Source organism: Triticum urartu, chromosome 5A, assembly GCF_056163025.1.
Source record: "Triticum urartu cultivar PI428250 chromosome 5A, HENAU_Tu73, whole genome shotgun sequence".
In the NCBI taxonomy this organism is placed as follows: Eukaryota; Viridiplantae; Streptophyta; class Magnoliopsida; order Poales; family Poaceae; genus Triticum; species Triticum urartu.
In genome coordinates, this window is record NC_141877.1 from 545,385,610 (window position 1) to 545,451,044 (window position 65,435).

A 65,435-nucleotide genomic window follows, 5' to 3' on the forward strand; every position below is an offset into this window, starting at 1 on the left:
CTCACTATAGCAGCTACTTATAAAATTCATTACATACATTGGCGGATATAATTTTTTAGGACAGGACGTAATATGCATGTTTATGTAAAACAATAAGTGAACAATCTAGAATGTGAGGTGGAGTCCTTGTGCCGTGGCAAGTGCTTGTAGATGAACCTCTTCCTTGAAATGACTGCTCGATAACAAAAACCTAATTAGTTATGCATTACTGTAAAATAAAATGATACATATAGATTAGTTGCATATCTCCCGTCTTGTCATTGGCTTGAACCTCTATAGTAAAATCTAGATCAAATATAGCAAACACAAATCAGCATATGCAAACTTTAAGCCTTTATGGTGATCAGTAATAACGACATTTATTGTCACTGCAACATCTATATCATGAAGATCTTGTTACCATAGTCATGTTTGAGGGCCCGACAAAAAAAGAAGAAATGGATATAATATGATGTTAGATGGTTTTCACACGAAAGGACAGGCGGGACCGAGCTGAAGAGAAGAGCAGAAGCTTTTGGTTTGGGTGTCAACAGTGAACAATTGGTGACTTCGGATAAATTTAGTGATGGCACCCGATGAGAATTCATAATGTAAAAAATGTCTCAAATTGCAAAGACAATGGTAAGCATCAGAATAAAATGTTGGCTGTAGAGAAATATTTATATAAACATACGCAACATTAGCTCATTAAAAGAAGAAATTGGTACCAATATACGAATTTAAGATAAATATTTAAATACAATTTGATTGAAAACTACATAAACATAGGCAGAACTATAAACTACCAAATCACCCAACAGAATGCCCCTATATGGCATGCAAAAATGTACAACTTCATAAGAAAAAGACAAACTTTTTAAACAGTAGATTACTTTCCAGTAGATATTTAGGCATCATGTATGAAAAATCATACAAGGAACCAAACAACCTCTCAAGCACCTCGCCCTGTGCGACAGCGGCCAGGAGGGCCATGATGGTTTGAGTAAAGTTGTTGTGATGGTAGATTAGAATCAGATTGAAACCTCGTCCCCCCTCCTTACCATCAGAATATTGGCTCCTGTGGGTGTTGAATCTGAGCTTAGTGCTCCAGCGAATGACAAACTCAAGCACCTCGCCCCTGTGCGACGGCGGCTAGGAGGGCCATGAGGAGGGTGGTGGCTCGGGCTATCTGGCGACCGGCGAGGCGGGCCGGCACCAGGCAAAGATGCCGCACATGGCGGGGTGGGGGCCAGGGTGAGCTTGACGTGCTAGTAGTTGCAGCAAGGTCAAGGCAACGTTGAGCTTTTGATTCCGTGTGCAATCTGAGAAATTGGAAAACATAAGATCACGGTTTTCAATATTAAGGGTGGATGAAAACAGGAACAATGGAGCTAGCATATTAGAGAAAGATAAATAAAGAAATGTACAAAGGTATAGGAGATAAGCAAGAAAAATTGGAATATCCGTGAGGCAACATTGAAAACAGAATGGACAATTTACACGGAGGCACTGTTTGTGGTATAATAGTATGAGAACCAAGAGTGTTTTTTTTTGGATAAGGTAGGTTGTATCCTAGAAGTAATGCCAAGTACCTTGAAACTTCAAATCCTAGACTGTCATATTAGCATCTACTCCCTCCGTCCAGAAAAGATTGTCCAAAGCTTGTCTCTCAAATGGATGTATGTAGCACTAACTTAGTCTTAAATACATCCATTTGAGGGACAAGTTTTTTCGGACGGAGGAAGTATATGATTTACGCAGATGACAAAGTGGGATTAAATAACAATGTGAAACAAATGGTAGCAGCAAACGACCTGTGAAGATATCCAAGCAGCCAAAGACCGATACATTCAACACCTTTTGATTCCTAGTGCATCCCGAGAAATTGGAGAACATAATATTCAGGATAGGAATATTCAGAGACGACGATTGAAAATAGGGAGTATGCACCTACACATAGCAGAAAGCCGTTCGTAGATGTGGATGCAAGCAAGCGTCCATGGTCGACGACGATGGCGGTACAAAGGGGGTTTTAAGCACAGTTTTCTCCACAAATGAAGGGTAACGGAGGCGGAGATAATGAGGGATCATCAATGGAGTGGTGAGTGCGGCCGTTTCATGCGCATTTGTGGCATGGTGGTGGAAGAGATTGTGGCAAAAAAAGGGCAGCGGGCAGATAAACGAATGACCTTGAGTTAATGCACAACGACGGAAGAGCTAGCGCTGGTGGCTGGCAGGGGAACCGTCGGGCTTGGCGGCTCGCCGGGGGACCGCCCCCGGTGACGACGGCGGAAGGGTTAGGAGCGTCGGTCGATGGCTGGATGGAGGGAAGCATGGGTGGTGGAGGGTGCTTGTGGAACATCATTGGCGGCAGCGGCTGCCTAGGGATTGCCAGGGAAGATGACGGAAGGCCCCCTGGTGGGCGGCGGCGGCTGACCGAGCGAGAGATGTAGGCGATGGGAAAGATGAGGATGGATGTATTTTTTTTTCTTATATCCTTTTTTTGAGATTTTTTTCTTATATCCTACTAGTAGAATGCCTGTGCGTTGCCACGGGCTTCTGAAATAGTTTAATGAAGTTATATAAAATGGTTTGATGAAGTTATATAAAGATAATGCATGCAAGATTTTACAGGTAGAGACAATATGACACAGTCATAATTGCATAATAATTGAAGTTTAATTTGACATCTTTTTTTTTTATGAGATATCACCACTTTCATGTCATTATATTATAAAAAACCCGGTGGTCCCTTTCACCGACGTCGCTTCGGAACCATTGTCAATAGGTTTTTTTTTGTGCATCTTCAAAATCCATATCTATGTCTCATATATTCTGAAAAACAATAATATAAAATAATGCACTTTTTGCGTTAACATGTGTAGCACCTCTTCTCATGGTGTTTCGGTTCGGGCTGTCATCGTTACATCAGTGCATATGCCAGTTGATATATTTGAAACATCATTCGAGTCCATCACTGTTTATCTATGATGGACAAAGATGAAACATATAAAATATAATGATATTTTATACTGTATTATATAAACATCTATAATATATAATAAAAACAAAAGTGAGACTAACACATATATTTTCAATTGCATTTTTTTCACCCTACAATCTTATCCGGACCTTTTTTTAGAAATCCTTATGCGGACCTCCCATGACTCCTCTCCTCCTCTCACAGCCAGACCTGGTCAAATGGGCCGGCCCGCAACGGCACAGTCCGGCCTGAGTTAAACAGGCCACCTCTCCCCACCCGATGCTCAGAAAAAAAACCTCTCCCCACCCACTATCTCCCCCTCCCAGCCACTCACTCTATCCCCCTCCTCTCCCCCGCGATGGCATTGGCCGATGTCCCTCTCAGTCTCTCCCCCTCCTCTCCCCACCGCGCCGCCCACCACGTGCGTCTCCCAACTACGCCGCCGCCGCTGCCGCCGCCCTCCTGCGCTGCTGCGAAGGAGGCAACCACCGCCGCCCACCTGCGCAGCTCAACAACCGCCGACCCACCTCGCCCACCGCGGCCCACAGCTGGACCACCTCCTCCCCGAGGAGACCAGGAACTCCGCCTCGCCGAGAGTTACGCCATCCTCGAGCCGCGCTTTGCTGGGAAGCCGTGGATCGACGGAATCGCTCCCATCTCCTCCCACTCGCGCCTCTCCTGTCTTCCCCGATCCGTTCAAAAGAATTAGGGTGCCCCGCCGGTGTAGTGGTCCGCCGCTCGCCGCCACTGGAGGTCCGCCGCTCGCCACCTCCCTCCCTCTCGATTGCTTGCTATGCAGCCTGGGCGTCGTGGTCCATCGCTCGCCGCCGCTGGACGGCTGGAGGTCGTCGGCACCCAAGTACCGCCCACGCTCTGGCGCTTGCACGCCGCCGGCCCTGCCCCATCCCACCCTCCGCCACCACCTTCCCCACCCCGAGCTCGGATTTACGACGCCCACTGCCTTCCAGTTCGAGATCCGCCTCGACCTCATCCCTGCTGCCGCCGTCTTCCCTGAACCAAGGAAGCCCTCATCTGATACGCTCTCGTCCGCGACGTGCTTCTCCAACCATTGGTACGCAACGATGGTTCGGTCCGGGAGGTGGCTCCTGCAATCCTGGCGTCGCCGCAGCGGTGGTTCCATTCCGGCGGCATCAGGGGAGCACACAACGTCCACGAGCAGCAAGCAGAGCCGGCCAATGATGCAGCAGCGCTGGCCACGAGGAGACGCCTGCCGTGGCGGACGGGGAGACAACAGCCATGGGCGTGGAAGACGGTTTTGGATCCTGTGAGCAGCCGCCGCTGCCGCACAGAAAGTCAACGCCGGCCTTCTGCTGCTCCATGTCCAACAAGTCGCCCACGAGGCGTCAGTGTGGCATTGCTAGCTCCAGCTTCCCCTACAACCGTCTCTGCCGCCGGCACTTGCACGCAATCGTGCTGGTGAGGCTCTTCATGTTTACTTTCTTCTGCTTGTAACATGGCCTATACTCACAAATATTTTGCATCATCTGAACAAATGATGGTAAGTTGATTCATATGTAATGTGACATCCTGATTACAAGTTCTGTTAGATTAGTTTTTCTATTGGAATAATTGTTCTATTGGAATAATTGTTCTGTTGGAGCAGAACAATGACATCCCTGTTATTCAGTTTTTAGGGGAGGGACGGAATGGGAGTATAAAACATTTGACTACTGTATTTTTTAATACTTATAAACAGGGTGTATATATCATCGAGGTAGTGCAGGGATATCCAACATAATCAGAGACCTTATGGTCGGATCGATCTTCATATATAGTAGAATGTTTTATTTGTTTGCGAGTTAGGTAATTGTTTTTTTAGCTGTGGTGTTTTCCATAGTACTAAATTAGTATTAGTTATTCCTACAAGTGTTAGTTGTTCATAAGCATATAATATAATCTGCTACTGTCAATATTTACCTCTGAAACTCTGGTATTCTACTCCTTTATTTTCCTGATACCTTTTCAGTCAGTATGTACTGAGTATATCCACACTACAGGTTTCTATAGTTCAAGATCAAAGGCAAGAATCAGCCAAATATGATGATGAGAACAAGGCTAATGATGGAGAACCTTCATCTATGGAAGCTGAGCAGTCTATTGGGAATACTAAGTTTCAATGCGCATCCTAAGTTCCAGTTACCTGAAATCAAGGCCAGTTTCAGTCGATGCCGAAGTAAACTACCACATGTAAGTTTAGGGACACACATTAGTTTCCGGCTAGGGATTTAGTGGTTGCCGAACTTTATGCACATATGGCGTAGTAGAGATGCATGCTTCGTTATCCTGCAGTTATCTGAATTTTTTCTGACCTGCACTCTTCTTGCCTTTAGTTCTGTTCTTAACAGAATTATTACTTACTGACAGACGAATACTTGTTTGCCTTCATCATCTGCATTTCAAATGACTCATTATGCATCAGGCTAGCTAGGCGATATGAAATTTTACTTCTTGGCTATAGTCACCGAGCACTGCAATTTGAAATTACAGCCACGAATTTTGGATTAGTCGAAAGGGCATTCTTAATCTGATACAGTCAACCGAGCACTGCAATTTTCAAAACAAGAAGCGGCTGCTACCATATTATTTATGTTTACAATTAACAAACTACATCCTGACATTCCTTCTTATTTTTGTTTGCATTTAGACGTGATGACCTTGAGAAAATCCATGCACTTCAATTGGACAGGAGTTCTCTGCCACGTAATCGATGATGCACTTCACGTGACAGAATTGTAAGATCAGTACTTCTATCTACTCTATTCATCACATCTACACTTCTGTTTATTCATTCTATGAGCTCTCTATTTAAGAGAAACAACAGAGACTACTATTTAAGAATAGTAGCCTTTTCAATTAAATGCTGAAGTATGTGTTTTCTGCATGCACCCACAAGTTATTCAAGAAAAACTAATTAATGTCTTAAACTTAAAAGTATCTCGTGGCCAAAACAAGCAGTTCACTCAAAATTAAAACATGAACTACTTTTACTGGTAAGTGGTAACTGTGCATCTCCATATTGTGTTGCAAACAAAAGCATAACAGGGTTTAGGAACCACAGTTTTAATTTTGAAAACCTTTACGAGTTTAGCAATAAACCGGCATGGTAGCAATTTTTTTAGAAATACAGGGTAATAAAAAATGTAGTACTTCAATGTGTGGGCAAGCAATAGTACGTTTTTTTTATAACAACTATTAGGATGTGATTCGAGTCTGACACGACATTTTCAATGGTAGTCACATTAGTAACGGCTGAAATGTATTCAACTTCTATATGGTGTCGTAGTGTCATTTGAAGAGAGAAGTACTGCTGCTTAAGATAAACAAATATTGACTGAAAAATGTATCATGTCAAAACTGCCCAACTGAAAGATCATGATCTGCACCTAAAGTGTGTTCCCGGTGATGAAGACAACTATATGTTGTTTCCTTAAGGAAAACATGCACACACATTATTGATAGACAAAAATGCCACAATAATTAAATCCGTCTAGTGTATACTAACCGAACTGAAACATATAGACTTAAAACAGGGGGCGGTCGTCTCATGTTATTATCTAACATGTCATATTGGCTATACTTACATCTCAAGACGTTCAAATCATAGGTGTACTGGATGCCAAAACTGTATAGATGCATACTCTAAATCCTGAGAGTCCGAGAAAAACGTGATAAAATTGAAGATGAAGTGCACTGGCCCGTAGCAACGCCACTGAAGCTAGGCATTCTTAATCTGATAGTGGTCGTGCACGTTTAAATAAAGATTGCAGTCAAATAAAAAACAAAGATAAACATTTGTACAAAAGCGCTCCAGAGCAACAAATTATCTGTAGAATAAGAGTAAATGCTATTGTCATATTCAAAACCGCCGGTTTCGTAAGTGCGGACTTCAGCCTATAAGGACTTCCTTATAGACGATGTTCTTCATCGAGGTTTGTAAGGACAAGGAAGGTCTTTTTCGCTTCTTTGATTTACCACTTTGCTTCTTGCCATTATCCTTCTCCTTCTTCTCAATGAGGATCTTTATGTTCCTCTTCGCGGTGGCTCGAGACAACGCGACATAGAGTTGACCATGAGAGAACACCGGATTAGGTAGGTACACGCCAACAATCGGAATCGTCTGTCCTTGAGCCTTGTTAATCGTCATAGCAAAGCTAAGCCTTACAGGAAATTGCTTCCTCTTGAACTTGAATGGAAACATGTCGTTGTCAGATGGGCATAGGGGTATTCGAGGAAGGAATACCCTCCTACCTGCGTGTTGTCCGATCACGATTTCTGCGTCGATGGCGTTCCTCTCGAAACCTCGGACCATAAGCCTCGTCCCGTTACACAGACCATTAGCCGGATCAATGTTCCTCAGAAGTATGACAGGGCAGTTGAGCTTCAGTTTGAGTGCATGCGGAGGCAGACCGTTGGGAGTCAACCCATTCAGGAACTCGGGGGCGTAGTAGCCATATGGGTCGTCCTCTGCACTGTCAAAGCTATGGTAGATTACTTCTCCCCGAAAACGCTCTACCATGTGTATGTTTATCTTGTCGACGTTGTCGTTTGTGGTGGAGAGGATTGCGCGTGAAGTCATGTAATTCGGATCGGACATGTTGTCATCTAGTCTCGGAAACACATGGTCAATCAGCTTCTCTAGGTCGTCACCCTCGCCTGTAGATGGCACACAAATATCTTCAGGGAGTCGTATGTTTCCTTGATCGTCAACTTCCTCAGTGCCATTGCCTACCCTTAGCAAGTAATCCGCAAACCAGGTGTCATTATGAGCCCTCATGTTGGTGACGAGCTTTAGCTGGCGCATACCCTTCCAGAGATGTGAACTTCAGAGGGTTGCATCGATTATCTGACCCCGGGACCCCCTCCTGACGACCGGAAGCACCTGCCTGAAGTCCCTGCCAAACACAACAGTTTTTCCTCCAAAGGGTCGGTCCCGTCTTCCCATGATGTCGCGCATGCTGTTGTCCAGTGCCTCGACCGCCTGTCGCTTAGTCATGGTGGCCTCGTCCCATAGTATCAATGAGATCATCCTCAGTAGCTTGGCGGTACCACTCTGCTTCGTGAAGGTGCAGGAGGCGCCATCATCGCAACTCAATGGGATCTTGAACCTCGAGTGGGCAGTCCTGCCTCCAGGCATGATAGAAGCTGCGACGCCTGACGTCGCGGTAGCGATAGCGATGTTTCCCTCGCTTCGAACCTTGGCGAGCAGCGCTCTGTACAGGAAGGTCTTCCCTGTACCTCCCGGGCCATCAACAAAGAACACACCCCCATCACCGCCATCAACATCAGCTAGTATCTCGTCGTATGCAACCCTCTGCTCAAAGTTTAGCGACGATGCCAATTTAGTGTCGTTGATGTCAAAATCGATGTTGGATTCCTCGATCACTTCTCTGGCCTCGCCCTCGGTTGGGTCAAACGCATCGTCAATGCATGGAAGAGCGAAATCAGCTATGTCTTTGCCCATGGACTGCAACATACCCCTAATGTCAAGCAACACCATCTGTTCCACCTCAATCGGGCATGTGTGTGATCGCCGATAGTCATCAGACATAGGCTCGAGGTGCCTATCCCATAAACCACGCACGTCGCCTGGTTCACAATGCACCAAAATTGTCGTGAAGAGCCTCCTGAGCGAACATGGCATCACCCATTGCTCTGCCTCGGTAAGACAGTCGTCGAGCGTGTTATCTGCCTCGATGAGTCCCAACCTTTCGGCAGCCTCTCTAAAGCTCCCGCATAGCCTACCGTCCACGGTGATCAGGTCCTCATAGGATGTCTTGCCAGCAACATGGTTTAGCAGCACACGCAGATAGTATCGCTCCCCCTTGGCAGGATTGGCAGACACAATTCGACCTATCTGATAACGCTCCACCCGCTCTTTCCAATACTTCTTACCCTTCTGCCATGTGAACCTTCCAGGAAAATCCTTGTACAATATATTCCTAGCCCAGGGGTGGTTTTGGTTAGCTTTGAAATACTCTGTCAACATGGATTTGGAAGCATTCTCAGAGGCGACTACGTCGGTCAAGTGAGCTTGCTCATTGAAGGCCACTCTGTGCATATTTGGGAGATGAAGAGGCAACTGTAGGACATGCGGGTCATTGGCACACAAGGGGAAGCCAAATATCCTCCACATCGCCTCTGGAGGAGTAACCCACCTCGCGTCTACGTATCTTTTGATCTCATCAATGTTACCATCGGTGTCGGGCTGGTCGATGCTGAAAGAAGCCCTATCATGGCCCTTGTATATGTACTTGTAAAGGTATTTGACGGCCTTTATGCTGGAGCAAACCTCAAAGTTGATGTGGCAATTGAACATCCGCAGAAGGTAAGGGTTATACGGCACAACCCATCTATTGTCCAACATTTTACCACAGACCTTAGCCTGCCGACCATCATCTCGACGACGATAAACTGAGTATGAGTCCTTGCCCTGTGCCGTGTTTTCATTGAACGGTCGTGGGTATCTGCACTTGCACTCGTTCTGTTGCATGCACACATTTTTGGGGTTGAGAGCACCGCATGGTCCGTGCATCATATGTTTCACCACCAAGGCGTGGAGTTCAGGATACTTCTGCTTGTCTGGGAGCTCGGCAGAAATGAGTCGGTCGTACTGCTCCGGAACGACAAGCTTATAGGCAGAATCCATGATCAACAAAAAGTGTGCGTGGGGGAGGCCCCTCTTCTGGAACTCGACTACGTATACATGTGCGACAACAACACCCAGGATATTCTTCTTGAACAAGAGCTCTTTCATAGCCTCTAGCTTGCCATGGAACACACGAGCCACAAGATCAGGTCGATCTTGCGCTGTCTGACCAGGAAACAACTCATTCGTTATCTCTTCCCAGTTAGGGTTGCAGGTCATGGTCAAGAAGATGTCAGGCTTCCCGTACATATGGACAATTGCAATGGCATCCATATGCCTCCGCTTCATGTCGCGGTCGCCACCTGGGTACGTTCCAGGGAGCATTATCCTTACTCCAATAGCACTTGCCCGGGTCTCCCCGGATGTAATTGCATCAACAACTCCTTTATACAGGTCGGCACGGATCTTTGTCTGGTTCTTCCTGTACCATTTCAACCTACAACTCTCAATCTTGATGTACATGTCCACCCCCCATTGCTGGAGCAATCGTGCTCCACAGAGTATGGGATTGAATATCCCAGGTCGTGTCTGCAGCATATAACAGTAGTAGTCTCTCACGGAGACGCATAACCTGCTATTCCCCTCTGCACATGGATGAGTAGCGCGGAAGTTAGAATTCATATGAGAACTACACAATACATCAAACGACAGAATACACATAAGGCTTACCTGCATCCTCCTCCTCATCATCATCACGTCCACCTCTTGGTCGTTGCACAACCGGCCAAGGGACATTACGTTTAGGTAGTTTCGGGTGCCAACCGAGCTCCCCCCTTGGGTAGAAGAGTGGGTAAGAGAGCGGGTCATACGAGCCAGCCGTCACATGTATACTGTGCCTCTGGTTGTCGTTCCCACAAAGTGTAATCCTACGATCGAACCTCTTCGCTAGGTCAGTGCCCTCCACCCAAATTGCAGCGACCTCAGATGACAGAGGTCTATTATACTTCCGTTGGTCTAGTCTCTGGTCAGTGTTGAGGTCTATCCTGTAATCGTCGAGGTTGTCCCTGTGCGCACCCAAACTCCTAAATTGCTGAGAGTATGGGTTTTCCCTGAGTATGTGCACCAACTTTCTGACGACATCCTGGTCTAATTGCTCGGTGGCAGCCTTGCGATGGGTTAGGCATGGGTCGTCATCGTAGAAGTACAACTGTAGATGATCTGGACGGGATGTTGGCCCGAAGGAATGAACGTTGTGGTAGATGGTGCCGTGCGCCCGGAACGTGTACACCCCAGACTTCATGTTTGTGTATGTTTCATCGAGGCTGACGCCGAGGGTTGTGAAGGAGAAGTGTCCGTTGAAGAATCGTATGTTCTCCCGAAAATGCCTAGCGTCCGTATCAATGCTAGACCAAAGCCTCATGAGCTCCGGGATGGGCTCCGGTTGCTTTAGCTCGATCTGCCCACTGCGACAGCAGAATCCCGGGGCCTCGCTGACAAACTTCTTGGCCTTGCAGTGGTCGCAGTTTGCGGCGTGCTTCAGGATGTGTGTGTTAGCTGGTAGGTTTGAGTACACATAGTCAAATGGATCATGGTCGACATAGTTTTTGTGTCTTGAGTCTTCCAATTCGTCGTGCTCCAAGTCATCAGCATCTGAGCCTGCAAACAATGTTTCCAATTAGTGCGATACCCCCAACATGTGGATCACGCTCAAGTGATTGTACATACCTTCACCAGCAAACAGGTAATATTCATCGTCAAAGAGGTCGTCAGGATTGACATCATCATTCATGAGACCATTGAGGTAAGCGTCCATGTCGTCTGCCCAGGTGCCAAACAACACAAATGAGGGTTCAGTCTCAAGGGACGCAAGGAGAGTAAGGATATGGGTGTTACCTTCACTTCTGATCGTGTAATCCGGCGTGTTAGATGATGTTGAGGCTCTGTGTGCTTCAACTACGGTAGGTTGTCCCGTTGAGCTCATTTTTGGTATGGAGATGGACCTGACGGTTGGGGTATTAACCCTACCTGCAAACCTTTCATTACGACGATCTAGCAGAGCATTCCTCTCACCACGTGGCACCTGCGTACATGTTTTTCGCTTGCCAATTTTCTCCTGACGCTTCATCGCCGCCATACTTCCCTTGCAAGCTTGCTCTCTTGTCCTACGCCGAGCTCTAGACTCATGACTCTGCTTGTCAACTCCATTATCCGCAATTGTTACCGGATCACTGGTTTGCTGGTCGGCACTTTGTAGGTGCTCATTGATTTCGATGAGGTCGCCATCTACATCACCATCACCTAAGGTTCTGCTTAGGTATGCACCTACAACATTATCGAATTTGGTATAAATAACCGATGAATGATTACAAAATGAAAGATGATTGTTGATGGGATAACTACCATCGGTTTCGGTGTTGCGAATGTATGTGGGGGCCGACTTGACAGTTGTAGCACGATCTATATGTTCACAGCCGGATTGTTGCGTGATGGTTGGAAGTGTGAGGGTTGGACAATTGGTGTGAGTGTTGAAAGAGGGAGAGCTGGACAATGCGCTAGTTAGATCTGGACGTGGCATTGCGATCGATTCAGCACACGGAGTGTTTTTCCTTCTAGCATAGTTTGCCTTTCTCTTCGCACTTGACTCCCCCTGCTCATCAGGGGTCCTGCTGTTTCGTTGTTCCTTTCGTCGCTCACGCTGCACTTGATTATTGTTTTGGAGGTTGATCGTACCCTCTTCCTTTTTCTTCCGATAAGATGCCCGTCTCTGTGCGTTTCTCCGATCCCTTTGTTCGTCTGCCATATTACTACTGCGGTCTCTTGCATGTTGCCTCCTAGCCAACTCTTTTTCATGATTGAATTCAGCAATGGCTGATGCGGACCCATCTTCTGGAGCATCATCATGTGACAAGGATGTATAGTTCAAGCTCGATGGGTACAATAAATGAATCTATATTATGATTGTTATGTTTAAAACTTTAAACACCCATACCTGGCATCGAACCGGAAGGCTGATCAATATTAGTGATATCACCAAGAGGGGGTCGGGATGTATAGTTCCGGTTTGATGGGTTGGCTGGTTCAACAATAAAGTTAAAACATAATCATCTCATCAATGCTCAACAATCATGAAGATCCCGAACTAAGCCAACACGTCTACTCTTTTCTTCAGCCATTTTTTGTTCCATATACTTCGTTTCTAAATGCCCTAATATTTCTTGTCTAGCCAGCATGTATCTCGTACTACAGTGAGTTAATTCAAAGCTAAAAGTGCGTATTCTAATATTTGATTCCCAAATTTGGTTTGTCACCGCCGTAAGCTCATAACTTTAAACACCCGTACCTGGCATTGAACTGGAAGGCTAATCAATATTAGTGATATCACCAAGAGGGGGTCGGGAAACAGTCTGCTTTTCATTTTGGAGCTTGACTTGTTCATCCTTTTTCTTTCGATAAGTTGCTCGCCGTCGTGCATTTCTCTGCTCCCTTTTATCGTCTGTTATGCTATAACTCACTTGGTCATTCACAACAACACATGTTGTCTGGGAATGAGTTGGGTATACATCACATGTTGGGGTAGACGATGTCACAAGCTCTGAACTACCACAACCAAGGGCATTAAGACACACATCATTGTGGGCAGATTCTCTGGCTGCAGGAACAAAAGAAAATATGTCGGTTAGGCTAATACATGAACATGCATCCCTTTAAGCACAAATCTGGCCATATGAAAGGCATATCGGCTCACACCACTTGAGCCTTCTGTGTGACCTGCGGCATAAAGTGATGCAAGAGTACTCCGGTTCAGGAACGAAGGCACATTATTGTCTGCACGATGCATAAACAACAAATCTAGATGAGAATTAGTCAACATGTACATTCATAGAGATGTAAGACAATTGTCCATGATGCACGTGTCGGATCATACCAAATGAACTTCCTGCAAGGCCGCAGGCAAAAATATCGGTGAGAGTACTCGGACCAGGGAACGAAGCAACATCAGGGCTACAGAAGGAGATTGATGGGTTGTCTACATAACAAAACCAGTACAGAATAAGGCAGTTTCGTACTAACCGAATAGGGTAGATAGTGTGTTTAAATATGGAACCCACGTACGTAAACTCGCATGCCCAGGCTGATCAACAATTGTTATCTCAGAAAGAGGGTGTTTGGTTAGGTTTGCAAGCTTGTCCTGCTCTAATCGTGGCATGCCAGTTCCATTTGTTTCCTTGTGTGCTTCCAAGTCTGTTAGGCATGATTGATCATGTTAAAACCATATGATACAACGGATAGGGGTATTTACACACTTCAATACCTGGAGTCATTTGATAATTGTCAACATTGTCAGCTACGGGAATGATTGCTGGGTTGTATTCATCAACATTTCCGTCAACATTATGGCCTGGAACACATTAGCAAGATACAATGATTGTTGGGCACCCTTGACATCTGACTCATTTATGTTATTCTAACATACCTTGGCTCCCTTGTGAATGTAGGTCAGCAAGAGGGGGTACAGGCACATCTGACACCTTTTTCTCTTTCGGCGCCTTGCTATTTGCATTTCCCATTCGTACCTATCATTTTTCAACAGCATTAGTATTGATGTGGTATGTATACTGAACAATTGGCTTGCCATGTATTTTTGGTGTTCCAACTGGGAACATGGGGAAGAAATGACTACACTGTATACATCTGATAAACATTTATTGTCTTGGAATGTATTTTTGGTGTTTGAACTGGGAACATGGGGAACATTTATTCGTATGGCTCCATTGTATATGGCTACATCGTATATGGCTCTGTTGCATATGGCTCCATCTGGTGACAATTGTCTTCTGTAGCGTTGCGTGATCTTTAAGAGATCATGAGTGTACGTACCTTCGAGAAAGCAAGGTTGAAAACTGATTAGTGAAGATGCCCTCCACTGCTTGCCGCCGTAGGCGTCGTCGTCGGAGATCCGTGGCGTATGGCTGCCTGAGGCGGCGGCGGCGGTCTCTTGCTGATCCGCGACGAGATCGTGGTGTGTGGGTACCCGACTTGGCGGCGGCGGCAGTGTCTTGCTGACCCACGACGGGATCGTGGTGTGTGGGTACCTGAGGCGGCGGTCTGCTGATCCGCGACGGTATTGTTCGTGATCCGCCACGGGCGACGTATGTGGGGCGGCAGCGGTGGCGGCGTTCTCGTGATCTAGGACGGACGTGGGAAACGAGGAGCGTCGATCTGGTTTTTTGTGGATACGTAGATTAAAACCAGTGGTATGGGATGATGGGAGGTGGGAGAAAATAAAACCGGACGAAAATAAAACCGGAGTACCAGGCTACCAACTGCTCCATTAGGAATAGAGATACTATGGTCCATGGACTTCTCATGGTTTTGTTTTCGTATGGGCTTTCCATGGGCTTATAACGTGCAAACACATGAGTTTGAACACATGCAAACAGCCTTCGTGTATAATAATAGGCCAGGCAAAACGAATCGACCGACCGAGGCAGGCGTGACCGAAGAAGGGGAGCGGGGCGCTGCGACCGGGAGCAGCGAACGACGCAGGAAGCGGGACACTGCCAGCGGGAAAATAGAGGATGACGTGGCTTCACCACATGCCAAGAAAATTAGCTAGTGGGCAGCTCCTATTTAGAGATAGAAGATACGCCCCAGTCGGCTAAAACAACAATCAGGGATCAAACAGCATACCAAACTAGTCCTGTTCCCCAAAGTTCTGCTCCGTGGATTCAAAACGAAAACGATCTAGGTTTGTTAAATATCAATGGTTGTTCTTTGTTTCCTTTTTCTTTGAGAAAGGATGAACCCCGGCCTCTGCATCAGGGCTATGCAGACAGCCATTTTATTAATTACTAGCACATATGCCCGTGTGTTGCAACGAAAGAGATTTTTTTTATGAAAAGTAACAGGATAGAAATGATGTGTCCTCCGAAAACAGTCTCCGCAGCGGTGGCCGACAGAGTGAGGAGCTGCGGTCTTCTCGCGGGTCATGTTTGTCCCACGAGATCCGAGATCTACATAGTGGTGGGTTGTCGGTGTCTCGTACGATGGAGTAACAAGATGGATTACTAATTCTAGCACATAAATCAAAGACCTGACGACATGTTGCTAGCTAGTCGAACACACGAGTCCAAATAACCAAAGACCAGCTAGAATATTTAAGAAAATAGTGCACCATCACATACAAAACATTTCCGATTTTGTTGACTTTTGCATAAAATAAGAATGAATTTCTGAATATTCGTCAAAACATGAACAATTTTTTAAATCCCTAACAGTCTTTTAAAAATTCTGAACATTTCCGAAAAACATGAACAAAATATGAAATTGGTATCTTGTGAAATTCACAAAACCGTTCGGGAAACATCAATCTTTTATAAAAACACGAACATTTTTGAATTAGTGAACAGTCTTTTTAAAACATATATTTAACATTCAGAACAAGTATTGAAAATTTGTTTTTTAATGTGAAATTATTTTAAATTTGTAAACATTTCACTAAAACAACAATATTTTTGAATTTCAAACATTTCTAAATGCAAATACAATTTTTGGAAATCTCGAATAATTGTGGAAACACAGACAATTTTTTAAAAATTGGGACCATTTTTTATTGAACAAATTTTGGAATGACAAAAAGGAATTAAAGGTCCTAACATTTTTTTAAACGGGAACTTTTTTGGAATTTTGAAATTTTATTAAAAATTTGAACAAAATTTGTAATGCTGAGTTTGAAAATTTCAAATTTATGAAAAATAAAAAAAGAAATTATACTTGGAAGGGAGGGATATTAAAAGGAAATTGGATAGAAAACGAGAAAGGAACGAAAAAAACAAAACACGGGTTAAAACGAAAATGGCCCGGCCCAGTATTGGGTGACCTGTATGAAGTTTTGACTATTTGACGCACCGTGCGGCGAATGAGTTTGTCCTAGCTGTGTGGCAAGAAAATAAGTAGGCTTGGTTCGCTGGGCCCCCGCGCCTGGCCCAGATATGAAATTCTAGACAAATAGTTTTTTTTACTAGCAGACGAACGCACAAAAATTTAGTACCACCTCGGATAAAAAAATTCATCGGTGAACGAAGGTGAACGGATGAATTTTTTGGAGAAACGCGCCTTACTTTATTAGTAGGTATAGATATAGATTCACCAAGACCTTACAACATCTATACATCAATAAGTTTGAAGCAACCATCTTGATAACATCTGTCGCTACTCCTATCAACTTGATGAAGTGGTGTGTATTGTCCAGGCCGCCTGCCCAGACCTCACACCAAAGCCCAACACCACTGGGTGCCAGGCCTGCTGTAGATGCTACTAACAACGTTAAGAACGTCTAGCAGAGCAAAGCTGATGACTACTCGATAGTTCGGTGTGCCATGCTTTACGGCTTAGAACCGGAACTTCAACGACGTTTTGAACGTCATGGAGCATATGAGATGTTCCAGGAGTTGAAGTTAATATTCCAAGCAAATGCCCGGATTGAGAGATATGAAGTCTCCAATAATTTCTACAGCTGCAAGATGGAGGAGAATTGTTCTGTCAGTGAACATATACTCAAAATGTCTGGATATAATAATCACTTGATTCAACTAGAAGTTAATCTTCCGGATGATAGTGTCGTTGACAGAATTATTCAATCACTGCCACCAAGCTACAAGAGCTTCGTGATGAACTATAATATGCAAGGGATGGATAAGACAATTCCTGAGCTCTTCGCAATGCTAAAAGTTGCGGAGGTAGAAATCAAGAAGGGGCATCAAGTGTTTATGGTCAACAAGACCACCAGTTTCAAGAAAAAAGGTTAAGTAAAGAAAAATGGGAACTTCAAGAAAAACAGCAAACAAGTATATGATTTACGCAGATGACAAAGTGGGATTAAATAACAATGTGAAACAAATGGTAGCAGCAAACGACCTGTGAAGATATCCAAGCAGCCAAAGACCGATACATTCAACACCTTTTGATTCCTAGTGCATCCCGAGAAATTGGAGAACATAATATTCAGGATAGGAATATTCAGAGACGACGATTGAAAATAGGGAGTATGCACCTACACATAGCAGAAAGCCGTTCGTAGATGTGGATGCAAGCAAGCGTCCATGGTCGACGACGATGGCGGTACAAAGGGGGTTTTAAGCACAGTTTTCTCCACAAATGAAGGGTAACGGAGGCGGAGATAATGAGGGATCATCAATGGAGTGGTGAGTGCGGCCGTTTCATGCGCATTTGTGGCATGGTGGTGGAAGAGATTGTGGCAAAAAAAGGGCAGCGGGCAGATAAACGAATGACCTTGAGTTAATGCACAGCGACGGAAGAGCTAGCGCTGGTGGCTGGCAGGGGAACCGTCGGGCTTGGCGGTTCGCCGGGGGACCGCCCCCGGTGACGATGGCGGAAGGGTTAGGAGCGTCGGTCGATGGCTGGATGGAGGGAAGCATGGGTGGTGGAGGGTGCTTGTGGAACATCATTGGCGGCAGCGGCTGGCTAGGGATTGCCGGGGAAGATGACGGAAGGCCCCCTGGTGGGCGGCGGCGGCTGACCGAGCGAGAGATGTAGGCGATGGGAAAGATGAGGATGGATGTATTTTTTTTTCTTATATCCTTTTTTTGAGATTTTTTTCTTTATCCTACTAGTAGAATGCCCGTGCGTTGCCACGGGCTTCTGAAATAGTTTAATGAAGTTATATAAAATGGTTTGATGAAGTTATATAAAGATAATGCATGCAAGATTTTACAGGTAGAGACAATATGACACAGTCATAATTGCATAATAATTGAAGTTTAATTTGACATCTTTTTTATTTTTTTATGAGATATCACCACTTTCATGTCATTATATTATAAAAAACCCGGTGGTCCCTTTCACCGACGTCGCTTCGGAACCATTGTCAATAGGTTTTTTTTGTGCATTTTCAAAATCCATATCTATGTCTCATATATTCTGAAAAACAATAATATAAAATAATGCACTTTTTGCGTTAACATGTGTAGCACCTCTTCTCATGGTGTTTCGGTCCGGGCTATCATCGTTACATCAGTGCATATGCCAGTTGATATATTTGAAACATCATTCGAGTCCATCACTGTTTATCTATGATGGACAAAGATGAAACATATAAAATATAATGATATTTTATATTGTATTATATAAACATCTATAATATATAATAAAAACAAAAGTGAGACTAACACATATATTTTCAATTGCATTTTTTTCACCCTACAATCTTATCCGGACCTTTTTTTAGAAATCCTTATGCGGACCTCCCATGACTCCTCTCCTCCTCTCACAGCCAGACCTGCTCAAATGGGCCGGCCCGCAACGGCACAGTCCGGCCTGAGTTAAACAGGCCACCTCTCCCCACCCGATGCTCAGAAAAAAAACCTCTCCCCACCCACTATCTCCCCCTCCCAGCCACTCACTCTATCCCCCTCCTCTCCCCCGCGATGGCATTGGCCGATGTCCCTCTCGTCTCTCCCCCTCCTCTCCCCACCGCGCCTCCCACCACGTGCGTCTCCCAACTACACCGCTGCCGCTGCCGCCGCTGCCGCCGCCCTCCCGCGCTGCTGTGAAGGAGGCAACCACCGCCGCCCACCTGCGCAGCTCAACAACCGCCGACCCACCTCGCCCACCGCGGCCCACAGCTGGACCACCTCCTCCCCGAGGAGACCAGGAACTCCGCCTCGCCGAGAGTTACGCCATCCTCGAGCCGCGCTTGCTGGGAAGCCGTGGATCGACGGAATCGCTCCCATCTCCTCCCACTCGCGCCTCTCCTGTCTTCCCCGATCCGTTCAAAAGAATTAGGGTGCCCCGCCGGTGTAGTGGTCCGCCGCTCGCCGCCACTGGAGGTCCGCCGCTCGCCACCTCCCCCCCTCTCGATTGCTTGCTATGCAGCCTGGGCGTCGTGGTCCATCGCTCGCCGCCGCTGGACGGCTGGAGGTCGTCGGCACCCAAGTACCGCCCACGCTCTGGCGCTTGCACGCCGCCGGCCCTGCCCCATCCCACCCTCCGCCACCACCTTCCCCATCCCGAGCTCGGATTTACGACGCCCACTGCCTTCCAGTTCGAGCTCCGCCTCGACCTCATCCCTGCTGCCGCCGTCTTCCCTGAACCAAGGAAGCCCTCATCTGATACGCTCTCGTCCGCGACGTGCTTCTCCAACCATTGGTACGCAACGATGGTTCGGTCCGGGAGGTGGCTCCTGCAATCCTGGCGTCGCCGCAGCGGTGGTTCCATTCCGGCGGCATCAGGGGAGCACACAACGTCCACGAGCAGCAAGCAGAGCCGGCCAATGATGCAGCAGCGCTGGCCACGAGGAGACGCCTGCCGTGGCGGACGGGGAGACAACAGCCATGGGCGTGGAAGACGGTTTTGGATCCTGTGAGCAGCCGCCGCTGCCGCACAGAAAGTCAACGCCGGCCTTCTGCTGCTCCATGTCCAACAAGTCGCCCACGAGGCGTCAGTGTGGCATTGCTAGCTCCAGCTTCCCCTACAACCGTCTCTGCCGCCGGCACTTGCACGCAATCGTGCTGGTGAGGCTCTTCATGTTTACTTTCTTCTGCTTGTAACATGGCCTATACTCACAAATATTTTGCATCATCTGAACAAATGATGGTAAGTTGATTCATATGTAATGTGACATCCTGATTACAAGTTCTGTTAGATTAGTTTTTCTGTTGGAATAATTGTTCTATTGGAATAATTGTTCTGTTGGAGCAGAACAATGACATCCCTGTTATTCAGTTTTTAGGGGAGGGACGGAATGGGAGTATAAAACATTTGACTACTGTATTTTTTAATACTTATAAACAGGGTGTATATATCATCGAGGTAGTGCAGGGATATCCAACATAATCAGAGACCTTATGGTCGGATCGATCTTCATATATAGTAGAATGTTTTATTTGTTTGCGAGTTAGGTAATTGTTTTTTTTAGCTGTGGTGTTTTCCATAGTACTAAATTAGTATTAGTTATTCCTACAAGTGTTAGTTGTTCATAAGCATATAATATAATCTGCTACTGTCAATATTTACCTCTGAAACTCTGGTATTCTACTCCTTTATTTTCCTGATACCTTTTCAGTCAGTATGTACTGAGTATATCCACACTACAGGTTTCTATAGTTCAAGATCAAAGGCAAGAATCAGCCAAATATGATGATGAGAACAAGGCTAATGATGGAGAACCTTCATCTATCGAAGCTGAGCAGTCTATTGGGAATACTAAGTTTCAATGCGCATCCTAAGTTTCAGTTACCTGAAATCAAGGCCAGTTTCAGTCGATGCCGAAGTAAACTACCACATGTAAGTTTAGGGACACACATTAGTTTCCGGCTAGGGATTTAATGGTTGCCGAACTTTATGCACATATGGCGTAGTAGAGATGCATGCTTCGTTATCCTGCAGTTATCTGAATTTTTTCTGACCTGCACTCTTCTTGCCTTTAGTTCTGTTCTTAAAAGAATTATTACTTACTGACAGACGAATACTTGTTTGCCTTCATCATCTGCATTTCAAATGACTCATTATGCATCAGGCTAGCTAGGCGATATGAAATTTTACTTCTTGGCTATAGTCACCGAGCACTGCAATTTGAAATTACAGCCACAAATTTTGGATTAGTCGAAAGGGCATTCTTAATCTGATACAGTCAACCGAGCACTGCAATTTTCAAAACAAGAAGCGGCTGCTACCATATTATTTATGTTTACAATTAACAAACTACATCCTGACATTCCTTCTTATTTTTGTTTGCATTCAGACGTGATGACCTTGAGAAAATCCATGCACTTCAATTGGACAGGAGTTCTCTGCCACGTAATCGATGATGCACTTCACGTGACAGAATTGTAAGATCAGTACTTCTATCTACTCTATTCATCACATCTACACTTCTGTTTATTCATTCTATGAGCTCTCTATTTAAGAGAAACAACAGGGACTACTATTTAAGAATAGTAGCCTTTTCAATTAAATGCTGAAGTATGTGTTTTCTGCATGCACCCACAAGTTATTCAAGAAAAACTAATTAATGCCTTAAACTTAAAAGTATCTCATGACCAAAACAAGCAGTTCACTCAAAATTAAAACAGGAACTACTTTTACTGGTAAGTGGTAACTGTGCATCTCCATATTGTGTTGCAAACAAAAGCATAACAGGGTTTAGGAACCACAGTTTTAATTTTGAAAACCTTTACGAGTTTAGCAATAAACCGGCATGGTAGCAAAAATTTTAGAAATACAGGGTAATAAAAAATGTAGTACTTCAATGTGTGGGCAAGCAATAGTACGTTTTTTTATAATAACTATTAGGATGTGATTCGAGTCTGACACGACATTTTCAATGGTAGTCACATTAGTAACGGCTGAAATGTATTCAACTTCTATATGGTGTCGTAGTGTCATTTCAAGAGAGAAGTACTGCTGCTTAAGATAAACAAATATTGACTGAAAAAATGTATCATGTCAAAACTGCCCAACTGAAATATCATGATCCGCACCTAAAGTGTGTTCCCGGTGATGAAGACAACTATATGTTGTTTCCTTAAGGAAAACATGCACACACATTATTGATAGACAAAAATGCCGCAATAATTAAATCTGTCTAGTGTATACTAACCGAACTGAAACATATAGACTTAAAACAGGGGGCGGTCGTCTCATGTTATTATCTAACATGTCATATTGGCTATACTTACATCTCAAGACGTTCAAATCATAGGTGTACTGGATGCCAAAACTGTATAGATGCATACTCTAAATCCTGAGAGTCTGAGCAAAACGTGATAAAATTGAAGATGAAGTGCACTGGCCCGTAGTAACGCCACTAAAGCTAGGCATTCTTAATCTGATAGTGGTCGTGCACGTTTAAATAAAGATTGCAGTCAAATAAAAAACAAAGATAAACATTTGTACAAAAGCGCTCCAGAGCAACAAATTATCTGTAGAATAAGAGTAAATGCTATTGTCATATTCAAAACCCGCCGGTTTCGTAAGTGCGGACTTCAGCCTATAAGGACTTCCTTATAGACGATGTTCTTCATCGAGGTTTGTAAGGACAAGGAAGGTCTTTTTCGCTTCTTTGATTTACCACTTTGCTTCTTGCCATTATCCTTCTCCTTCTTCTCAATGAGGATCTTTATGTTCCTCTTCGCGGTGGCTCGAGACAACGCGACATAGAGTTGACCATGAGAGAACACCGGATTAGGTAGGTACACGCCAACAATCGGAATCGTCTGTCCTTGAGCCTTGTTAATCGTCATAGCAAAGCTAAGCCTTACAGGAAATTGCTTCCTCTTGAACTTGAATGGAAACATGTCGTTGTCAGATGGGCATAGGGGTATTCGAGGAAGGAATACCCTCCTACCTGCGTGTTGTCCGATCACGATTTCTGCGTCGATGGCGTTCCTCTCGAAACCTCGGACCACAAGCCTCGTCCCGTTACACAGACCATTAGCCGGATCGATGTTCCTCAGAAGTATGACAGGGCAGTTGAGCTTCAGTTTGAGTGCATGCGGAGGCAGACCGTTGGGAGTTAACCCATTCAGGAACTCGGGGGCGTAGTAGCCATATGGGTCGTCCTCTGCACTGTCAAAGCTATGGTAGATTACTTCTTCTCCCCGAAAACGCTCTACCATGTGTATGTTTATCTTGTCGACATTGTCGTTTGTGGTGGAGAGGATTGCGCGTGAAGTCATGTAATTCGGATCGGACATGTTGTCATCTAGTCTCGGAAACACATGGTCAATCAGCTTCTCTAGGTCGTCACCCTCGCCTGTAGATGGCACACAAATATCTTCAGGGAGTCGTATGTTTCCTTGATCGTCAACTTCCTCAGTGCCATTGCCTACCCTTAGCAAGTAATCCGCAAACCAGGTGTCATTATGAGCCCTCATGTTGGTGACGAGCTTTAGCTGGCGCATACCCTTCCAGAGATGTGAACTTCGGAGGGTTGCATCGATTATCTGACCCCGGGACCCCCTCCTGACGACCGGAAGCACCTGCCTGAAGTCCCCGCCAAACACAACAGTTTTTCCTCCAGAGGGTCGGTCCCGTCTTCCCATGATGTCGCGCATGCTGTTGTCCAGTGCCTCGACCGCCTGTCGCTTAGTCATGGTGGCCTCCTCCCATAGTATCAATGAGGCCATCCTCAGTAGCTTGGCGGTACCACTCTGCTCCGTGAAGGTGCAGGAGGCGCCATCATCGCAACTCAATGGGATCTTGAACCTCGAGTGGGCAGTCCTGCCTCCAGGCATGATAGAAGCTGCGATGCCTGACGTCGCGGTAGCGATAGCGATGTTTCCCTCGCTTCGAACCTTGGCGAGCAGCGCCCTGTACAGGAAGGTCTTCCCTGTACCTCCCGGGCCATCAACAAAGAACACACCCCCATCACTGCCATCAACATCAGCTAGTATCTCGTCGTATGCAACCCTCTGCTCAAAGTTTAGCGACGATGCCAATTTAGTGTCGTTGATGTCAAAATCGATGTTGGATTCCTCGATCACTTCTCTGGCCTCGCCCTCGGTTGGGTCAAACGCATCGTCAATGCATGGAAGAGCGAAATCAGCTATGTCTTTGCCCATGGACTGCAACATACCCCTAATGTCAAGCAACACCATCTGTTCCACCTCAATCGGGCATGTGTGTGATCGCCGATAGTCATCAGACATAGGCTCGAGGTGCCTATCCCATAAACCACGCACGTCGCCTGGTTCACAGTGCACCAAAATTGTCGTGAAGAGCCTCCTGAGCGAACATGGCATCACCCATTGCTCTGCCTCGGTAAGACAGTCATCGAGCGTGTTATCTGCCTCGATGAGTCCCAACCTTTCGGCAGCCTCTCTAAAGCTCCCGCATAGCCTACCGTCCACGGTGAGCAGGTCCTCATAGGATGTCTTGCCAGCAACATGGTTTAGCAGCACACGCAGATAGTATCGCTCCCCCTCGGCAGGATTGGCACACACAATTCGACCTATCTGATAACGCTCCACCCGCTCTTTCCAATACTTCTTACCCTTCTGCCATGTGAACCTTCCAGGAAAATCCTTGTACAATATATTCCTAGCCCAGGGGTGGTTTTGGTTAGCTTTGAAATACTCTGTCAACATGGATTTGGAAGCATTCTCAGAGGCGACTACGTCGGTCAAGTGAGCTTGCTCATTGAAGGCCACTCTGTGCATATTTGGGAGATGAAGAGGCAACTGTAGGACAGGCGGGTCATTGGCACACAAGGGGAAGCCAAATATCCTCCACATCGCCTCTGGAGGAGTAACCCACCTCGCGTCTACGTATCTTTTGATCTCATCAATGTTACCATCGGTGTCGGGCTGGTCGATGCTGAAAGAAGCCCTATCATGGCCCTTGTATATGTACTTGTAAAGGTATTTGACGGCCTTTATGCTGGAGCAAACCTCAACGTTGATGTGGCAATTGAACATCCGCAGAAGGTAAGGGTTATACGGCACAACCCATCTATTGTCCAACATTTTACCACGGACCTTAGCCTGCCGACCATCATCTCGACGACGATAAACTGAGTATGAGTCCTTGCCCTGTGCCGTGTTTTCATTGAACGGTTGTGGGTATCTGCACTTGCACTCGTTCTGTTGCATGCACACATTTTTGGGGTTGAGAGCACCGCATGGTCCGTGCATCATATGTTTCACCACCAAGGCGTGGAGTTCAGGATACTTCTACTTGTCTGGGAGCTCGGCAGAAATGAGTCGGTCGTACTGCTCCGGAACGACAAGCTTATAGGCAGAATCCATGATCAACAAAAAGTGTGCATGGGGGAGGCCCCTCTTCTGGAACTCGACTACGTATACATGTGCGACAACAACACCCAGGATATTCTTCTTGAACAAGAGCTCTTTCATAGCCTCTAGCTTGCCATGGAACACACGAGCCACAAGATCAGGTCGATCTTGCGCTGTCTGACCAGGAAACAACTCATTCGTTATCTCTTCCCAGTTAGGGTTGCAGGTCATGGTCAAGAAGATGTCAGGCTTCTCGTACGTATGGACAATTGCCATGGCATCCATATGCCTCCGCTTCATGTCGCGGTCGCCACCTGGGTACGTTCCAGGGAGCATTATCCTTACTCCAACAGCACTTGCCCGGGTCTCCCCGGATGTAATTGCATCAACAACTCCTTTATACAGGTCGGCACGGATCTTTGTCTGGTTCTTCCTGTACCATTTCAACCTACAACTCTCAATCTTGATGTACATGTCCACCCCCCATTGCTGGAGCAATCGTGCTCCACAGAGTATGGGATTGAATATCCCAGGTCGTGTCTGCAGCATGTAACAGTAGTAGTCTCTCACGGAGACGCATAACCTGCTATTCCCCTCTGCACATGGATGAGTAGCGCGGAAGTTAGAATTCATATGAGAACTACACAATACATCAAATGACATAATACACATAAGGCTTACATGCATCCTCCTCCTCATCATCATCACGTCCACCTCTTGGTCGTTGCACAACCGGCCAAGGGACATTACGTTTAGGTAGTTTCGGGTGCCAACCGAGCTCCCCCCTTGGGTAGAAGAGTGGGTAAGAGAGCGGGTCATACGAGCCAGCCGTCACATGTATACTGTGCCTCTGGTTGTCGTTCCCACAAAGTGTAATCCTACGATCGAACCTCTTCGCTAGGTCAGTGCCCTCCACCCAAATTGCAGCGACCTCAGATGACAGAGGTCTATTATACTTCCGTTGGTCTAGTCTCTGGTCAGTGTTGAGGTCTATCCTGTAATCGTCGAGGTTGTCCCTGTGCGCACCCAAACTCCTAAATTGCCGAGAGTATGGGTTTTCCCTGAGTATGTGCACCAACTTTCTGACGACATCCTGGTCTAATTGCTCGGTGGCAGCCTTGCGATGGGTTAGGCCTGGGTCGTCATCGTAGAAGTACAACTGTAGATGATCTGGAGGGGATGTTGGCCCGAAGGAATGAACGTTGTGGTAGATGGTGCCGTGCGCCCGGAACGTGTACACCCCAGACTTCATGTTTGTGTATGTTTCATCGAGGCTGACGCCGAGGGTTGTGAAGGAGAAGTGTCCGTTGAAGAACCGTATGTTCTCCCGAAAATGCCTAGCGTCCGCATCAATGCTAGACCAAAGCCTCATGAGCTCCGGGATGGGCTCCGGTTGCTTTAGCTCGATCTGCCCACTGCGACAGCAGAATCCCGGGGCCTCGCTGACAAACTTCTTGGCCTTGCAGTGGTCGCAGTTTGCGGCGTGCTTCAGGATGTGTGTGTTAGCTGGTAGGTTTGAGTACACATAGTCAAATGGATCATGGTCGACATAGTTTTTGTGTCTTGAGTCTTCCAATTCGTCGTGCTCCAAGTCATCAGCATCTGAGCCTGCAAACAATGTTTCCAATTAGTGCGATACCCCCAACATGTGGATCACGCTCAAGTGATTGTACATACCTTCACCAGCAAACAGGTAATATTCATCGTCAAAGAGGTCGTCAGGATTGACATCATCATTCATGAGACCATTGAGGTAAGCGTCCATGTCATCTGCCCAGGTGCCAAACAACACAAATGAGGGTTCAGTCTCAAGGGACGCAAGGAGAGTAAGGATATGGGTGTTACCTTCACTTCTGATCGTGTAATCCGGCGTGTTAGATGATGTTGAGGCTCTGTGTGCTTCAACTATGGTAGGTTGTCCCGTTGAGCTCATTTTTGGTATGGAGATGGACCTGACGGTTGGGGTATTAACCCTACCTGCAAACCTTTCATTACGACGATCTAGCAGAGCATTCCTCTCACCACGTGGCACCTGCGTACATGTTTTTCGCTTGCCAATTTTCTCCTGACGCTTCATCGCCGCCATACTTCCCTTGCAAGCTCGCTCTCTTGTCCTACGCCGAGCTCTAGACTCATGACTCTGCTTGTCAACTCCATTATCCGCAATTGTTACCGGATCACTGGTTTGCTGGTCGGCACTTTGTAGGTGCTCATTATTTCGATGAGGTCGCCATCTACATCACCATCACCTAAGGTTCTGCTTAGGTATGCACCTACAACATTATCGAATTTGGTATAAATAACCGATGAATGATTACAAAATGAAAGATGATTGTTGATGGGATAACTACCATCGGTTTCGGTGTTGCGAATGTATGTGGGGGCCGACTTGACAGTTGTAGCACGATCTATATGTTCACAGCCGGATTGTTGTGTGATGGTTGGAAGTGTGAGGGTTGGACAATTGGTGTGAGTGTTGAAAGAGGGAGAGCTGGACAATGCGCTAGTTAGATCTGGACGTGGCATTGCGATCGATTCAGCACACGGGGTGTTTTTCCTTCTAGCATAGTCTGCCTTTCTCTTCGCACTTGACTCCCCCTGCTCATCAGGGGTCCTGCTGTTTCGTTGTTCCTTTCGTCGCTCACGCTGCACTTGATTATTGTTTTGGAGGTTGATCGTACCCTCTTCCTTTTTCTTCCAATAAGATGCCCGTCTCTGTGCGTTTCTCCGATCCCTTTGTTCGTCTGCCATATTACTACTGCGGTCTCTTGCATGTTGCCTCCTAGCCAACTCTTTTTCATGATTGAATTCAGCAATGGCTGATGCGGACCCATCTTCTGGAGCATCATCATGTGACAAGGATGTATAGTTCAAGCTCGATGGGTACAATAAATGAATCTATATTATGATTGTTATGTTTAAAACTTTAAACACCCGTACCTGGCATCGAACCGGAAGGCTGATCAATATTAGTGATATCACCAAGAGGGGGTCGGGATGTATAGTTCCGGTTTGATGGGTTGGCTGGTTCAACAATAAAGTTAAAACATAATCATCTCATCAATGCTCAACAATCATGAAGATCCCGAACTAAGCCAGCACGTCTACTCTTTTCTTCAGCCATTTTTTGTTCCATATACTTTGTTTGTAAATGCCCTAATATTTCTTGTCTAGCCAGCATGTATCTCGTACTACAGTGAGTTAATTCAAAGCTAAAAGTGCGTATTCTAATATTTGATTCCCAAATTTGGTTTGTCACCGCCGTAAGCTCATAACTTTAAACACCCGTACCTGGCATTGAACTGGAAGGCTGATCAATATTAGTGATATCACCAAGAGGGGGTCGGGAAACAGTCTGCTTTTCATTTTGGAGCTTGACCTGTTCATCCTTTTTCTTTCGATAAGTTGCTTGCCGTCGTGCATTTCTCTGCTCCCTTTTATCGTCTGTTATGCTATAACTCACTTGGTCATTCACAACAACACATGTTGTCTGGGAATGAGTTGGGTATACATCACATGTTGGGGTAGACGATGTCACAAGCTCTGAACTACCACAACCAAGGGCATTAAGAAAATGGGTTAAAACGAAAATGGCCCGGCCCAGTATTGGGTGACCTGTACGAAGTTTTGACTATTTGACGCACCGTGCGGCGAATGGGTTTCTCCTAGCTTTGTGGCAAGAAAATAAGTAGGCTTGGTTCGCTGGGCCCCCGCGCCTGGCCCAGATATGAAATTCTAGACAAATAGTTTTTTTTACTAGCAGACGAATGCACAAAAATTTAGTACCACCTCGGATAAAAAAATTCATCGGTGAACGAAGGTGAACGGATGAATTTTTTGGAGAAACACGCCTTACTTTATTAGTAGGTATAGATATAGATTCACCAAGACCTTACAACATCTATACATCAATAAGTTTGAAGCAACCATCTTGATAACATCTGTCGCTACTCCTATCAACTTGATGAAGTGGTGTGTATTGTCCAGGCCGCCTGCCCAGACCTCACACCAAAGCCCAACACCACTGGGTGCCAGGCCTGCTGCAGATGCTACTAACAGCGTTAAGAACGTCTAGCAGAGCAAAGCTGATGACTACTCAATAGTTCGGTGTGCCATGCTTTACGGCTTAGAACCGGAACTTCAACGATGTTTTAAACGTCATGGAGCATATGGGATGTTCCAGGAATTGAAGTTAATATTCCAAGCAAATGCCCGGATTGAGAGATATGAAGTCTCCAATAATTTCTACAGTTGCAAGATGGAGGAGAATTGTTCTGTCAGTGAACATATACTCAAAATGTCTGGATATAATAATCACTTGATTCAAGTGGGAGTTAATCTTCGGGATGATAGTGTGGTTGACAAAATTATTCAATCACTGCCACCAAGCTACAAGAGCTTCGTGATGAACTATAATATGCAAGGGATGGATAAGACAATTCCTGAGCTCTTCGTAATGCTAAAAGTTGCGGAGGTAGAAATCAAGAAGGGGCATCAAGTGTTTATGGTCAACAAGACCACCAGTTTCAAGAAAAAGGGTAAAGGAAAGAAAAAGGGGAACTTCAAGAAGAACGGCAAACAAGTTGCTGCTCAAGAGAAGAAACCTAAGTCTGGACCTAAGCCTGAGACTGAGTGCTTCTACTGCGAACAGACTGGTCACTGGAAGTGGAACTGCCCCAAGTATTTGGCGGATAAGAAGGATGGCAAGGTGCACAAAGGTATATGTGATATACATGTTATTGATGTGTACCTTACTGGAGCTCGCAGTAGCACATGGGTATTTGATACTGGTTCTGTTGCTAATATTTGCAACTCGAAACAGGGACTACGGATTAAGCGAAGATTGGCTAAGGACGAGGTGACGATGCGTGTGGGAAATGGTTCCAAAGTCGATGTGATCGCTGTCGGCACGATACCTCTACATCTACCTTCGAGATTAGTTTTAGACCCGAATAATAATTATTTGGTGCCAGCGTTAAGCATGAACGTTATATCTGGATCTTGTTTGATGCGAGACGGTTATTCATTTAAATCTGAGAATAATGGTTGTTCTATTTATATGAGTAATATCTTTTATGGTCATGCACCCTTGAAGAGTGGTCTATTTGTGTTGAATCTCGATAGTAGTGATACACATATTCATAATATTGAAAGCAAAAGATGCAGAGTTGATAATGATAGTGCAACTTATTTGTGGCACTACCGTTTGGGTCATATTGGTGTAAAGCGCATGAAGAAACTCCATATTGATGGACTTCTGGAAATACTTGATTATGAATCACTTGGTACTTGCGAACCATCCTCATGGGCAAGATGACTAAAACGCCGTTCTCCGGAACAATGGAGCGAGCAACAGATTTACTAAAAATCATACATACTAATGTATGTGGCCCGATGAATATTGAGGCTCACGACGAGTATCGTTATTTTCTCACCTTCACAGATGATTTGAGCAGATATGGATATATCTACTTAATGAAACATAAGTCTAAAACATTTGAAAAGTTCAAAGAAATTCAGAGTGAAGTGAAATATCATCGCAACAAGAAAATAAAGTTTCTATGATCTGATCGTGGAGGAGAATATTTGAGTTACGAGTTTGGTCTACATTTGAAACAATGCGAAATAGTTTCGCAGCTCACGCCACCTGATACATCTCCAACGTATCTATAATTTTTGATTGCTCCATGCTATATTATCTACTGTTTTGGACATTATTGGGCTTTATTATACACTTCTATATTATTTTTGGGACTAACCTACTAACCGGAGGCCCAGCCCAGAATTGCTGTTTTTTTTGCCTATTTTAGGGTTTCTAAGAAAAGGAATATCAAATGGAGTCCGAACGGAATGAAACCTTCGGGAACGTGATTTTTGGAACAAACAAGACCCATGAGACTTGGACCCTACGTCAAGCAACCAACAGGGAGGCCACGAGGTAGGGGGCGCGCCTACCCCCCAGGCGCGCCCACCACCCTCGTGGGCCCTCTGTTGCTCCACCGACATACTTCTTCCTCCTATATATACCTACGTACCCCCAAACAATCAGATACGGAGCCAAAACCCTAATTCCACCGCCGTAACTTTCTGTATCCACGAGATCCCATCTTGGGGTCTGTTCTGGAGCTCCGCCGGAGGGGGCATCGATCACGGAGGGCTTCTACATCAACACCATAGCCTCTCCAATGAAGTGTGAGTAGTTTACCTCAGACCTACGGGTCCATAGTTATTAGCTAGATGGCTTCTTCTCTCTTTTTGGATCTCAATACAAAGTTCTCCCCCTCTCTTGTGGAGATCTATTCGATGTAATCTTCTTTTGCGGTGTGTTTGTTTACACCGATGAATTGTGGGTTTATGATCAAGTTTATCTATGAACAATATTTGAATCTTCTCTGAATTCTTTTATGTATGATTGGTTATCTTTGCAAGTCTCTTTGAATTATCAGTTTGGTTTGGCCTACTAGATTGATCTTTCTTGCAATGGGAGAAGTGCTTAGCTTTGGGTTCAATCTTGCGGTGTCCTTTCCCAGTGACAGTAGGGGCAGCAAGGCACGTATTGTATTGTTGCCATCGAGGATAACAAGATGGGGTTTTTTTTATCATATTGCATGAATTTATCCCTCTACATCATGTCATCTTGCTTAAGGCGTTACTCTGTTCTTATGAACTTAATACTCTAGATGCATGCTGGATAGCGGTCGATGTGTGGAGTAATAGTAGTAGATGCAGGCAGGAGTCGGTCTACTTGTCTTGGACGTGATGCCTATATACATGATCATACCTAGATATTCTCATAACTATGCCCAATTCTGTCAATTGCTCAATAGTAATTTGTTCACCCACCATAAAATACTTATGCTCTTGGGAGAAGCCACTAGTGAAACCTATGGCCCCCGGGTCTATCTTCATCATATTAATCTTCCAATACTTAGTTATTTTCATTGCTTTTATTTTACTTTGCATCTTTATCATCAAAATACCAAAAATATTATCTTATCATATCTATCAGATCTCACTCTCGTAAGTGACCGTGTAGGGATTGACAACCCCTTATCGCGTTGGTTGAGAGGATTTATATGTTTTGTGTAGGTGCGAGGGACTTGCGCGTAGCCTCCTACTGGATTGATACCTTGGTTCTCAAAAACCGAGGGAAATACTTACGCTACTTTGCCGCATCACCCTTTCCTCTTCAAGGGAAAACCAACGCAGTGCTCAAGAGGTAGCAAGAAGGATTTCTGGCGCCGTTGCCGGGGAGGTTCGCGCAAGTCAAGATTTGACTCCCGACAACGAGCCATTTCTGACGCCGTTGCCGGGGAGGTCTACGCAAAAGTCAAACATACCAAGTACCCATCACAAAACCTTATCTCCTGCATTACATTATTTGCCATTTGCCTCTCGTTTTCTTCTCCCCCACTTCACCCTTGCCGTTTTATTTGCCCTCTCTCTCTATCCTCCCTCTCCTTCTCTATTTGCCTCTTTTTGCCCATTTCGTGTCTGCTTGTGTGTTGGATTGCTTTCTTATCACGATGGCTCAAGATAACACTAAATTGTGTGACTTTACCAATACCAACAACAATGATTTTATTAGCACTCTGATTGCTCCTCTTACCAATGTTGAATCTTGTGAAATTAATGCTGCCTTACTGAATCTTGTCATGAAAGATCCGTTTTCCAGCCTTCCTAGTGAAGATGCCGCTACCCATCTAAATAGCTTCATTGATTTGTGTGATATACAAAAGAAGAAAGATGTGGACAATGATATTGTTAAATTGAAGCTATTTCCTTTTTCGCTTAGAGATCGTGCTAAAGCTTGGTTTTCGTCTTTGCCTAAAACTAGTATTGACTCTTGGAATAAGTGCAAAGATGCTTTTATCTCTAAGTATTTTCCTCCCGCTAAGATCATCTCTCTTAGAAACGATATTATGAATTTTAAGCAACTTGATCATGAACATGTTGCAAAAGCTTGGGAGAGGATGAAATTAATGATATGTAATTGCCCTACTCATGGTTTGATTTTGTGGATGATTATACAATTTTTTATGCCGGATTGAATTGCTTCTAGAAATCTTTTAGATTCGGACGTGGGAGGCACTTTTATGGAAATCACTTTAGGAGAAGCTACTAAACTCCTAGATAATATTATGGTTAATTATTCTCAATGGCACACTGAAAGATCTACTAATAAGGAAGTGCATGCGATAGAAGAAATTAATGTTTTGAGTGGAAAGATGGATGGACTTATGAAATTATTTGCTAATAAAAGTGTTTCTTATGATTCTAATGATATGCCTTTGTCTACTTTGATTGAGAATAATAATGAATCTATGGATGTGAATTTTGTTGGTAGGAACAATTTTGGTAACAACGCGTATAGAGGAAATTTTAATCCTAGGCCTTATCCTAGTAATTCCTCTAATAATTATGGTAATTCCTACAACAATTATTATGGAAATTATAATAAGATTCCCTCTGATTTTGAATCTAATATTAAACAATTTATTACTTCGCAAAAGAATTTCAATGCTTTGATTGAAGAAAAATTGCTTAAGATTGATGAGTTGGCTAGGAACGTTGATAGAATTTCTCTTGATGTTGATTCTTTGAAACTTAGATCTATTCCACCTAAGCATGATATCAATGAGTCTCTCAAATCCATGAGAATTTCCATTGATGAGTGCAAAGAAAGAACTGCTGGGATGCATGCTAAGAAAGATTCCTTTATAAAAACGTGTTCTTCTAGTTACCATGATAATAAAGATGAAGATCTAAAAGTTATTGATGTTTCCCCTATTAAATCTTTGTTTTGAAATATGAATCTTGATAATGATGGGACTTAATATGATCCACCTTTACCTAGAAGGCGTTCCAAAAATTCAGAGTTTTTAGATCCTGATGCTAAATTTGATAAGAGTGGGATTGAAGAGATCAAAACTCTAGATGTTAATGAACCTACTATTTTGGATTTCAAGGAATTTAATTATAATAGCTGCTCTTTGATAGATTGTATTTCCTTGTTACAATCCGTGCTAAATTTTCCTCATGCTTATAGCCAAAATAAAGCTTTTACCAAACATATCGTTGATGCTTTGATGCAATCTTATGAAGAAAAACTGGAGTTGGAAGTTTCTATCCCTAGAAAACTTTATGATGAGTGGGAACCAACTATTAAAATTAAAATTAAAAACCATGAATGCTATGCATTGTGTGATTTGGGTGCTAGTGTTTCCACGATTCCAAAGACTTTGTGTGATTTGTTAGGTTTCCGTGATTTTCATGGTTGCTCTCTAAACTTGCACCTTGCGGATTCCACTATTAAGAAACCTATGGGAAGAATTAATGATGTTCTTATTATTGCAAATAGTAATTATGTGCCCGTAGATTTTATCGTTCTTGATATAGATTGCAATCCTTCATGTCCTATTATTCTTGGTAGACCTTTCCTTAGAACGATTGGTGCAATTATTGATATGAAGGAAGGAGATTTTAGATTCCAATTTCCGTTAAGGAAAGGCATGGAACACTTTCCTAGAAAGAAAATTAAATTACCTTATGAATCTATTATGAGAGCCACTTATGGATTGCCTACCAAAGATGGCAATACCTAGATCTATCCTTGCTTTTTATGCCTAGCTAGGGGCGTTAAACGATAGCGCTTGTTGGGAGGCAACCTAATTTTATTTTTATTCCTTACTTTTTGCTCCTGTTTAGTAATAAATAATTTATCTAGCCTCTGTTTTGGTTGTGTTTTTTGTGTCTAATTAGTATTTGTACCAAGTAGAACCGTTGGGAAGACTTGGGGAAAGTCTTGTTAATCTTGCTGTAAAAACAGAAACTTTAGCGCTCACGAGAACTGCTGCCATTTTTATTTGAAAAGTGATATTTCGTTAATTTTTTTGCAGATTGATAATAGATAAATTTATCACATCCAGCAATTTATTTCAGAATTTTTGGGGTTCCAGATCTTGCGCTAGCTACAGATTACTACAGACTGTTCTGTTTTTGATAGATTCTGTTTTTCGTGTGTTGTTCGCTTATTTTGATGAATCTATGGCTAGTAAAATAGTTTATAAACCATAGAGAAGTCGGAATACAGTAGGTTTAACACCAATATAAATAAAGAATGAGTTCATTACAGTACCTTGAAGTGGTGTTTTGTTTTCTTTCGCTAACGGAGCTCACGAGATTTTCTACTTTAAGTTTTGTGTTGTGAAGTTTTCAAGTTTTGGGTAAAGATTTGATGGATTATGGAACAAGGAGTGTCAAGAGCCTAAGATTGGGGATGCCCATGGCATCCCCAAGATAATCTAAGGACACCTAAAAGCCAAAGCTTGGGGATGCCCCGGAAGGCATCCCCTCTTTCGTCTACTTCTATCGGTAACTTTACTTGGAGCTATATTTTTATTCACCACATGATATGTGTTTTGCTTGGAGCGTATTGCATGATTTGAGTCTTTATTTGTTAGTTTACCACAATCATATTTTCTGAACACACCTTTTGAGAGAGACACACATGATTCTGAAATTATTAGAATACTCTCTGTGCTTCACTTATATATTTTGAGTTATATAGTTTTGCTCTAGTACTTCACTTATATCTTTTAGAGCACGGTGGTGGATTTGTTTTATAGAAACTATTGATATCTCATGCTTCACTTAGATTATTTTGAGAGTCTTAAATAGCATGGTAATTTGCTTAAATAATCCTTATATGCTAGGTATACAAGATTAATAATAAAATTCTCTTATGAGTGTGTTGAATGCTAAGAGAAGTTTGATGCTTGATAATTGTTTTGAGATATGGAGATGGTGATATTAGAGTCATGCTAGTTGAGTAGTTGTGAATTTGAGAAATAATTATGTTAAAGTTTGTGATTCCCGTAGCATGCATGTATGGTGAACCATTATGTGATGAAGTCGGAGCATGATTTATTTATTGATTGTCTTCCTTATGAGTGGCGGCCGGGGACGAGTGATGGTCTTTTCCTACCAATCTATCCCCCTAGGAGCATGCGCGTAATACTTTGCTTTGATAACTTGTAGATTTTTGCAATAAGTATATGAGTTCTTTATGACTAATGTTGAGTCAATGGATCATACACACTCTCACCCTTCCATCATTGCTATCCTTTCTAATACCGCCCACCTTTCGCCGGTATCATACACCCACCATATACCTTCCTCAAAACAGCCACCATACCTACCTATCATGGCATTCCAATAGCCATTCCGAGATATATTGCCATGCAACTTTCCACCGTTCCGTTTATTATGACACGCTCCATCATTGTCATATTGCTTTGCATGATCATGTAGTTGACATTGTATTTGTGGTAAAGCCACCATTCATAATTCTTTCATACATGTCACTCATGAGTCATTGCATATCCCGGTACACCGCCGGAGGCATTCATATAGAGTCATATCTTGTTCTAAGTATCGAGTTGTAATTCTTGAGTTGTAAGAAAATAAAAGTGTGATGATCATCATTATTAGAGCATTGTCCCAAGTGAGGAAAGGATGATGGAGACTATGATTCTCCCACAATCGGGATGAGACTCCGGACAAAAAAAAGAGGCCATAAAAAGAAGAAGAGAAAAGGCCCAAATAAAAAAAGATGAGAGAAAAAGAGAGAAGGGACAATGCTACTATCCTTTTACCACACTTGTGCTTCAAAGTAGCACCATGATCTTCATAGTAGAGAGTTTCCTTTGTTATCACCTTCATATACTAGTGGGAATTTTTCATTATAGAACTTGACTTGTATATTCCAATGATGGGCTTCCTCAAAATGCCCTAGGTCTTCGTGAGCAAGCAAGTTGGATGCACGCCCACTTAGTTTATTTTTGAGCTTTCATATACTTATAGCTCTAGTGCATCCGTTGCATGGCAATCCCTACTCACTCACATTGATATCTATTGATGGGCATCTCCATAGCCCGTTGATACGCCTAGTCGATGTGAGACTATCTTCTCCTTTCTGTCTCCTCCACAACCACCATTCTATTCCACCTAAGGTGTTATGTCCATGGCTCACGCTCATGTATTGCGTGAAGATTGAAAAAGTTTTGAGAATGTCAAAAGTATGAAACAATTGCTTGGCTTGTCAGCGGGGTTGTGCATGATTTAAATACTTTGTGTGGTGAAGATAGAGCATAGCCAGACTATATGATTTTGTAGGGATAACTTTCTTTGGCCATGTTATTTTGAGAAGACATAATTGCTTAGTTAGTATGCTTGAAGTATTATTATTTCTATGTCAATATTGAACTTTTGTCTTGAATCTTTCGGATCTGAATATTCATACCATAATTAAGAAGAATTACATTGAAATTATGCCAAGTAGCATTCCACATCAAAAATTCTGTTTTTATCATTTACCTACTCGAGGACGAGCAGGAATTAAGCTTGGGGATGCTTGATACGTCTCCAACGTATCTATAATTTTTTATTGCTCCATGCTATATTATCTACTGTTTTGGACATCATTGGGCTTTATTATACACATTTATATTATTTTTGGGACTAACCTACTAACCGGAGGCCCAACCCAGAATTGCTGTTTTTTGCCTATTTTAGGGTTTCGAAGAAAAGGAATATCAGAGGGAGTCCAAACAGAATGAAACCTTCGGAAACGTGATTTTTGGAACGAACAAGACCCAGGAGACTTGGACCCTACGTCAAGCAACCAACATGGAGGCCACGAGGTAGGGGGGCGCACCTACCACCCCCCAAGCGCGCCCTCCACCCTCGTGGGCCCCCTATTGCTCCACCGACATACTTCTTCCTCCTATATATACCTACGTACCCCCAAACGATTAGATACGGAGCCAAAACCCTAATTCCACCGCCGTAACTTTCTGTATCCACGAGATCCCATCTTGGGGCCTGTTCCGGAGCTCCGCCGGAGGGGGCATCAATCACGGAGGGCTTCTACATCAACACCATAGCCTCTCCAATGAAGTGTGAGTAGTTTACCTCAGACCTACGGGTCCATAGTTATTAGCTAGATGGCTTCTTCTCTCTTTTTGGATCTCAATACAAAGTTCTCCCCCTCTCTTGTGAAGATCTATTCGATGTAATCTTCTTTTGCGGTGTGTTTGTTGAGACCGGTGAATTGTGGGTTTATGATCAAATTTATCTATGAACAATATTTTAATCTTCTCTGAATTCTTTTATGTATGATTGGTTATCTTTGCAAGTCTCTTCGAATTATTAGTTTGGTTTGGCCTACTAGATTGATCTTTCTTGCAATGGGAGAAGTGCTTAGATTTGGGTTCAATCTTGTGATGTCCTTCCCCAGTGACAGTAGGGGCAGAAAGGCACATATTGTATTGTTTCCATCGAGGATAACAAGATGGTTTTTTTTATCATATTGCATGAATTTATCCCTCTACATCATGTCATCTTGTTTAAGGCGTTACTCTGTTCTTATGAACTTAATACTCTAGATGCATGCTGGATAGCGGTCAATGTGTGGAGTAATAGTAGTAGATGCAGGCAGGAGTCGGTCTACTTGTCTTGGACGTGATGCCTATATACATGATCATACCTAGATATTCTCATAACTATGCTCAATTCTGTCAATTGCTCAATAGTAATTTGCTCACCCACCGTAAAATACTTATGCTCTTGAGAGAAGCCACTAGTGAAATCTATGGCCCCCGGGTCTATCCTCATCATATTAATCTTCCAATACTTAGTTATTTTCATTGCTTTTATTTTACTTTGCATCTTTATCATCAAAATACCAAAAATATTATCTTATCATATCTATCAGATCTCACTCTCGTAAGTGACTGTGTAGGGATTGACAACCCCTTATCGCATTGGTTGCGAGGATTTATTTGTTTTGTGTAGGTGCGAGGGACTCGCGCATAGCCTCCTACTAGATTGATACCTTGGTTCTCAAAAACTGAAGGAAATACTTACGCTACTTTGCTGCATCACCCTTTCCTCTTCAAGGGAAAACCAACGCAGTGCTCAAGAGGTAGCACCACCCGCAACACCACAACGTAATGTTGTATCCGAACCTCATAATTGTACTTTACTACATATGGTGCGTTCTATGATGTCTCTTAATGATTTACCGCTATCGTTTTGGGGTTATGCTTTAGAGACGGCTGCATTCACGTTAAATAGGGCACCATCGAAATCCGTTGAGACGACGCCTTATGAACTGTGGTTTGGCAAGAAACCAAAGTTGTCGTTTCTTAAAGTTTGGGGCTGCGATGCTTATGTGAAAAAGCTTCAACCTGATAATCTCGAGCCCAAATCGGAGAAATGTGTCTTCATAGGATACCCAAAGGAAACTGTTGGGTAAACCTTCTATCATAGATCCGAAGGCAAGACATTTGTTGCTAAGAATGATTCCTTTCCAGAGAAGGAATTTCTCTCGAAAGAAGTGAGTGAAAGAAAAGTAGAACTTGATGAGGTAACTGTACCTGCTCCCTTATTGGAAAGTAGTTCATCACAAAAACCGGTTCCTGTGATGCCTACACCAATTAGTGAGGAAGCTAATGAAATTGATCATGAAACTTCCGATCAAGTTACTACCGAACCTCGTAGGTCATCCAGAGTAAGATCCTCTCCAGAGTGGTACGGTAATTAATCCTATTCTGGAGGTCATGTTACTTGACCAAGGCGAACTTACGAACTATGAAGAGGCGATGGTGAGCCCAGATTCCGCAAAATGGCTTGAGGCCATGAAATCTGAGATGGGATCCATGTATGAGAACAAAGTGTGGACTTTGGTTGACTTGCCTGATGATCGGAAAGCCATAGAAAATAAATGGATCTTCAAGAAGAAGACTGACGCTGACGGTAATGTTACTGTCTACAAAGCTCGACTTGTTGCGAAAGGTTTTTGACAAGTTCAATGGGTTGACTACGATGAGACTTTCTCACCCGTAGAGATGCTTAAGTCTGTCCGAATCATGTTAGCAATTGCCGCATTTTATGATTATGAAATTTGGCAAATGGATATCAAAACTGCATACTTGAATGGATTTCTGGAAGAAGAGTTGTATATGATGCAACCAGAAGGTTTTGTCGATCCAAAGGGAGCTAACAAAATGTGCAAGCTCCAATGATCCATTTATGGAATGGTGCAAGCCTCTCGGAGTTGGAATAAACGTTTTGATAGTGTGATCAAAGCATATGGTTTTATACAGACTTTTGGAGAAGTCTGTATTTACAAGAAAGTGAGTGGGAGCTCTGTAGCATTTCTAATATTATATGTGGATGGCATATTGTTGATTGGAAATGATATAGAATTTCTGCATAGCATAAAAGGATACTTGAATAAGAGTTTTTCAATGAAAGACCTCGGTGAAGCTGCTTACATATTGGGCATCAAGATCTATAGAGATAGATCAAGACACTTAATTGGACTTTCACAAAGCACATACCTTGACAAAGTTTTGAAAAAGTTCAAAATGGATCAAGTAAAGAAAGGGTTCTTGCCTGTGTTACAAGGTGTCAAGTTGAGTCAGACTCAATGCCCGACCAATGCAGAAGATAGAGAGAAAATGAAAAGTGTTCCCTATGCTTCAGCCATAGGCTCTATCATGTATGCAATGCTGTGTACCAGACCTGATGTGTGCCTTGCTATTAGTTTAGCAGGGAGGTACCAAAGTAATCCAGGAGTGGATCACTGGACAGCGATCAAGAACATCCTAAAGTACCTAAAGAGGACTAAGGATATGTTTCTCGTTTATGGAGGTGACAAAGAGCTCGTCGTAAATGGTTACGTCGATGCAAGCTTTGACACTGATCCGGATGATTCTAAATCGCAAACCAAATACGTGTTTATATTGAACGGTGGAGCTGGCAGTTGGTGCAGTTCTAAACAAAGCGTCATGGCGGGATCTACGTGTGAAGCGGAGTACATAGCTGCTTCGGAAGCAGTAAATGAAGGAGTCTGGATGAAGGAGTTCATATCTGATCTAGGTTTCATACCTAGTGCATCAGGTTCAATGAAAATCTTTTGTGACAATACTGGTGCAATTGCCTTGGCAAAAGAATCCAGATTTCACAAGAGAACCAAGCGCATCAAGAGATGCTTCAATTCCATCCGGGATCAAGTCCAGGTGGGAGACATAGAGATTTGCAAGATACATACAGATCTGAATGTTGCAGACCCGTTGACTAAGCCTCTTCCACGAGCAAAGCGTGATCAGCACCAAGACTCCATGGGTGTTAGAATCATTACTCTGTAATCTAGATTATTGACTCTAGTGCAAGTGGGAGACTTAAGGAAATATGCCCTAGAGGCAATAATAAAGTTATTATTTATTTCCTCATATCATGATAAATGTTTATTATTAATGCTAGAATTGTATTAACCAGAAACATAATACATGTGTGAATACATAGACAAACATAGTGTCACTAGTATGCCTCTACTTGACTAGCTCGTTGATCAAAGATGGTTGAGTTTTCTAGCCATAGACATGAGTTGTCATTTGATTAACGGGATCACATCATTAGGAGAATGATCTGATTGACTTGACCCATTTCGTTAGCTTAGCACTTGATCGTTTAGTTTACTGCTATTGCTTTCACCATTACTTATACATGTTCCTATGACTATGAGATTATGCAACTCCCGAATACCGAAAGAACACTTTGTGTGCTACCAAACGTCATAACGTAACTGAGTGATTATAAAGGTGCTCTACAGGTGTTTCCGATGGTGTTTGTTGAGTAGTTGGCATAGATCAATAATAGGATTTGTCACTCCGGTTGTCGGAGAGGTATCTCTGGGCCCTCTCGGTAATGCACATCACTATAAGCCTTGCAAGCAATGTGACTAATGAGTTAGTTACAGAATAATGCACTACGGAACGAGTAAAGAGACTTGCCAGTAACAAGATTGAGCTAGGTATTAAGATACCGACGATCGAATCTCGGGCAAGTAACATACCGATAACAAAGGGAACAACGTATGTTGTTATGCGGTTTGACCGATAAAGATCTTCATAGAATATGTAGGAACCAATATGAGCATCCAGGTTCCGCTATTGGTTATTGACCGGAAACATGTCTCGGTCATGTCTACATAGTTCTCGAACCCGTAGGGTCTGCACGCTTAAAGTTCTGTGACAATCGATATTATGAGTTTTTGTGTTTTGATGTATCGAAGGTAGTTAGGAGTCCCGGATATGATCACGGACATGACGAGGAGTCTCGAAATGGTCGAGGCGTAAAGATCGATATATTGGACGACTATGTTCGGACACCGAAAGTGTTTCGGGAGGTTTTAGACATATACCGGAGTACCGGGGGGTTACCGGAACCCCCCGGGGGATGTAATGGGCCTATTGGGCCTTAGTGGAGAAGAGGAGGGGCGGCCAGGGCAGGCCGCGCGCCCCCTCCCCTCTGGTCCAAATTGGACAAGGAGGGGGGCGGCGCCCCCCTTTCCTTCCTCATGTCTCCTTCCCTTCCTTCCCTTCTCCCACTCCTACTAGGAAAGGAGGAGTCCTACTCCTGGTGGGAGTAGGACTCGCCCCTTGGCGCGCCCTCCTCCTTGGCCGACCGCCTCCCTCCTAGCTCCTTTATATACGGGGGCAGGGGGGCACCCCAGAGACAACAACAATTGATCATTGATCTCTTAGCCGTGTGCAGTGCCCCCCTCCACCATAATCCACCTCGGTCATATCGTAGCGGTGCTTAGGCGAAGCCCTGTGTCGGTAGCATCATCATCATCGTCACCACACCGTCGTGCTGACGAAGCTCTTCCCGGAAGCATTACTGGATTGTGAGTTCGCGGGACGTCACCGAGCTGAACGTGTGCTGAACGCGGAGGTGCCGTACGTTCGGTGCTGAGGATCGGTCGACCGTGAAGACATACGACTACATCAACCGCGTTGTTATAACGCTTCCGCTTACAGTCTACGAGGGTACGTAGACGACACTACCCTTTCGTTGCTGTGCATCACCATGATCTTGCGTGTGCGTAGGAAAATTTTGAAATTACTACGTTCCCCAACACACACTGGTCGAACGCACTCTTAGTGGGCACCGCATGCGGCGCACTGCCACCGTCTTCCACCAGTCCATCTTCAGAGCAAGTATTGACGCATCGACCTTACATCCTAAAGCAGCAGTCTTCACCATTGAACCATTGAATCGATCTAAAGCGCTTGGCATCAAATCTCGTTGTCGCACAGACATGACAAGAACCCTAACCTTGCCGTTCCAGGGAATCCACGTAGGAACTTCATCAACTTTGTCCTCATAGATGAACTCAAAGAGAATTGAAGCCCGAAAGATAAATCACATAGATGAAGCGCCGAGATCCACCTTCGAGCCGTTCCTGCAAGGAAAAAAATCCTAACCTAAACCACTAGCCGCTGGGATCCCCCTCCCAGTCATCGGCCGTTGCAGCGGGAGGCAGCAGGGAGGCAGATCCGCGAGCTCACCGAATGGAGAGGACGAATTTGTTGCCCTAGCAGTGCTCGCTTGGGGTGAACATTTTATACGAGACACCACGCACATCTAGAGTTATGGAACACCATACGCATCTCGCTGTCCAGCGGTACGTCGCATGCCATTAGCGAACGGTGAGCCGACCATGCGTGTGAGGTTTGGTCATACCTAGGAGGACATGGTTAGATGATCACCGAGGCTCGTATTCAGCTACTCCAGTTCGTATCGTAATACGATCTGTTGCATGAACGGCAGGGTAGCAAATGCAGAGAACGATTGATGCTAAGGCATAACCTCCAGACCAGTCGCCCAACCTGCTGCTCACACTGTAAGATGAGTGTGCGTGGTGCCATCAAGGATTTCGGTTACATGGGGCAGCGGGCACAGACACACGTACAACATCAGCACTGAAGGCACGACAGTCACGTGCATCAAACGCCCAAAATCTTCATAATTAATTAGAAGTTGGTCGGCAAATCGTGCTCTTAGAATTATTACTTTTTTGGGTGGCGGGTAGCTGTCTCGCGGAATGAACTGTAGTGCATAAGTGTGCATCATCGTCAAAAAAGGAGTAGCAAGCATGGTGGGCTGTAGATTTACAGCCGGCTGTAGCACGGGCTTCAAGAAGCTATGTAAGAGTGTATGGTGTACTTTCTTGTAGCTCACCACTATACACGTTGGTTATAAATGACATGGCAACATATTATAGCCACCAGTTGGCTATATTATTAACCATGCTCTTAGGGTGGTCCTTGATAAAAAAATACAGTTGCATATCATTTCCAATAAAAGAAAATTGTGCCTTATGTGAAGGTGATTGGGGATGAAGACTTCAATGTATCAAACTAATAAAAACGTAATTCTATGACAACTTGTCCTATTGGCGCTTGACATTTTCGTGCACTTGAAGCAAATGAGATGAGTTTTCTTAAGCAAAATGACAACTATCTAGCAACAATGTTAAGGGGTATACAAGTAGTCTTCCGGTTGAGTAAGGCCAGGTATAGTGGTACTAGCAATACCACTTAAGATGATTGCTGAATTGGAAAAGAGAGAAGTGAGACATACCTCCGCGAAAGTCCAACCCTAGCCACCAGGGCCAGGCTCTCTTCTACAACACTGCCTTGGAACCCTTCCTCTCTCCCTTCTAGTAGGTCCTAGTTTCCTCTAGGTTTCAGGTCCTCTGCCTTGGAACACTGCATTGGAATAAGGTCTCTTTGACCTCTCCCTACCACAGTGATGTCCAATTTGGCGCCAACAAAGGGTCGATGAGGGTAGGTTCTGGCAGATATGTTGGTTCGTTTCGGATCTTGGCAGTTGGTGTGTGAATTAGGGGAAGCAGTTAGCTGGCTATTGATGGCGACTTCGACCTCTTCTTTTGGTTTAATTGGCGGCATTGCTTACTGCTCGCGCGCGCGAATATCATCATACTAATTGTCAAATTTTGGATCCGAGTCTCCCCCTCTACCCTACAGGTATAGGGTATAGGGGGGGTAGAAGCCCACATGCCCACTCTTTTATCCCCCCTCTACCCTAAATGTATAGAGTATAGGGGGGATAGAAGCCCACATGCCCACTCTTCCATCCCCCCTCTACCCTACATGTATAGGGTATAGGGGGATATAAGCCCACATGCCCACTCTTTTATCCCTCGTTCTTGTAAATGATGAATATACCTTCAGAATTAAGGTACTCTCTGGTATTTGGTTGCAGTATTCCTTGATGCTTACGATGGAGTACGATTTAAGCATGCCCGTTGGATCTGAACAAATGGAGGGCTCATATTAAACTCGGGGTACTAGGAAAGAACTCTTGTTCTAATAACTATAATCTTGGAAGCATGCAAACATTAATCACTAGAGATGATCCAATGTATAACATGTTTTTTCCCGGCATGAGATCTGGTCACAGAACGGAGTAGAATAGATGGATCGTCCAGCCGGCTCATGTTGAGCTACGAACATACTCCCTTCGTTTTAAAATAGATGACCCAACTTTATACTAACTTTAATACAAAGTTAGTACAAAGTTGGGTCATCTATTTTGAAAAGGAGGAAGTACTTACCTACGTGCTACTAGACCTAGAGCCTCTCTACAGCGTCACGCCAGATGGTCACAGGGCAGGGTGGAATAGAAAACGACTGATGGCAAGGCGTAACCTCCTCCAGATGGTCACCACAGCAGGTCAACACAACCAACAAGCCAGCCGAACTTGTGGCCTACAATGGAGAATGCACTGCTGCTGCTACTACTACTATGTGGTCACACCCCGAAAAGGACATGAGTTATAGCACCATGGGGACAGACGCACGTCCAACATCGCCATGAAGCCGTGACAGCCACGTGCATCGATCAAACCCGGCATAAAACACGCCCAAAATCCCCGTAATCAATTAGCAGTTGGCCAGTGTTGCTATAGCATGAAATCGAAACAAGAGAAAATTGGGTGGAATTAGATGCAGCGTGTAAGCGTGTGTGTGTGTAACTGTCGAAAGGCGCCAGCTAACCGCCAGTGCCACTGCTGTTGCTGATGGTGCAAATATGGTTGGGTTTCTAGGGGGTTGCCCGTGTTTTCCTACACGGATCGACGACGATGGGCATCCACACCATGTGGAGGGGCTCTGTCAGAGTTATCGCCGTTTTTATGTCGGTCGCGGTCTATATTGATTCATGCCGTGATCCATTTTTATCGACCTACTGTGGTTTATATTAGTACCCGTATCCATCGTGGCCTCGTATGTTGTACATCAAGGCAAAAGGAGATGGATTGTATTTCTTATACATTGTGTGAGTTTGTGACAGCCCGCCTCCCCTTCCCTCGAACACCGATCTTGACCTGCGATGGGATGAGTACCAGACTGGATCCCTTTGGAGCAAAGTGGAGGGGTGCGGCGACGAAGGGGTAATGCGGCAGTCGAATAGCTGGCTAGAGAGAAGTGATGGAGAGGATACATCGACTCATGAAGCACACATTTAATCTTCGTCTATTGGAATGCAAACTGCTCTCAGGGTGATCCCAACGCAACGACGTTGGGTGTGGAGGCCTAATTAACGAGGAGAAAGACAAATGCCATATCTTAATCTACATATACACAGATTTTATTCTGGAATACAAAACATATCAAAATGATTGATAGTTTGCTTTTATACAAACCACTAAGAGAATGAAAGGTGCAACACATTAGGAGTGCCAACGTATCTACCAATTATACTGTTAGTAAAAGCACCCAATGCCTAGCCAAACACCAGAGCCCTAAACTTAGCAAATATCAGGGGCTTAATTACTTCTGTCAAAAAACGTCCTAGATGATAGGTCAATTAGATACAAAAATAATACGCAAATCCCCAAGAAATTTATGCATCAATACCTATTTACTGCACAAGGGCACTCCCAACACATTTTGTCATAAACCTGCACCTTATGCAGCTGAGGTTGCTGCCAGCCCACCCGAGTTTAAGTCCCGGCTTGGACGCGTGGTGCTCGTGGAGTTTCCCCTATAAAAAGAATGCCAACGAGGGTTAACCCTTGAGTTGGTCTTATTTTTTTTTCAAATTATCAATCTATGTTAGTAGATCACAAGAGTCTACAGAACACCGGTGCCAAATAAACGTAGTAGGCACCCATACTTAGCATAAAACCAGGAGCCTGACTAGGCACCTCTCCAAGCACTCCTCTATAATCTTTTCAGGGTAAAACATATATAGGTTCATTAGATGACCATCACAGGCGTCTCATTGTCGACTGGGACGAGGAAGAACGGGATTCAGTCACAGGACATGGTAGATCGTCCAGGCTCCTATTCAGCATCGTACAGTCTGCAACGGCAATGTAGCAAATTCTGTAAATGATTGATGGCAAGGCGTAACCTCCTCCAGATGGTCACGACAGCAGGTCAACCCAACCAACCAGCCGAACTTGTGGTCTACAAGAGAAGAGAATGTACATGGTTACATGGGGGCAGCAGGACAGCCACACTTCCCAATGATGGCGCGACAGTCACGTGCATCAAACTGGCATAAAAACATGTCCGAAATCCTTGTGATTAATCAGCAGTTGGACAGTATTACTAGCGCAAATCGCGCTATCGGAATTAAAATATTTAGTTTTTTGGTTGCGGGCAGCTGTCTCGCGGGATTAACTGTAACTAGCGCGCAAGTGTCAAAAGGTGACATCTAGTAACACTGCAAATATGGTTGGTATTTTTAGGAGAGTTTGCCCATCTTTTCCAACACGGATTGACGACAACGGGTATCGATCGAAGGGCTTGACGACAACGGGTATCAACACAAAGGAGGCCTCTCTGTCGGAGTTAACCGTGTTTTACGTCCACTGTGGTCTATATTCATTACCATTTTGATCTATAGTTACTTCCATGGCCCGGTGTGCTGTACCAAGGCAAAAGGAGAAGATGTGGCTAATATTTCGCACGTACTGTGGCCACCTTCCCTCCCTGCAAATTTTGATCTCAACCACCTGCGATGAAATGAACTACGTCATTGAATCCTTTAGAACAAATTGGATGGTGTGGCGATCAAGGAGCAGATCCATCCATTTAAATGCAAACTGCTCTTAGGGCGGCAGGTCCCCATGCAATGGCATTGCCGGTGGAGGCCTAGTTAAAAATGAAAGAGATAGATATCATATATACGACTCTTATTGTGGAACCTAAGATAAGTTATACTTTTCTCCCACAAACGTTTTAAAACGTTACTCCCTCCGTCTCATAATATAAGATGTTATTACATCCAATATATGTAAAGCACCCAATGCCTAACCAAACACCAGGACCATAAAATTACCAAATATGAAGGGCATAATTACTTCTCTGACAAAACATACTAGATGACATAAGGACCTATTTTACTGCACAAGAGGCAAGTTTAAGATAAAATGTGTTGCGACTTGCGAGTGCCCTTAGATATCAATATATGTTAGTACCATATAAGAGTCTACAGAACACTCCCCGCCATATAAACAAATAGTAAGCACAGGAGTATACCATAGGCACCTCTCCCATCACCCGTCTATATTTATATCCATATCCATCATGGCCAGGTATGCGGTAGAAGGGCTTCATATGTATTGTGCATTTGGGACCCACCTCATCCAATGCTGATCTCCACTTGTGATGAACTACCTAGCTGGATCCCTTTGGAACAAAGTTGAGGGTGCGGCGGGGAAGGAGCTGCTGAGCCGGTCGAAATAGCTGGCTAAGGATGGACTGAATCCATTAACTCATTAGGCACTCATTTAATCTCCATCCATTGAAACGCAAACTTCTTTCTGAAGGTACTCGGGGCGGTCCCAATGCAATGATGTCAGTTGTATAAAACAACTGGCCAACCAAGCTACACATTCTGGTGCTGGGGCATAGTTAACGAGGAAAGAGAGATGTGTTCTAGCTAGACTGGTCTAGAATGAGTATTATTGCGAAAAGTGGTTCAATTCATACTTCTATCTGACAAAACATATCAAATGATAGGTCATTTAGATACAACACTAAGATACAAACCACTAAGAAAATTATATCTAAATAGTAATACATATCTAATGCCACAGATACAAGTTTAAGATGCAATGCGTGGGAGTGCCCCCTTTGATAAATAAATAAAAAATATCGACTAGAGTTGCCGTTAGCAAAGCACCCATGCTATAAGCTTATGATCAAGCACCCATACTCGGCCAAAACCAGGAGTTAATTACTTTAGGCCCCTCTGGTGGAGCGGCCAAGCTAAATATGCCATAAAGCCTAGGACTAAGACAGCCAACTGCCTAGAGGAGGCATTCATTCTGTCACTCATTTCAATAGTGACATAAACTTGTCCCTAGTCTGGTTACAGCTCAAGCCCAACCAAGTATGCGAATACAGGTGGGTACTCGATAGACTATAAGAGTAGCAACCATGCACCCACATGATCTAAGCCACCCCCAACGCAACGCAAGCACAGACACGTCCTGGCCTGGCCGGCTTGACTCCACTACTTCTCTAGCTTCCAAGAGAAACCGGCCACTATCTTCCACATTTTCAGGTTTGTCGATCCTTGTTAGCACGGTAGCGTGTAGAGCTCGCCATGGACGCTGGCGCGGTGGCTGGATGCCTCCGGGACAAGACCGTCCTCGTCACCGGCTCAACTGGCTACCTCGGAAAATGTACGCAAATACCATACATATACATCGCGAGCCCTTACCTTATGCATATATGTACTATATGTAATGTATTATGTATCTATGCATGCAGTGATGGTGGAGAAGATACTGAGAGTACAGCCGGACGTGAAGAAGGTCTACCTGCTGGTGCGCGCTCCCGATGCCGCCTCCGCCGAGCAGCGTATCCTGACCCAGGTGAAGTGGATATGCGTCATTGCTTTCGACCACACCAGCTATATGCAGTGCTATGGACATGGTCTAACCTTTAGTTGTATAGTACGTTGGGCGCCATCTTTACAAACTCATGGCACTGGAAACTCATTTGGTTCGTCTTGGTACCGCGCGTGCAGGTGCTAGGGAAGGACCTGTTCAATACCCTGCGGGAAAAGCACGGGCTTGCTGGCTTCCAGAAGCTGATCAAAGAGAAGATAGTTCCTCTGGCGGGAGACGTCGGGACTCGCAACTTCGGGCTCGACAGCTCCACATCTGACGACCTGTGTCAGGAGATCGATGTTATCGTCCATGGGGCTGCAACGACTAGCTTTTATGAAAGGTACAACAATTGCTAATTAATTGTGGCAAATACACGTAAAACTGTAAAAAGCATTCCAGATATGTTTTTACAAGAACTAATTAATGACTGACAATTGCAGATTTTTCATCATGGGAACTTGTATACCTTTATTGGCTTTATACTTGTTCTAATAATTTGAGTTGGGGAGCATGTAATAGTCCAGTATCAGCGAAAAAATTGAGCAAATCCTGCTACCTAAGTAACATGTAACTGAATTTTCTTCCCCTAGAAATCAGTAGCATTTTGCACCATCCAATTTGAATCTCCTCATATCTAATAGTCTTACTGACCAAACTACAAGTCATGCGTTTCAAACTAATTTACTTATTACAGCTTGTGAACCTTTTAACCTGTATGTTAGAGGGGGCAGTTGTGCACAGATAAACAGAACCTAGACACACAAAAGGAGTTGTTGAACTAGTAAAAGGCATAATATAAAATAAAGTTGAATCAACGAAAGATGTAAATCTTGCTGAATCACCACAGAATTTTAGAATGGAGGTGGAAGTACAGAAATCGTGGAGATAATATCAACATCAGAGATACCTGGCTCAGATCTGATTTTTGGGGGAGCACAGCGTTGAACTTGTCTCTGGAAGAACCTGGTGAACACTGTTGCAAATCTTCAACTAAACTCACCGGATATCCATATTCACATGATAAGTCGATGCGTGTTGCCTACATACTACCTCCGTCTTGGTTTGTTGGTCCCCATTATATTTCGTGTCAAATTTTGATCATAGATTTAACTAACAAATTGTTCGTGCATGTCACCAAAAATTATATCATTGAAAACTATGTTTAAATACGAATCCAACGATATAATTTTTGTTGACATGCATTAACATTCTGTTAGTTAAATCTTTAGTCAAAGTTTGACACAAATTACAAAGGGGACCAATAAACCAGGATGGAGGTAGTACATGCTTTCCCTGTAAAAGCCATAGCAGGTTGTGGTGCTGGGAGGACACAACACGCAAAAGCCAAAACAGTTTACCGTTCCAGCTTTTAGTATGAACTATTTTGCATGTTTGTTGAATTTCATTGCACGTACAGGTACGATGTTGCTTTGGCATCGAATGCATTAGGAGCCCAATATGGATGCGAATTTGCCAAGAAGTGTCCTAATCTGAAATTGTTGCTTCATGTTTCCACTGGTACGTGTTTTATTTATGTATACCCAGTTGTGCACACAAGCAAAAATGGAGGAGAATTGTACAATACGATGAGTATATATATGATCGGCCAACTCCAACATAACCATGTCTTCTTTTATCTATTAGCTTTTGTAGCTGGTACTCAAGAAGGACTTTTACTGGAGAAAGCACTCAAGATGGGTGAAGCATTACGGCCCGGTTGCCACTTGGACATTGAAGCTGAGTTGCAGCTGGTTGAGAAGGTCAAGGCTGAACTCGCAGAGGCGAAGAGTGGTGGTTCAGACCAATCATCGGAGAAGATAGCCATGAAAGAACTTGGCTTCAAGAGGTCTGACCAATCTAAATGTGGTATTTACTTTATTTCAAGAATATGTATGATGTTTAGTACATCCGCATGTTATTCAACATGCAACTTTTTGAGAGCTATGTTGTTAAAACTAAAAATTGCTATATTTGGAAACAATTTCAATGAAAAATCTTACCGACCATTTTCACATGACCAATGTAAATAACCTTTTATGTGTTAGTAGTCATCTAACAACACACTTTTTAAAGGGAAATTTCTTATATTTCTGACAGGAGAGTAAATTTAGGGAGAGCAGATAATAAATATAAATCAAATCACTGTTATAGTTATGTCATTATTACTAAGGTAGTTGTCATATCAAATGCTGCCACCTTTAGACCTCTGGTTTGGACCATTTTCGATCATGACCAGTACCAACTTAAAAAGAGGTGGTTGATTTATTGTGCCACATTCGCAAGAACATTGTTCACTTCCATATGTACGTGATGTATCAAAAATCAGCTTGACACTACCTAAATTGTTCATAAATTGTTGAAGGGCTTGTCATTTTGGATGGCCAAATGTATATACATTTACCAAGGCTATGGGGGAGATGTTACTTGAGCAGCAGAGGGGAGACCTTCCTGTCGTTATTATTCGACCCACCATGGTAACCAGCACTTATCAAGATCCATTTCCTGGGTGGATAGAAGGGGCGAGGTAAGCTCAACATGTAAATCTACTGGCAATTTACAGTTCAATTTTGCTCAACTAATTACTGTTGCAGAAGTATCATACTACATATATATCCAAGCTGGACATCACCAATAGAATATAAGTTCTTTTACCATTTTATCTCCAGGACAATTGATGCTCTGATTGTCGCCTACAATGAGCAGGCATTCCCATGTTTCGTAGGTGATCGCAATGACACAATGGATGCAGTGAGTAATACATGATCATATTAGCTATTACGGATGTAGACAGATTAATGGAGCAACCTGACTAATTGAATTGTATGCTTAAACTTGAGAGATACTAATAGTCCATATATATAGGTTCCTGCAGATATGGTGGTAAATGCAACACTGGTAGCCATGGCTGTTCACTGGAATGAGAAAGGGCAAGTCATTTACCATGTGAGCTCGGCAATCCGAAATCCATTGACCGGTCAAGTTCTTGAGGACGTGTGCTGGGATTATTTCTCCATCCATCCCCGTGTACTAGAAAATGGGAAACCTCTAGAAAACAGAAGGCCATACGTGTTCAAGAGATTCGCTTACTTCCGCGCATATCTGATCCTGATGTATAAGCTACCACTTGAGGTACAAAATCATAGTTCTATAATTTGTACGTACATCCCAATATGGTGTTCATATGATGAAGACTCACATTGTGGTCATATTTTAACTTCAAATGAACAGATTTTGCATGCAGTGAGCGTATTACTCTGTGGGTTGTTTTCCCAATATTACAACAAGCACAACCGAAGATACACTTTCCTAATGCTCTTGGTCAAGCTGTATGCACCATATGCCTTCTTCAAAGGATGGTGAGACCATTTTCTGCCCGTGTTACATTAGTTACTGTAAACTTTTTAACTTGCCATTTTGGATACCAAAACAGTCTTCAATGACCTTGTTTGACCCCAACTTTGTCCGTATATATGTTGATCCAACTTTTCTTTGATGTTCTTGTTCCTAAAGCTTTGATGACACAAACTTAACAAGATTGAGGAAGGAAGTAAAGATGGACGGCAAAGATGGTAGCCTCTTCAACTTCGACCCCAAATCTATGGACTGGCACTCGTATCTCTTGAACGTCCACGTCCCAGCTGTGCTAATGTACGGCCGCAAAAATAAGGGAAGCGTATAGAAAAGAGTGGAATAATAATCTTCCTATTCTTGAGATGAAGGATAAGCATTGTTCTCCAAGAAAAATGTATATCATACTGCTAAACATTACATTTGTATGAAGTGAAGGCATACAACCATGTGATCTATCTGTATGTATTTATATTATTGAATTGAATAAAAAATACTCATAGGTCCCGGTGCTTTTTGGATGTGATAACATGTGTCAACCAAACCAATGCTGCGGAACGTGTCATGTACAACGTAGATAAGGAAGAAATAGAGGCATCATTTATTCCCACATGGAGGGAGAACAGATGGTCCTACTTGGCACCCTATATGTCACCGGGAGTAAGGATATTATAAAGCATGCCATTCAATATTTGGGGTCGTGAATAATATTGTGCATTGTACATATTCATTCTTTCTAAGAATAGTCATTTTGGTTGAAGGGTACTAAGAGCAACTCTAGCAGACTCCGCAAAAAGCCCCGATCCGTAAAATAACCATCAAAATGCGGGTCGGCGCGGAAAATCCGCCCGAACAGAAGCCGCAAACGCGGCCGGTCCGCAAAAATATTTAAGGGGCGCGGCAAAAACTTGACCTTAACCCGCAGATACGCGGGTTTGCCCCCCCCCCCCCCCCCGACCCGTCGGTGCCCTGCATATAGCGGGAGCGGTTGGTGGGGAGGACATTTCAGCCCACGCTTTCCTCACCAACCACTTCCCCTCTCCCCCTCGCCCCGCCGCGCCCAAGATTCCGGCGAAAGTAGCCAGCGGGAGCATGCCGAAAGGCCGCCACACGCACGAGGTTGCCCTCCCCCCCCCCTCCCGCGTCGGCGGGCCGGAAAGTTGCGAATCTGCGACCCTTCATCCCAGGCGGCCGGATTTGGCTTTTCCGGCCGCCGGTGGCTGCGCCAAGCGACGGAGTGGTCGGGGAGCATGTCACGTAGCCCCGTCAAGGTCGCATCGCCGCATGCAGGTACGGGTTCGTCCTCCCACCGCCGCCAAGGGTTTGCGGACATGGATTCGGCCTGCCGTCCACCGGGCTTGACGCTCGCGCAGCGGCTCTGGGGCTCGCCGATGCCGCTCATACAGTGCAACGATTGCACGCGGACAGTGCTGCGGTTAACTTCGAGCACGCCGAAGCACCCCGGATGGGTGTTCTTCAAATGCGAAAATGACGGGGTACGTGTTGTTCTCATTCGGCTCATTTTGATAGCTCATTCTTTGGTTCAATTACGGTATCTTATTTCAAACATCATCATGTGTATAGGAAGATGGATGCTCATTTTAATTTTAGGAAGGCAAATACATTGATTTATTGATAGAAAAAAACTTAATAGACGTTCGTGCACTCCTTAGTATAATCGAAGGCAATGATGCGGCTGCATGTGCAACTAGAGGGGAAGCAACGTCTACTTCTTTTGAACCAAAGATGAAGAAAGAAGAATGCAAAATCAAGAATCCACAGATCAACAATGAATGCATGGAGAAGATATTAATCCAACTAGTGGGAGCAGTTATGGAAATTAGAAATCTTCTAAAATGCATACTTGTGGTTTGTGTTTTCTTTGATCATGCTATTCTAGCAAACATTTGGTGATGTCTTATGTATCCAATGTTGTTGAAAAAGCAAAGAAATGCATTATGTTGGATCAAATTGAGATGCAAATTTAGATTTTCCGGGCCGGGAGGAGCGGCGCCAGACCAGACCCCACAAAGCCGATCCGTAAAAGAGCATATTTCGTGAATATTCTTTTTTACGGGTCTACTATACGGGGTCTGCATCTGCGGCCGTCTGCGCCGGCCCGCAAAGCCCTTTTTTCCGTAAACTGCAAACGCGTTTTGTGGGCCGGCGGGATGCGGGGTCTGCTAGAGATGCTCTAACCTGTTAAAGCAAGTAGTCTGATACAAAGTGTTGTTCTTGCCTATATAGCTGTGTCCACCATGGATTTTTTTTCTCCTATGAATCTCCTGTTCCAGCTGAGATGTGCCTCATTGCAATGGAGCGACCCCGTGAGATGATCAGTTTATCCTCCTATGTTCAGCAGACTCGCTCTTTTTTAATATGCCAGCCCGCGTCACCTTCACTCATTTCTCTTCATTTCCTTCTTATTCATCTCCAATCCTTCCAATCCTTACCGTACAATCCATTACTCACATTTGACATCCTCTGCATAAGATTCGAAAATCAGAAAGATTTAACAAAGAAATAGCAAATCCAAGAAACCTTGGACAGGCCAAGGTGACATAGGCTGAATAGTGATGTAGACCAGAGCTGCTTGGCATCTCTATATATATTGACGATGAATTAACCCTTTTGTAATAATGTATCAAGTGATATAATCTTGCCAGAAATCATTTTGTCAGATAATTTCTTTTGCTAATTTATTCTAACTGTGCAGAAATATTTGAGTTACACTAGAATACATTCAGCTATAAGGAGAAACGTCGACCCCCGCGTTGCCCCCGCTCAGGTGACTCGGGTGGGTTCCCAGCCCTAGCCGCCCCGCTCCTGAATTCACTTCCCTCACCCTGCTGCCGCCGAAGGACGCCGCCGGGATGCGCCCGGGGGCCGACGGCGGTGGTGGGGATCCTCCTTTCTCCCGCGTATCACGGGTGGTGCAGAGCCCTTGCGCGTGCGGAGGCGTGGCAGATCTGGCGGCGGCGGCGATGGCTGGCCATGTCACGGGCGACAGCGACTGCGGCACGTCAGGCAACCTGCTCACGGGCGGCGGCTCGCCTAGCTCGGGCGGTGGCGACTTATGCTGCGGCGGCGCGTCATCCGGCTTTGGATAGGCGGCGGCGTGGAGGGCTTGGTGGGAGGCTTGGCGGCACTTACGGTCAGATATGATCTGGCCAGTGCAGCCGGTGAAGGAAATATGCCCTAGAGGCAACAATGAAGTTATTATTTATTTCCTTATATCATGATAAATGTTTATTATTCATGCTAGAATTGTATTAACCGGAAACATGATACATGTGTGAATACATAGACAAAACAGAGTGTCACTAGTATACCTCTACTTGACTAGCTCGTTGAATCAAAGATGGTCATGTTTCCTAACCATAGATAAAGAGTTGTCATTTGATTAACGATATCACATCATTAGGAGAATGATGTGATTGACTTGTCCCATTCTGTTAGCTTAGCACTTGATCGTTTAGTTTGTTGCTATTGCTTTCTTCATGACTTATACATGTTCCTGTGACTATGAGATTATGCAACTCCCGTTTACCGGAGGAACACTTTGTGTTCTACCAAACGTCACAACGTAACTAGGTGATTATAAAGGTGCTCTACAGGTGTCTCCAAAGGTACTTGTTGGGTTGGCGTATTTCGATATTAGGATTTGTCACTCCGATTGTCGGAGAGGTATCTCTGGGCCCACTCGGTAGTACACATCGCTTAAGCCTTGCAAGCATTGCAACTAATGAGTTAGTTGCGGGATGATGTATTGCAGAATGAGTAAAGAGACTTGCCAGTAACGAGATTGAACTAGGTATTGAGATACCGACGATCGAATCTCGGGCAAGTAACATACCGATGACAAAGGGAACAACGTATGTTGTTATGCGGTTTGACCGATAAAGATCTTCGTAGAATATGTAGGAGCCAATATGATCATCCAGGTTCCGCTATTGATTATTGACCGGAGACGTGTCTCGGTCATGTCTACATAGTTCTCGAACCCGTAGGGTCCGCACGCTTAAAGTTCGATGACGGTTATATTATGAGTTTATGTGTTTTGATGTACCGAAGGTAGTTCGGAGTCCCGGATGTGATCACGGACATGACGAGGAGTCTCGAAATGGTGGAGACATGAAGATTGATATATTGGATGACTATATTCGGACACCAGAATGGTTCTGGGGGTTTTCGGCTATATACCGGAGTACCGGGGGGTTACTGGAACCCCCCGAGGGTTATTGGGCCTCATGGGCCCAAAAGTGGTGGAAGAGCAGAGGCAGCAGGAGGTGGCGCGCGACCCCCCTTGCTCCAATCCGAATTGGGAAAGGGAAGGGGGTGGCGGCCCCCCTTCTCCTTCCTTCTCGACACCTCCTCCTTCCCCCTTCTCCTAGTTGGAATAGGAAAGGGGGGCAAAACCTACTTGGAGTAGGATTGCCCCCCCTTGGGCGCGCCTCCTCCTCTTGGCCGGCCCCCTCCTCCTCCCCCCCTTTATATACGGAGGAGGGGGGCAACCCATAGAGACAACAATTGATCTCTTAGATCTTTTAGCCGTGTGCGGTGCCCCCTTCCATCATAATCCACCTCGGTCATATCGTAGCGGTGCTTAGGCGAAGCCCTGCGTCGGTAGAACATCATCATCGTCACCACGCCGTCGTGCTGACAGAACTCTCCCTCAAAGCTCGGCTGGATCGAAGTTCGAGGGATGTCATCGAGTTGAACGTGTGCAGAACTCGGAGGTGCCGTGCGTTCCGTGCTTGATCGGTCGGATCGTGAAGACATACGACTACATCAACCGCGTTGTGCTAACGCTTCCGCTTTCGGTCTACGAGGGTACGTGGACACACTCTTCCCTCTCGTTGCTATGCATCACCATGATCTTACGTGTGCGTAGGATTTTTTTGAAATTACTATGTTCCCCAACAGTGGCATCCGAGCCAGGTTTTATGCGTTGATGTTATATGCACGAGTAGAACACAAGTGAGTTGTGGGCGATATAAGTCATACTGCTTACCAACATATCATACTTTGGTTCGGCGGTATTGTTGGATGAAGCGGCCCGGACCGACATTACGCGTACGCTTACGCGAGACTGGTTCTACCGACGTGCTTTGCACACAGGTGGCTGGCGGGTGTCAGTTTCTCCAACTTTAGTTCAACCGAGTGTGGCTACGCCCGGTCCTTGAGAAGGTTAAAACAACACCAACTTGAAAAACTATCGTTGTGGTTTTCATGCGTAGGTAAGAACGGTTCTTGCTCAACCCGTAGCAGCCACGTAAAACTTGCAACAACAAAGTAGAGGACGTCTAACTTGTTTTTGCAGGGCATGTTGTGATGTGATATGGTTAAGGCATGATGCTATATTTTATTGTATGAGATGATCATGTTTTGTAACCGAGTTATCGGCAACTGGAAGGAGCCATATGGTTTTCACTTTATTGTATGCAATGCAATCGCCCTGTAATGCTTTACTTTATCACTAAGCGGTAGCGATAGTCGTAGAAGCATAAGTTGGCGAGACGACAATGATGCTACGATGGAGATCAAAGTGTCGCGCCGGTGACAATGGTGATCATGACGGTGCTTCGGAGATGAAGATCACAAGCACAAGATGATGGCCATATCATATCACCTATATTGATTTCACGTGATGTTTATCTTTTATGCATCTTATCTTGCTTTGATTGACGATAGCATTATAAGATGATCTCTCACTAAATTATCAAGGTATAAGTGTTCTTCCTGAGTATGCACCGTTGCGAAAGTTCTTCGTGCTGAGACACCACGCGATGATCGGGTGTGATAGGCTCTACGTTCAAATACAATGGGTGCAAAATAGTTGCACACGCGGAATACTCAGGTTAAACTTGACGAGCCTAGCATATGCTGATATGGCCTCGGAACACTAAGACTGAAAGGTCGAGCGCGAATCATATAGTAGATATGATCAACATAGTGATGTTCACCATTGAAACTACTCCATCTCACGTGATGATCGGACATGGTTTAGTTGATTTGGATCACGTGATCACTTAGAGGATTAGAGGGATGTCTATCTAAGTGGGAGTTCTTAAGTAATATGATAAATTGAACTTAAATTTATCATGAACTGAGTACCTGATAGTTTTTGCTTGTCTATGTTGATTGTAGATAGATGGCTCGTGCTGTTGTTCCGTTGAATTTTAATGCGTTCCTTGAAAAAGCAAAGTTGAAAGATGATGGTAACAATTACACGGACTGGGTCCGTAACGTGAGGATTATCCTCATTGCAGCACAGAAGAATTACGTCCTGGAAGCACCGCTGGGTGCCAGGCCTGCTGCAGATGCTGCTGACAACGTTAAGAACATTTGGCAGAGTAAAGCTAATGACTACTCGGTAGTTCAGTGTGCCATGCTTTACGGCTTAGAACCGGGACTTCAACGACGTTTTGAACGTCATGGAGCATATGAGATGTTCCAGGAGTTGAAGTTAATATTTCAAGCAAATGCCCGGATTGAGAGATATGAAGTCTCCAATAAGTTCTATTGCTGCAAGATGGAGGAGAATAGTTTTGTCAGTGAACATATACTCAAAATGTCTGGGTATCATAATCACTTGACTCAACTGGGAGTTAATCTTCCTGTTGATAGTGTCATTGACTGAGTTCTTCAATCACTGCCACCAAGCTACAAAAGCTTCGTGATGAACTATAATATGCAAGGGATGGATAAGACAATTCCCGAGCTCTTCGCAATGCTAAAGGCTGCGGAGGTAGAAATCAAAAAGGAGCATCAAGTGTTGATGGTCACCAAGACCACTAGTTTCAAGAAAAAAGGTAAAGGGAAGAAGAAGGGGAACTTCAAGAAGAACGGCAAACAAGTTGCTGCTCAAGAGTAGAAACCCAAGTCTGGTCCTAAGCTTGAAACTGAGTGCTTCTAGTGCAAAAAGACTGGCCACTAGAAGCGGAACTGCCCCAAGTATTTGACAGATAAGAAGGATGGCAAGGTGAACAAAGGTATATGTGATATACATGTTATTGATGTGTATCTTACTAATGCTCGCAGTAGCACCTGGGTATTTGATACTAGTTCTGTTGCTAATATTTGCAACTCGAAACAGGGACTACGGATTAAGTGAAGATTGGCTAAGGACGAGGTGACAATGCGCGTGGGAAATGGATCCAAAGTCGATGTGATCGCAGTCGGCACACTACCTCTACATCTACCTTCGGGATTAGTTTTAGACCTGAATAATTGTTATTTGGTGCCAGCGTTGAGCATGAACATTATATCTGGATCTTGTTTGATGCGAGACAGTTATTCATTTAAATCAGAGAATAATGGTTGTTATATTTATATGAGTAATATCTTTTATGGTCATGCACCCTTGAAGAGTGGTCTATTCTTATTGAATCTTGATAGTAGTGGTACACATATTCATAATATTGAAGCCAAAAAATGCAGAGTTGATAATGATAGTGCAACTTATTTGTGGCACTGCCGTTTAGGTCATATTGGTGTAAAGCGCATGAAGAAACTGCATACTGATGGACTTTTGAAACCACTTGATTATGAATCACTTGGTACTTGCGAACCGTGCCTCGTGGGCAAGATGACTAAAGCGCCGTTCTCCGGAACTATGGAGCGAGCAACAAATTTGTTGGAAATCATACATACAGATGTATGTGGTCTGATGAATGTTGAGGCTCACGGCGGGTATTGTTATTTTCTCACGTTCACAGATGATTTAAGAAGATATGAGTATATCTACTTAATGAAACATAAATCTCATTTGAAAAGTTCAAAGAATTTCAGAGTGAAGTTGAAAATCATCGTAACAAGAAAATAAAGTTTCTACGATCTGATCGTGGAGGAGAATATTTGAGTTACGAGTTTGGTCTTCATTTGAAACAATGCGGAATAGTTTCGCAACTCACGCCACCCGGAACACCACGGCGTAATGGTGTGTCCGAATGTCGTAATCATACTTTACTAGATATGGTGTGATCTATGATGTCTCTTACTGATTTACCGCTATCATTTTGGGGTTATGCTTTAGAGACGGCTACATTCACGTTAAATAGGGCACCATCGAAATACGTTGAGACGACGCCTTATGAACTGTGGTTTGGCAAGAAAACAAAGTTGTCGTTTCTTAAAGTTTGCGGCTGCGATGCTTATGTGAAAAAACTTCAACCTGATAAGCTCGAACCCAAATCGGAGAAATGTGTCTTCATAGGATACCCAAGGAAACTGTTGGGTACACCTTCTATCACAGATCTGAAGGCAAAATGTTTGTTGCTAAATTTGGATCCTTTCTAGAGAAGAAGTTTCTCTCGAAAGAAGTGAGTGGGAGGAAAGTAGAACTTGATGAGGTAACTGTACCTGCTCCCGTATTGGAAAGTAGTTCATCACAGAAACCGGTTCCTGTGACACTGATACGTCCATTTTGCATCATGCTTTTATATCGATATTTATTGCATTATGGGCTGTTATTACACATTATGTCACAATACTTATGCCTATTCTCTCTTATTTTACAAGGTTTACATAAAGAGGGAGAATGCCGGCAGCTGGGATTCTGGGCTGGAAAAGGAGCAAATATTAGAGACCTATTCTGCACAGCTCCAAACGTCCTGAAACTTCACGGAAGACATTTTCAGAATATATAAAAAATACTGAGCGCAAGAAGTTCACCAGGGGGGCCATACCCTACCCACGAGGGTGGGGGGCGCGCCCTACCCCCTGAGCACGCCCCCTACCTAGTGGGCCCCCTGGTGGCCCTCCGATGGCCATCTTCTGCTATATGGAGTCTTTCGATGAGGAAAAAATCATAAGCCATCTTTCTGGACGAGACTCCGCCGCCACGAGGCGGAACCTTGGCGGGACCAATCTAGGGCTCTAGCAGAGCTGTTCTGCCGGGGAAACTTCCCTCCGAGAGGGGGAAATCATCGCCATCATCATCACCAACGCTCCTCTCATCGGGAGAAGGCAATCTCCATCAACATCTTCACCAGCACCATCTCCTCTCCAAACCCTAGTTCATCTCCTGTATCCAATTCTTGTCTCCAAGTTTGGGATTGGTACCTGTGGGTTCCTAGTAGTGTTAATTACTCCTTGTAGTTGATGCTAGTTGGTTTAATTGGTGGAAGATCATATGTTCAGATCCTATATGCATATTAATACCCCTCTGATTATGAACATGAATATGCTTTGTGAGTAGTTACGTTTGTTCCTGAGGACATGAGAGAAGTTTTGCTATTAGTAGTCATGTGAATTTGGTATTTGTTCAATATTTTGATGAGATGTATGTTGTCTCTCCTCTAGTGGTGTTATGTGAACGTCGACTACATGACACTTCACCATTATTTGGGCCTAGAGGAAAGCATTGGGAAGTAATAAGTAGATGATGGGTTGCTAGAGTGATAGAAGCTTAAACCCTAGTTTATGTGTTGCTTCGTAAGGGGCTGATTTGGATCCATATGTTTCATGCTATGGTTAGGTTTACCTTAATACTTTTGTTGTAGTTGCGGATGCTTGCAATAGAGGTTAATCATAAGTGGGATTCTTGTCCAAGTAAGGGCAGTACCCAAGCACCGGTCCACCCACATACCAAATTATCAAAGTACCGAACGCGAATCATATGAACATGATGAAACCTAGCTTGACGATATTCCCATGTGTCCTCAGGAGCGCTTTACATCATATAAGAGTTTATCTAGGCTTGTCCTTTGCTACAAAAAGGATTGGGCCACCTTGCTGCACTTTATTTACTTTTATTACTTGTTACTCGTTACAAATTATCCTATCACAAAACTATCTGTTACCTATTATTTCAGTGCTTGCAGAGAATACCTTGCTGAAAACGCAACTCTGAAAATTGGGACCTCGATGAAGGTAAGGAGTCAGGTATGACACCTAAGTTTGATTGTGTAAAATCTTTTATGGATACCGATGTTTTCTGTAAATTTAGCACTAAATATGGACTTGACTCTGAGATAGTAGCTTCTTTCTATGAATCTTTTGCTACTCATGTTGATCTCCCTAGGGAGAAGTGGTTTAAATATCATCCTCCCATAGAAGTAAAAGTAGCTGCACCTATTAAAGTTGAAGAAAAGACTATCACTTATAGTGATCCTATTGTTCCTACTTCTTATGTTGAGAAACCACCTTTCCCTGTTAGGATAAAGGATCATGCTAAACCTTCAACTGTGGTTCGTGATACATCTCCAACGTATCTATAATTTTTGATTGCTCCATGCTATATTATCTACTGTTTTGGACATTATTGGGCTTTATTATCCACTTTTATATTATTTTTGGGACTAACCTATTAACCGGAGGCCCAGTCTAGAATTGCTGTTTTTTGCGTGTTTTAGGGTTTCGAAGAAAAGGAATATCAAACGGAGTCCAAACGGAATGAAACCTTTGGAAACATGATTTTCTCATCATATAAGATCCAGGAGACTTGGACCCTCCGTCAAGAAAGCCACGAGGCGGTCACGCCCCTAGGGCGCGCCCCCTGCCTCATGGGCCCCTCGACGCTCCACCGACGTACTTCTTCCTCCTATATATATATATATCCACGTACCCCCAAACGATCGGGACGGAGCCAAAACCTAATTCCACCGCCGCAACTTTCTGTATCCACGAGATCCCATCTTGGGGCCTGTTTCGAAGCTCTGCCGGAGGGGGCATCGATCACAGAGGGGTTCTACATCATCATCCAAGCCCCTCCGATGAAGTGTGAGTAGTTTACTTCAGACCTACGGGTCCCTACTTAGTAGCTAGATGGCTTCTTCTCTCTTTTTGGATCTCAATACAATGTTCTCCCCCTCTCTTGTGGAGATCTATTCGATGTAATCTTCTTTTTGCGGTGTGTTTATTGAGACCGATGAATTGTGGGTTTATGATCAAGTCTATCTATGAATTACATTTGAATCTTCTCTGAATTCTTTTATGTATGATTGGTTATCTTTGCAAGTCTCTTCGAATTATCAGTTTGGTTTGGCCTACTAGATTGGTTGTTCTTGCCATGGGAGAAGTGCTTAGCTTTGGGTTCGATCTTGCGGTGTCCTTTCCCAGTGACAGAAGGGGCAGCAAGGCACGTATTGTATTGTTGCCATCGAGGATAACAAGATGGGGTTTTATCATATTTCATGAAACTATCCCTCTACATCATGTCATCTTGCTTAAGGCGTTACTCTGTTTTTAACTTAATACTCTAGATGCATGCTGGATAGCGATCGATGAGTGGAGTAATAGTAGTAGATGTAGGTAGGAGTCGGTCTACTTGTCTCGGACGTGATGCCTATATACATGATCATACCTAGATATTCTCATAACTATGCTCAATTCTGTCAATTGCTCAACAGTAATTTGTTCACCCACCATAGAATACTTATGCTCTTGAGAGAAGCCACTAGTGAAACCTATGGCCCCCGGGTCTCTTTCTCATCACATCAATATCCATCACTTTATTATTGCTTTGCTTTTACTTTTCACTTTGCATCTCTATACCAAAAATACCAAAAACATTATTTATCATCTCTATCAGATCTCACTTTCGTAAGTGACCGTGAAGGGATTGACAACCCCTAAGCGCGTTGGTTGCGTTGAGCTATTGTTTTTGTGTAGGTACGAGGGACTCACGCGTAGCCTCCTACTAGATTGATACCTTGGTTCTCAAAAACTGAGGGAAATACTTACGCTACTTTGCTGCATCATCCTCTCCTCTTCGGGGAAATCCAACGCAGTGCTCAAGAGGTAGCAAGAAGAATTTCTGGCGCCGTTGCCGGGGAGTCTTCGCAAAAGTCAACATACCAAGTACGCATCACAATCCCTATCTCCTGCATTACATTATTTGCCATTTGCCTCTCGTTTTCCTCTCCCCCCACTTCACCCTTGCCGTTTTATTCGCCCTCTCTCTCTCTATCCTCCCTCTCTATTTGCCTCTTTTGCCCGTTTGCCTTTTGTTTTCTTGTGTGTTAGTTT

General features: G+C 44.1%; 7 protein-coding genes and 1 pseudogene across 7 annotated transcripts; 2 read left to right on the forward strand and 6 right to left on the reverse strand.

Moving 5' to 3' along the window:
* Positions 1–6,869: 6,869 nt before the first annotated feature.
* Positions 6,870–13,041, reverse strand: LOC147972703 (uncharacterized). Its single transcript, XM_087524433.1, has 7 exons — positions 12,910–13,041; positions 11,970–12,516; positions 11,463–11,891; positions 11,295–11,387; positions 10,299–11,225; positions 7,863–10,213; positions 6,870–7,787 (listed from the first exon to the last, which is right to left on the reverse strand). The coding sequence occupies exons 1-7, from the start codon at positions 13,039–13,041 to the stop codon at positions 6,870–6,872; spliced, it is 5,397 nt and encodes a 1,798-aa protein (XP_087380559.1).
* Positions 13,042–13,635: 594 nt separating this feature from the next.
* On the reverse strand, positions 13,636–14,158 carry LOC147972704 (uncharacterized). Its single transcript, XM_087523528.1, has 3 exons — positions 14,044–14,158; positions 13,882–13,968; positions 13,636–13,811 (listed from the first exon to the last, which is right to left on the reverse strand). The coding sequence occupies exons 1-3, from the start codon at positions 14,135–14,137 to the stop codon at positions 13,636–13,638; spliced, it is 357 nt and encodes a 118-aa protein (XP_087379654.1). The 5' UTR covers positions 14,138–14,158.
* Positions 14,159–19,015: 4,857 nt separating this feature from the next.
* LOC147972705 (uncharacterized) lies at positions 19,016–19,953 on the forward strand (annotated as a pseudogene).
* Positions 19,954–22,573: 2,620 nt separating this feature from the next.
* Positions 22,574–23,491, reverse strand: LOC147972706 (uncharacterized). The gene has a single exon (XM_087524434.1). The coding sequence runs from the start codon at positions 23,489–23,491 to the stop codon at positions 22,574–22,576; it is 918 nt and encodes a 305-aa protein (XP_087380560.1).
* A 38-nt stretch (positions 23,492–23,529) lies between these two features.
* Positions 23,530–25,180, reverse strand: LOC147972707 (uncharacterized). The gene is made up of 2 exons (XM_087524435.1): positions 23,647–25,180; positions 23,530–23,573 (listed from the first exon to the last, which is right to left on the reverse strand). Exons 1-2 carry the CDS (start codon positions 25,178–25,180, stop codon positions 23,530–23,532), a joined length of 1,578 nt encoding a protein of 525 aa, XP_087380561.1.
* An 81-nt stretch (positions 25,181–25,261) lies between these two features.
* On the reverse strand, positions 25,262–25,798 carry LOC147972708 (uncharacterized). The gene has a single exon (XM_087524436.1). It carries the CDS (start codon positions 25,796–25,798, stop codon positions 25,262–25,264), a length of 537 nt encoding a protein of 178 aa, XP_087380562.1.
* Positions 25,799–25,976: 178 nt separating this feature from the next.
* LOC147972709 (uncharacterized) lies at positions 25,977–27,410 on the reverse strand. Its single transcript, XM_087524437.1, has 2 exons — positions 27,002–27,410; positions 25,977–26,932 (listed from the first exon to the last, which is right to left on the reverse strand). The coding sequence occupies exons 1-2, from the start codon at positions 27,408–27,410 to the stop codon at positions 25,977–25,979; spliced, it is 1,365 nt and encodes a 454-aa protein (XP_087380563.1).
* Positions 27,411–49,650: 22,240 nt separating this feature from the next.
* Positions 49,651–53,983, forward strand: LOC125510423 (fatty acyl-CoA reductase 1). Its single transcript, XM_048675593.2, has 10 exons — positions 49,651–49,904; positions 49,993–50,096; positions 50,252–50,454; positions 51,532–51,632; positions 51,759–51,960; positions 52,477–52,638; positions 52,781–52,862; positions 52,977–53,243; positions 53,343–53,470; positions 53,625–53,983. The coding sequence occupies exons 1-10, from the start codon at positions 49,826–49,828 to the stop codon at positions 53,791–53,793; spliced, it is 1,497 nt and encodes a 498-aa protein (XP_048531550.1). The 5' UTR covers positions 49,651–49,825; the 3' UTR covers positions 53,794–53,983.
* Positions 53,984–65,435: the final 11,452 nt, after the last annotated feature.

Excerpts from the sequence above, each read along its gene's own strand:
- LOC147972703 (XM_087524433.1), bottom strand. The coding sequence starts at position 13,041 with ATGCACGACGGCGAGCAACTTATCGAAAGAAAAAGGATGAACAAGTCA. Across the intron at positions 11,388-11,462 it reads TTACACGATCAGAAGTGAAG|ACGACATGGACGCTTACCTC; the intron begins GTAACACCCATA and ends GCACCTGGGCAG. Across the intron at positions 7,788-7,862 it reads TTGGCAGGGACTTCAGGCAG|GGTATGCGCCAGCTAAAGCT; the intron begins GTGCTTCCGGTC and ends CATCTCTGGAAG.
- LOC147972704 (XM_087523528.1), bottom strand. The coding sequence starts at position 14,137 with ATGGGAAATGCAAATAGCAAGGCGCCGAAAGAGAAAAAGGTGTCAGAT. Across the intron at positions 13,969-14,043 it reads ACATTCACAAGGGAGCCAAG|GCCATAATGTTGACGGAAAT; the intron begins GTATGTTAGAAT and ends AATGTGTTCCAG. Across the intron at positions 13,812-13,881 it reads CAATTATCAAATGACTCCAG|ACTTGGAAGCACACAAGGAA; the intron begins GTATTGAAGTGT and ends CATGCCTAACAG.
- LOC147972706 (XM_087524434.1), bottom strand. The coding sequence starts at position 23,491 with ATGCGCCAGCTAAAGCTCGTCACCAACATGAGGGCTCATAATGACACC.
- LOC147972707 (XM_087524435.1), bottom strand. The coding sequence starts at position 25,180 with ATGCAACAGAACGAGTGCAAGTGCAGATACCCACAACCGTTCAATGAA. Across the intron at positions 23,574-23,646 it reads GGTCGAGGCACTGGACAACA|GCAGGTGCTTCCGGTCGTCA; the intron begins GCATGCGCGACA and ends CGGGGACTTCAG.
- LOC147972708 (XM_087524436.1), bottom strand. The coding sequence starts at position 25,798 with ATGTACATCAAGATTGAGAGTTGTAGGTTGAAATGGTACAGGAAGAAC.
- LOC147972709 (XM_087524437.1), bottom strand. The coding sequence starts at position 27,410 with ATGGCGGCGATGAAGCGTCAGGAGAAAATTGGCAAGCGAAAAACATGT. Across the intron at positions 26,933-27,001 it reads TTACCTGTTTGCTGGTGAAG|GCTCAGATGCTGATGACTTG; the intron begins GTATGTACAATC and ends CATTGTTTGCAG.
- LOC125510423 (XM_048675593.2), top strand. The coding sequence starts at position 49,826 with ATGGACGCTGGCGCGGTGGCTGGATGCCTCCGGGACAAGACCGTCCTC. Across the intron at positions 51,961-52,476 it reads AAAGAACTTGGCTTCAAGAG|GGCTTGTCATTTTGGATGGC; the intron begins GTCTGACCAATC and ends AAATTGTTGAAG. Across the intron at positions 53,244-53,342 it reads TGTATAAGCTACCACTTGAG|ATTTTGCATGCAGTGAGCGT; the intron begins GTACAAAATCAT and ends TCAAATGAACAG.